Source organism: Rhinopithecus roxellana, chromosome 15, assembly GCF_007565055.1.
Source record: "Rhinopithecus roxellana isolate Shanxi Qingling chromosome 15, ASM756505v1, whole genome shotgun sequence".
Taxonomy (NCBI): Eukaryota; Metazoa; Chordata; class Mammalia; order Primates; family Cercopithecidae; genus Rhinopithecus; species Rhinopithecus roxellana.
The window spans coordinates 121385746-121457834 of record NC_044563.1 but is presented as its reverse complement, the minus strand read 5'-3'; the positions used below and the strand labels follow the sequence as shown (position 1 = coordinate 121457834).

The 72089-nt window shown below is 36.9% G+C and overlaps 2 protein-coding genes across 4 annotated transcripts; both read left to right on the top strand.

Annotated features, from left to right (window-relative positions):
- Positions 1-39282: 39282 nt before the first annotated feature.
- LOC104665274 (caspase recruitment domain-containing protein 18) lies at positions 39283-50701 on the top strand. Of its 3 annotated transcripts, none has more exons than XM_010367041.2 (3): positions 39283-39332; positions 39969-40235; positions 50347-50701. In XM_010367041.2, exons 1-3 carry the CDS (start codon positions 39326-39328, stop codon positions 50349-50351), a joined length of 279 nt encoding a protein of 92 aa, XP_010365343.1. In that variant the 5' UTR covers positions 39283-39325; the 3' UTR covers positions 50352-50701. The 3 variants fall into 3 exon arrangements, with proteins under 3 accessions (XP_010365343.1, XP_010365342.1, XP_030774467.1); XM_010367040.2 differs by lacking the exon at positions 50347-50701 and adding an exon at positions 40949-41253 and having other exon boundaries at positions 39298-39332; XM_030918607.1 differs by lacking the exon at positions 50347-50701 and adding an exon at positions 40949-41254 and having other exon boundaries at positions 39321-39332; positions 39948-40235.
- Positions 48663-50481, top strand: LOC104665277 (caspase recruitment domain-containing protein 18-like). The gene is made up of 3 exons (XM_030918608.1): positions 48663-48727; positions 49368-49634; positions 50347-50481. Exons 1-3 carry the CDS (start codon positions 48721-48723, stop codon positions 50349-50351), a joined length of 279 nt encoding a protein of 92 aa, XP_030774468.1. The 5' UTR covers positions 48663-48720; the 3' UTR covers positions 50352-50481.
- Positions 50702-72089: the final 21388 nt, after the last annotated feature.

The window sequence follows — 72089 nt, the reverse complement described above, 5'->3', positions numbered from 1 at the left end:
TTATATGCAGAGCTAATTTCCATTCCCAGTTACAATTAATATTATTTTAGACATGTATGAAAATAATATATTTATAAATATTAATTAATGTATACTGGTGAACAAGATAAAAAATGAACCCCTTCTATAACAACATGCATCTCCAGTTCTAGAAAAGGTGAAGACAAAATTTAAAGCCTTGAAAAGAATTAGCTCTTTATCTTCTTTTAATGTTTAGACTGTGTCCAGAATCAAAAATATATTTATGGAACTATCAGGTTGATTTCAAAACTTAATTGGTCTCTAAGACGTTGATCCAATGTCTTTTTCACTTTTCATCTAAAAATAATTATTTATTATGTTATATATGTTTAATAGTAAGAGATAATGAAGTAAATTTTTTATTCATGTCAGCATCATGGTTAGGCCAGAGAATTCCCTAGAGGGAGAACGGCTTCAGTTTCCAGACTTCAGCAGATAGACTTTCCTTTTGTTCTTTACTTTAGTCTTGTGTAATGGTTGACAACCTTGAAATTCAGAAGAATCACTAGAGAGATACATACTACGCTATGCTATTTAACTTTACAGACAATTTACAGGATATTCAAGGCTAATTGTGATTAGTTGTCTACTTTTTGCCTTTTAAAGAAAAATTTAGGTTCTAATCTCTATAGAACTGTGATTGCTCTCTAATTGTACCATGACATAACATGTTTATTGTATCTCTTCACAGTAAATTCTAATTGCAACATTTCAATCCAATTCATTCATGTAACTGAAAGCAAAGAAGAAGTATTTTATGTGGTACTTGCAAATAACTATAAGTCTCCAAGTCTTAAGAAAAAAAATCAAGTTTTTATCTCTGCTTAGGTTTCTAGTTTTAAGATTTAGTTTCACAAAACTTTCTGCATTCCAGTGCTAAATGCAACTCAGAATTATTAAAAATATATATAAATGAGACTCTCTGCTAGCAACATATTCCTCAAAAGAGATCAATGGCAGAAAAAGTCATAGACCCAATTTCTATAAATAGTTTCCAAAATGATACTTAATATAACAGTAAGGATTGGTCCAGATGGCTCTGTTTGGCTAACATGGTGACTCTTCCAGTGAATATAGACATGATGATAATTCATTACTATAGCAGTTGGGAGATTTCATCTTCTTAAGAAAGAATCCTATTTAAAAACATATTACACCAACTTTGTGTCTGTCTCATTCTCTCAAAGCCAGAGCTACTCTTGTAGGAGAGAAGACAAAGGTTCTGTAGTGATATGGTTTGGCTCCCAATCCCCATCCAAATCTCATGTGGAATTGTAATCCCCATATGTTGAAAGAGGGGCCTGGTGGGAGGTGATCAGATGATAGGGACCAATTTCCCCATGCTGATCTCTTGATAGTGAGTGAGTTCTCGTGGGATCTGATGGTTTAAAAGTGTGTTCCCCCTCACTCTCTCTCTCTCTCCTACTCCGCCATGGTAAGAGGTGCTTGTTTCCCCTTCACCTTCTGCCATGATTGTAAGTTTCCCAAGGCCTCCAAGTCATGCTTCCTGTTAAGCCTGCAGAACAGTGAGTCAATTAAACCTCTTTTCTTCATAAATTACTGGGTCCCAGGTAGTTCTTTATTGCAGTGTGAGAATGGACTAATACATGTAGTTACCTTGTAATCAAAAGAAATTAAAAATAAAACACCATTTAAACTTTCTTAACAAAGATGAAATTTTTAGTTTATAAATCTATCAGAATATGTACAGGACTTGTATGCTAACTTGTAAACTACAAAACACCAGTAGAATAAATAAAAGAAGATCTAAATAAATGAAAAGACAGAACATGTTTACAAATTGAAAAATCCAAACAAAGATGATATCTTCAAATTTTTTACGTATTATATATAGAGTTATTAATATAAGCACATATATGTAGATAGATGTAGATATAAGGTTTTATACTATTCCTATGAAAACCCAAGCAAGATTTTTCTGTAGATATAGACAAGATTATTCTAAAATTTAGTTGGAAACATAAATGCTAGAATAGTTAAAACAATTTTGAAAATCAAGGGAAAATGTGATAGGAATAATTTTAAGTTTCAAGACTTAATATATAACTATAGTAATCAAGATAGTGTATTATTGGCATAGGGGTAGATACATAGATTAGTGGAACAATAGAGAACCCAGAAATTGTTTTTATAAAGTACGATCAACTAGTTAAAAAAAAAAAAGGTAGGAAAGCAACTGAATAAAGGAGGGATAGCTTTTTCATTAAATGGTGCTGAAACATTGGACATCTATAGACAAAAATACTTCCATATATATGTACATACATACATAAATGCGTATGTGGATACATAAAAATTATAAAAAACAAGCCTTTAATAAGCTTAAAGCCTTTACAAAAATTCACTCAAAGTGGAAAACAGGCTAATTGCAAAATGTGAACTTATAACACCTTTAGAAGTTAATATAGAACGTATAATCGCAGCACTTTGGGAGGCCGAAGTGTATTGCTCAAGGTCAGGAGTTCCAAACCAGCCTGGCCAACATGGCAAAACTCTGTCTCTACTAAAAATTAATAAATAAATAAAAATTAGCCGGGTGTAGTGGCACCTGCCTGTGATCCCAGTTACTTGGGAAACTGAGACATGAGAATCACTTGAACCTGAGAGACAGAGGTTGCAGTGAGCCAAAATCATGCCACTGCACTCCAGCCTGGGTGACAGCAAGACTCTGTCTTAAATAAATAAAATAAAATAACATAGGAGAAAATCTTTGGGATGTAAGGCTATGTGAATATTTCTTAGACACAAACCCACCTATAAGAATATAAGAAGAAAAAAGTAACAATCTGGACATCATTGAAATTAAGATGATTTATTCTGCAAGACTGTTCAGAAGGATATAATGACAAATTGTAGACTTCAAGAAAATATTTGCAAACCATGCATTTGTCAAAGGACTTATATCTAGAACATATAAAGAACTCTAAAAATTCTGCAATAGAAACAAACAATTAAATTAAAATGAGCAAAAATCATAAACTAATGCTTCTACATAGAGCATATCCAGATGGAAAATAAGCACATAAAAAGATAATCAACATCAGTGTCCATTAAGAAGAATATAAATTATGAATACCATGAGATGTCATTAGACTCCTAGCAGAATAGTTAAAATAAAACATGTAGAATGTGGAAAAACTGGATCTCTTATGCATTGCTGATGAAAATGTAAAATGGATCAGTCAGCCTGGAAAATTTTATCAGTTTCTTAAAAATTAAACATCACTTATCATAGAAACCAGCAACTGCACTCTTGGACATTTCAATAGATTAGAAAAAGTCCATTTGAAGCATTGATCACTAAAAGCTTAGTGTTGGCCAGAGTTTAGGAATAGTGAGAGTTAGGTGGGGATGGTAAAGGTGGATCTTTAAAATGGTATCATGAGGGATAACTTTGTGGTAATGAACTGATTTTGTGTCTTTGCTGTGTTGGTTATAGAACTCTACATGTGATGGATTGGCAGAGAAATATATACCTCCTTAAACACACATGCTCTACCAGTGCCAATTCGCTAAGGAACTTTGATATTTTTCTGTAATTTTGTAAGGCATAATCATTTGGGCAAACTAGATAAACGTAGAGGGGAAATCTCAGTACACTCTACTGCAACTTCCTGGGAATCTATAATTATTTTAAAAATGTTTAAAAATTTTAAGTTTTAATGTTCTGTGAAATAAAAGTCATTAGGAAAAATTGCACACTGTAGTTTAGCTTTAAGAGTCAAACATATATAATTATATTAATGTACATATTGTGTTCAGTGAAGAAAAATGTATTTTGGTTAAGACCACATGTCCCAAACCTTTCAATCAAAGAACACAAGTTGAGCATTTCTCCTGTAAGGACAAAATGGTGACTAGCATACACAGCCCATGTCTGAAGAGAATAAGTGTCTTTACTTAGAAGAATGTATAGGGAAATTGAACAAACACAAGAAAAGTCATGATCTGTTTATTTAGTTAACAGAAGTGAATAAATAAGAATGACAAATAAAGTTTTAAACCATTTTTTCCTGGAATTTAAAGTAGACAATTGATTTAAAAAGACACTGAAAAGGATATTCTAAACTAGACTTAAAAATGAAAATGGCAGAAGCCTTTGGGGAACATGAAAAGATAAATGAATGTACTGTAGCTATCCATAGAGATTCAATTATGTTATCCTGTTTTCAGGAAGTAGAGGTTAGCAGTATTTTTCAGAGTGCTTCCTGAGCAAATTGGTTTTCTACTTTGCCATTTTTGTGATAAAATAATTTCAGTTCTTATGAGTCGTCATTTCTTTTTCCTATATAAAAAGCATAGAAGATTGTCTTCCATGGTTTTCAAAACCATTTTTCTTATAGCAGTTTCCCTTTAGTCAAAAAGTCTACATTGTTTGAAATTTTACATTTCCTTATATATAAGAGAGTGTTCCAGCTATATAACTAGATACAATTTTACAAAATTCACTTTAAAAGTTTCGAGTGAAAATATTCTCCAAATTTGGGAACAAATAAATTTTTCAGAATAACTATTGCTTGAAATTATTTTTAATGCTAAATCAATGTTTGTGGTATATTTTAAAACATATTTTACAGGATCGGTATACAGAATAAATTAGATAATTTTAAATAAAATATAGAATCTTCAGATATGATATTCTAGAAAACTCTGCATTATTTATTTTAATTCTTTATTCCTATAACTAGACTTTGTTATTTGTTTTGAGCAGTTTTAGGTTCACAACAAAATTGAGCAGAAGGCAAAGAGATCTCCCATATAGCCCCTGCCAGCTTTCCCATATACCAAATACACAGCTTTCCCTGTTATCAACATCCTTCACTAGAAGGATGTATTTGTTACAATAGGATGAACCTATTTTGACGCATCATCACCCAAGGTTGCTAGTTTGTATTTGAGTTCATTCTTAGTGTTGTATGTGAAGTAGGTTTTGACAAATGTATAATGACATGTATCCACCATCATGGTATCATGCACAGTAGTTTCACAGTCATAAACTCGTCTATGCTCTGTATTCATCCCTCTCTCCCCTCAACTCCTAGCAGCCAGTGTTCCTTTTTCTGTCTCCATAGTTTTACTTTTTCCAAAATGTCATCTAGTTGTATCATATACCACATATCCTTTTCATATTGTTGTTTTTACTTATTTTGTGATTTTGCTAATTTGAATTTGAATTTTCAAAATGATAAACCAATACTCACAGTATAATTTATTGAGTCTTCCTTTGCAACTATGTATTTTTTAATTATTTATTTACTTGTAAGTTAAATTTACTTTTATCTTGTGTTTTCTTTTAAACTCTAATTTTAAGTTGGGGAAGAGGCATGTGCAAGTGTGTTACATGTTGTTGAGACGAAATTTCTACTTAAGACAAGTTATTTGTCTATCCTAAATTTTATATGCCATGGATTTGTATCGTACTAAGATAATATATGATTATTAAAGTGTTCTAATATTTTGGTAGTTTGATTACATTTTCTCTGCCTCTTTTTAGCAACTTAAATATTATTGCTTTCTGCTGGATGAATTCCAGTGTTACTTTATTTGATGACTCTAAAATTTGCCATGCAATATTGTTGGAAATGTAGAAGTTCTATCCATTAATTAGAAAAGAAATTACATCTTCTCTGTACTTGCTTTTTAAAACATTATAGAAAAACATAACCAGTTAAAAAATGATAATGAATACTCATGTGCACACACTAGCTTAAAAATCTATTGGAAGATCTAGTTAATACAAGAAAACAAGGAAAGGAAATAAAAAGTATAATAATTGGGAAGGAAAAAATGAAACAGTCTTTGTGCAGTGATGACAGGATCATCTCTGCAGAAAAACCCAAAAAAATCAGCAACAACAGCAAATCTCCTAGAAATAAAAATCACTTATGGCAAGATTGAAGGATACAAGGTTAGTATACAAAAGTCATTTACTTTCCTATGTATAATCAATGAATAAATGAAATTGAAATAAAAAAAGTCATTTACATTAAACCCCCAAAATGATATGATATATTTTGGTGTAACCTAATAAAATATGTATAAGATTTATACATAGAAAAAACTATGAAAGTCTGATGAATCAATCAAAGAAGATTTAAATAAATGGAGAGATATTTCATGTTAATGGCCAAGAAGATTCAATATCGTCAAGATATCAGTTCTTCTCAACTTGATATATGAATTCAATGCAATACCAATCAAAACCTCAACATATTGTTTTATGAATATTGACAAACTGATTATAAAGTTTATATGGAGAGATAAAAATCCCAGAGTAACCAATTCAATATTGAAATAGATCAAAGATGGAGGACTGACACTACTGAATTCAAGTCTCACTATGGCGCTCCGGTAATCAACATAGTGTTTTATTTGTGAAAGAAGAACCAAATAGATCAATGGAAGGGTATAGAGAACTTAGACCCACAAAAATACAGTCAACTGATCTTTGATGAAGGAGCAAAATCAATACAACACAAACAAGTAGCCTTTTCAAAAAATGATGCTGAAACAACTGGATATTCAAGTGCAAAAAAAAAAAAAAAAAAGGAATCTAGAAACAAGCCTTGCATCCTTCATCAAAATTAATGCATAATTGGTCACATACCTAAATATAAAATTCAAAACTATAAAACTCTTAGAAGATAATATAGGAGAAAAACTGGATGACCTTGGGCATAGCAATAAATTTGTAGATACACCACCAAAGGCACAATCAGTGAAAGAAATCATAAACTGTAACTACAAGAAAGTAAGAGAAGAATCCACAGACTAGGAAAAAATATTTGCAGGACACCTATCTGATAAAGAACTGTTATCTAAAATATACCAAAAAAAAAAAAAAAAAAGAGAGAAAAAAACCTTTTAAATTCAGCGAGAAGAAAACAAAAGAACTGACCAAGCGGTTATGTATTTGAGTATCTTCCTGTTGAAGAGGAATAAGAAATAAGATAAAGCAGAAACAAAACAACAACAACAACAACAACAACAACAACAAAAAACCCCACAAAATTAGACAAAGATCATTCAGTGTCTGGCAGAGCAGAGATAATTTTAAAATAATTAAATAAAATTTCAGGATGAGGAATCCATGTTTATAAAGGAGATAAAGAAGTAGTAAAATCTCCATTTCTGAAAATATTTAGTCTTCCTCTATACATACCCACAAAGGATGATGTAGAAAGAATGGAGTTTTAACTTGAGAATGCCTACATTCTTATTAGATGCTAATTATGTTCTCTCTCTCTCTCTCTCCCCACCCCCCACTTTACCTCTCTCTCTCACTCAGCAGCTGTTAAAAAAATAAAAATGTCAGCAAAACTATAAAAACTCTAGAAAACCTAGGAAACACCAATCTGAACATCAGCCCTGGCAAATAATTTATGCCTAAGCCCTCAAAAGCAATTAGTACAAAAATAAAAGTTGACTAGTGGCATCTAATTAAACTAATGAGTTTCTGCATAGCAAAAGAAAGTATCAATAGAGCCACCAACCTACAGAATGGGAGAAAATATTCACAAGCTATGCATCTGAGAAAGGTCTAATATCCAGAATCGATAAGGAACTTAAATAATTCAACAAAAAACAAATAACCCCATTAAAAATTGGGCAAAGGGCATGAACAGACACTTTTCAAAAGAAAACTTACATGTGGCCAACAAATATATAAAAAAATTCTCCTCATCACTAATCATTAGAGAAATGAAAACCAAAACCACAATAACATATCATCTCACATCAGTAAGAATGGCTATTAATAAAAAGCCAAAACACAACAGGTGATAGTGAGGTAGTGGAAAAAATGGAACACTTAATGCACTGCTGGTGGGAATGTGAATTAATTCAGGCACTATGGAAGGCAGTTGGAGATTTCTCAAAAACCTTAACACAGAGCTATCATTTAATTCAGCAATTCCACCAGTGGTTGTATATGCAAAGGAAAATAAATCATTCTATCAAAAAGACACATGTACTCCTATATTTATTGCAGCACAATTCATAATAGCAAATACATGGAATCCTCCAAAATGCCCATCAATGGTGAACTGGCTTAAAAAAAAAAAATGTGGTACATACACACCATGGAAAACTATGCAGCCATGAAAAAGAATGAAATCATGCTCTTTGCAGAAACATGAATAGAGCTGGAGGCCATTATCCTAAGCAAATTAACACAGAAATAGAAAACCAAACATTACATATTCTCACTTAAAAGTGGGAGCTAAATATTGAATACACATGGACACAAAGATGGGATCAGCAGACACTGGGGACTGCTTGATGGGGAGTGTGGAAAACAGGTGTGGGTTGGAAGGCTACCTATGGGTTACTAAACTCACTTCCTGGGTGACGAGGACATTTGTACATTAAACCTCATTGCCACGCAATTTATCCATGTAATAAACCTATACGTGTATCTCCTGAACCTAAAATAATAATTTAAAAAATAGATCAGGAAGAAAATGTTACTTTTTTTTTTTTTTTTTTTTTTTCTGAGACGGAGTCTCGCTCTGTCGCCCAGACTGGAGTGCAGTGGCCGGATCTCAGCTCACTGCAAGCTCTGCCTCCCGGGTTTACGCCATTCTCCTGCCTCAGCCTCCGGAGTAGCTGGGACTACAGGCGCCCGCCACCTCGCCCGGCTAGATTTTTGTATTTTTAGTAGAGACGGGGTTTCACCGTGTTAGCCAGGATGGTCTCGATCTCCTGACCTCATGATCCGCCCGTCTCGGCCTCCCAAAGTGCTGGGATTACAGGCTTGAGCCACCGCGCCCGGCAATGTTACTTATTTTGATTCATTAGGCCCATGACCTGTTGAATTCATCCTGGGAACAATGGATTTTAATAAGAATAATGCAGAGAAAGGCATTTCAGCATCGTGAGATACAATCTACTCACAAATATTACAATATCTATGTCAAATATTTATCTTATTAAAATTGAAATTCAATTTAAGGATGCATTTGTCTTTAAAAACATTAAACAGATCTTTCTGCTATTTTATTTATTTATTTATTTATTTATTTATTTATTATTATTATTATACTTTAAGTTCTAGAGTACATGTGCATAATGTGCAGGTTTCTTACATATGTATACTTGTGCCATGTTGGTGTGCTGCACCCATCAACTCGTCAGCACCCATCAACTCGTCATTTACATCAGGTATAACTCCCAATGCAAACCCTCCCCCCTCCCCCCTCCCCATGATAGGCCCCGGTGTGTGATGTTCCCCTTCCTGAGTCCAAGTTATCTCATTGTTCAGTTCCCACCTATGAGTGAGAACATGCGGTGTTTAGTTTTCTGTTTTTGTGATAGTTTGCTGAGAATGATGGTTTCCAGCTGCATCCATGTCCCTACAAAGGACACAAACTCATCCTTTTTTATGGCTGCATAGTATTCCATGGTGTATATGTACCACATTTTCTTAATCCAGTCTGTCACTGATGGACATTTGGGTTGATTCCAAGTCTTTGCTATTGTGAATAGTGCTGCAATAAAGATACGTGTGCATGTGTCTTTATAGCAGCATGATTTATAATCCTTTGGGTATATACCCAGTATTGGGATGGCTGGGTCATATGGTACATCTAGTTCTAGATCCTTGAGGAATTGCCATACTGTTTTCCATAATGGTTGAACTAGTTTACAATCCCACCAACAGTGTAAAAGTGTTCCTATTTCTCCACATCCTCTCCAGCACCTGTTGTTTCCTGACTTTTTAATGATTGCCATTCTAACTGGTGTGAGGTGATATCTCATTGTGGTTTTGATTTGCATCTCTCTGATGGCCAGTGATGATGAGCATTTTTTCATGTGTCTGTTGGCTGTATGAATGTCTTCTTTTGAGAAATGTCTGTTCATATCCTTTGCCCACTTTTTGATGGGGTTGTTTGTTTTTTTCTTGTAAATTTGTTTGAGTTATTTGTAGATTCTGGATATTAGCCCTTTGTCAGATGAGTAGATTGCAAAAATTTTCTCCCATTCTGTACATTGCTTGTTCACTCTGATGGTAGTTTCTTTTGCTGTGCAGAAGCTCTTTAGTTTAATTACATCCCATTTGTCAATTTTGGCTTTTGTTGCCATTGCTTTTGGTGTTTTAGACATGAAGTCCTTGCCCATGCCTATGTCCTGAATGGTACTACCTAGGTTTTCTTCTAGGGTTTTTATGGTATTAGGTCTAACATTTAAGTCTCTAATCCATCTTGAATTAATCTTCGTATAAGGAGTAAGGAAAGGATCCAGTTTCAGCTTTTTACTTATGGCTAGCCAATTTTCCCAACACCATTTATTAAATAGGGAATCCTTCCCCCATTTCTTGTTTTTGTCAGGTTTGTCAAAGATCAGATGGTTGTAGATGAGTGGTATTATTTCTGAGGACTCTGTTCTGTCCCATTGGTCTATATCTCTGTTTTGGTACCAGTACCATGCTGTTTTGGTTACTGTAGCCTTGTAGTATAGTTTGAAGTCAGGTAGTGTGACACCTCCAGCTTTGTTCTTTTGACTTAGGATTGTCTTGGCAATGCGGGCTCTTTTTTGGTTCCATATGAACTTTAAAGCCGTTTTTTCCAATTCTGTGAAGAAACTCATTGGTAGCTTGATGGGGATGGCATTGAATCTATAAATAACCTTGGGCAGTATGGCCATTTTCACAATATTGATTCTTCCTATCCATGAGCATGGTATGTTCTTCCATTTGTTTGTGTCCTCTTTGATTTCACTGAGCAGTGGTTTGTAGTTCTCCTTGAAGAGGTCCTTTACATCCCTTGTAAGCTGGATTCCTAGGTATTTTATTCTCTTTGAGGCAATTGTGAATGGAAGTTCATTCATGATTTGGCTCTCTGTTTGTCTGTTACTGGTGTATCAGAATGCTTGTGATTTTTGCACATTAATTTTGTATCCTGAGACTTTGCTGAAGTTGCTTATCAGCTTAAGGAGATTTTGGGCTGAGACAATGGGGTTTTCTAAATATACAATCATGTCATCTGCAAACAGGGAAAATTTGACTTCTTCTTTTCCTAACTGGATACCCTTGATTTCTTTCTCTTGCCTGATTGCCCTAGCCAGAACTTCCAACACTATGTTGAATAGGAGTGGTGAGAGAGGGCATCCCTGTTTTGTGCCAGTTTTCAAAGGGAATTTTTCCAGTTTTTGCCCATTCAGTATGATGTTGGCTGTGGATTTGTCATAAATAGCTCTTACTATTTTGAGATCCGTTCCATCAATACCGAATTTATTGAGCGTTTTTAGCATGAAGGCCTGTTGAATTTTGTCAAAGGCCTTTTCTGCATCTATTGAGATAATCATGTGGTTCTTGTCTTTGGTTCTGTTTATATGCTGGACTACGTTTATTGATTTGTGAATGTTGAACCAGCCTTGCATCCCAGGGATGAAGCCCAATTGATCATGGTGGATAAGCTTTTTGATGTGCTGCTGGATCCGGTTTGCCAGTATTTTATTGAGAATTTTTGCATCGATGTTCATCAGGGATATTGGTCTAAAATTCTCTTTTTTTATTATGTCTCTGCCAGGCTTTGGTATCAGGATGATGTTGGCCTCATAAAATGAGTTAGGGAGGATTCCCTCTTTTTCTATTGATTGGAATAGTTTCAGAAGGAATGGTACCAGCTCCTTCTGGTACCTCTGGTAGAATTCAGCTGTGAATCCATCTGGTCCTGGACTTTTTTTGGTGGGTAGGCTATTAATTATTGCCTCAATTTCAGAGCCTGCTATTGGTCTATTCAGGGATTCAACTTCTTCCTGGTTTAGTCTTGGAAGAGTGTAAGTGTCCAGGAAATTGTCCATTTCTTCTAGATTTTCTAGTTGATTTGCGTAGAGGCGTTTATAGTATTCTCTGATGGTTGTTTGTATTTCTGTGGGGTCGGTGGTGATATCCCCTGTATCATTTTTTATTGCGTCTATTTGATTCTTCTCTCTTTTCTTCTTTATTAGTCTTGCTAGCAGTCTGTCAATTTTGTTGATCTTTTCAAAAAACCAACTCCTGGATTCATTGATTTTTTGGAGGGTTTTTTTGTGTCTCTATCTCCTTCAGTTCTGCTCTGATCTTAGTTATTTCTTGCCTTCTGCTAGCTTTTGAATGTGTTTGCTCTTGCTTCTCTGGTTCTTTTAATTGTGATGTTAGAGTGTCAATTTTAGATCTTTCCAGCTTTCTCTTGTGGGCATTTAGTGCTATAAATTTCCCTCTACACACTGCTTTAAATGTGTCCCAGAGATTCTGGTATGTTGTATCTTTGTTCTCATTGGTTTCAAAGAACATCTTTATTTCTGCCTTCATTTCGTTATGTACCCAGTAGTCATTCAGGAGCAGGTTGTTCAGTTTCCATGTAGTTGAGCAGTTTTGATTGAGTTTCTTAGTCCTGAGTTCTAGTTTGATTGCACTGTGGTCTGAGAGACAGTTTGTTATAATTTCTCTTCTTGTACATTTGCTGAGGAGTGCTTTATTTCCAATTATGTGGTCAATTTTGGAATAAGTGTGATGTGGTGCTGAGAAGAATGTATATTCTGTTGATTTGGGATGGCGAGTTCTATAGATGTCTATTAGGTCTGCTTGCTGCAGAGATGAGTTCAATTCCTGGATATCCTTGTTAACTTTCTGTCTCGTTGATCTGTCTAATGTTGACAGTGGGGTGTTGAAGTCTCCCATTACTATTGTATGGGAGTCTAAGTCTCTTTGTAAGTCTCTAAGGACTTGCTTTATGAATCTGGGTGCTCCTGTATTGGGTGCATATATATTTAGGATAGTTAGCTCTTCCTGTTGAATTGATTCCTTTACCATTATGTAATGTCCTTCTTTGTCTCTTTTGATCTTTGATGGTTTAAAGTCTGTTTTATCAGAGACTAGGATTGCAACCCCTGCTTTTTTTTGTTCTCCATTTGCTTGGTAGATCTTCCTCCATCCCTTTGTTTTGAGCCTATGTATGTCTCTGCATGTGAGATGGGTCTCCTGAATACAGCAGACTGATGGGTCTTGACTCTTTATCCAGTTTGCCAGTCTGTGTCTTTTAATTGGAGCATTTAGTCCATTTACATTTAAGGTTAATATTGTTATGTGTGAACTTGATCCTGCCATTATGGTATTAACTGGTTATTTTGCTTGTTAGTTGATGCAGTTTCTTCCTAGCCTCGATGGTCTTTACATTTTGGTATGTTTTTGCAATGGCTGGTACCAGTTGTTCCTTTCCATGTTTAGTGCTTCCTTCAGGGTCTCTTGTAAGGCAGGCCTGGTGGTGACAAAATCTTTAAGCATTTGCTTATCTGTAAAGGATTTTATTTCTCCTTCACTTATGAAACTTAGTTTGGCTGGATATGAAATTCTGGGTTTAAAGTTCTTTTCTTTAAGAATGTTGAACATTGGCCCCCACTCTCTTCTGGCTTGTAGAGTTTCTGCCGAGAGATCTGCTGTTAGTCTGATGGGCTTCCCTTTGTGGGTAACCCGACCTTTCTCTCTGGCTGCCCTTAAGATTTTTTCCTTCATTTCAACTTTGGTGAATCTGGCAATTATGTGTCTTGGAGTTGCTCTTCTGGAGGAGTATCTTTGTGGCGTTCTCTGTATTTCCTGAATTTGAATGTTGGCCTGCCCTACTAGGTTGGGGAAGTTCTCCTGGATGATATCCTGAAGAGTGTTTTCCAACTTGGTTCCATTTTCCCCCTCACTTTCAGGCACCCCAATCAGATGTAGATTTGGTCTTTTTACATAATCTCATACTTCTTGCAGGCTTTGTTCATTTCTTTTTCTTCTTTTTTCTTTTGGTTTCTCTTCTCGCTTCATTTCATTCATTTGATCCTCAATCGCTGATACTCTTTCTTCCAGTTGATCGAGTTGGTTACTGAAGCTTGTGCATTTGTCACGTATTTCTCGTGTCATGGTTTTCATCTCTGTCATTTCGTTTATGACCTTCTCTGCATTAATTATTCTAGCTATCAATTCTTCCACTCTTTTTTCAAGATTTTTAGTTTCTTTGTGCTGGGTACGTAATTCCTCCTTTAGCTCTGAGAAGTTTGATGGACTGAAGACTTCTTCTCTCATCTTGTCAAAGTCATTCTCCGTCCAGCTTTGATACATTGCTGGTGATGAGCTGCGCTCCTTTGCAGGGGGAGATGTGCTCTTATTTTTTGAATTTCCAGCTTTTCTGCCCTGCTTTTTCCCCATCTTTGTGGTTTTATCTGCCTCTGGTCTTTGATGATGGTGACGTACTGATGGGGTTTTGGTGTAGGTGTCCTTCCTGTTTGATAGTTTTCCTTCTAACAGTCAGGACCCTCAGCTGTAGGTCTGTTGGAGATTGCTTGAGGTCCCCTACAGACCCTGTTTGCCTGGGTATCAGCAGCAGAGGCTGCAGAAGATAGAATATTGCTGCACAGCGAGTGTACCTGTCTGATTCTTGCTTTGGAAGCTTCCTCTCAGGGGTGTACTCCACAGTGTGAGGTGTGGGGTGTCAGTCTGCCCCTAGTGGGGGATGTCTCCCAGTTAGGCTACTCAGGGGTCAGGGACCCACTTGAGCAGACAGTCTGTCCGTTCTCAGATCTCAACCTCCCTGTTGGGAGATCCATTGCTCTCTTCAAAGCTGTCAGAGTCGTTTGTGTCTGCAGAGGTTTCTGCTGCTTTTCTTTTGTTGTTGTTGTTTAGCTGTGCCCTGTCCCCAGAAGTGAAGTCTACAGAGACAGGCGGGCTTCCTTGAGCTGCTGTGAGCTCCACCCAGTTTGAGCTTCCCAGCGGCTTTGTTTACCTACTTAAGCCTCAGCAATGGCGGGCGCCCCTCTCCCAGCCTCGCTGCTGCCTTGCAGTTAGATCGCAGACTGCTGTGCTAGCAATGAGGGAGGCTCCGTGGGCGTGGGACCCTCCCGGCCAGATGTAGGATATAATCTCCTGGTGTGCCCATTTGCTTAAAGCCCAGTATTGGGGTGGGAGTTACCCGTTTTTCCAGGTGTTGTGTGTCTCAGTTCCCCTGGCTAGGAAAAGGGATTCCCTTCCCCCTAACGCTTCCCAGGTGAGGCGATGCCTCGCCCTGCTTCAGCTCTTGCTGGTCGGGCTGCAGCAGCTGAACAGCACCAATTGTGCAGCACTCCCTAGTGAGATGACCCCAGTACTTCAGTTGAAAATGCAGAAATCACCAGTCTTCTGTGTCGCTCGCGCTGGGAGTTGGAGACTGGAGCTGTTCCTATTCGGCCATCTTCTTTATTTTATCTTTAAAAAGAAGAAAGTGTATTCTTCACACTCTATAATGAATTCAAACAAATCAACAAGAAAAAAACAACCCCATCAAAAAGTGGGTTAAGATATGAATAGACAATTCTCCAAAGAAGATATACAAATGGCCCACAAACATAAAAAATGCTCAACATCACTAATGACCAGGGAAATGTAAATCAAAACCACAATGCAATACCACCTTACTCCTGCATGAATGGCAAGAATAATAAAAAATAATCTGAAATGTATAGATGTTGGCATGGATGCAGTGAAAAGGGAAGACGTCTACACTGTTGGTGGGAATGTGAACTAGTACAACCACTACAGAAAACAGTGTGGAGATTACTTAAAGAACTAAAAGTAGATCTACCATTTGATTTATCAATTCCACTACTGAGTATCTATTTAGAGGAAAAGAAGCAATTATAAAAAAAAAAAAAAAGGAATATTTGCACATGCTTTATAGCAGCCCAATTTGCAATTGAAAAAATGTGGAAGCAGCCCAAATGCCCATCAATCAAGGAGTGGATAAACTGTGATATATATGTGTGTGTGTGTATATATATATATATATGATTATATAGATATATGTGATAGAATATGCTACTCAGCCATAAAACAGAATGAATTAATGGCATTTGCAGCAACCTGGATAGGATTGGAGACTATAATTCTAAGTGAAATAGCTCAGAAATGGAAAACCAAACATTGTATGTTCTTACTCATAAGTGGAAGCTAAACTATGAGGATGCCAAGGCATAAGAATGATACAATGAACTATGGGGACTCAGGGGAAAATGGTGGGAAGGGGTGAGGGATAAAAGTCTACAGATTGGTATCCAAATACCACCTGTTCCTCAAAAACCTATGAAAAATAAAAAATTAAAAATAAAATAAAATTGAAATTCAACTTAAGGCTGAATTTGTCTTTAAAAATATTAAACACATCTTTCTGATACTCTCTTTTAACTTTAAGAAGATGAGCACTTTGGGAGGCCCAGATGGGCAGATCACCTGAGGTCAGGAGTTCAAGACCAGCCTGGCCAACATGTTGAAGCCCTGTCTCTGCTAAAAATACAAAATTCGTCAGGCATGGTGGTGCACACCTGTAATCCCAGCTACTTGGGAGCCTGAGGATGGAGAATCGCTTGAACCTGGCAGGCAGAGGTTGCACTGAGCCGAGATCATACCATTGCACTCCAGCCTGGGCAAAAAGAATGAAACTCCACTCAGAAAGAAAGAAAGAAAGAAAAAAAAAAGATGAGAAAAATATTATCCACTCGCTTCTCTAAGTGTATTCAAATTACTATGAAGAGTGATTTAATTCTGACATCTTTTCCAAAATATTGCCTTTGTTACAAGCTGTCCTCTCTCCATTATTGTAGTGAACACTGAAACCTTGAGACCAGTAACTTTGGGTGCATGATGAGTCCAAGCAATGGAATTTGCTGGTTGTCAGTCACCTTTTTAGTGAAAAACGTGACCCATTTGCTTCCAGTAACAGTTGGCAGTCATTTACAGAGTCGCTGTTTGCTTGTCTCTTTGATTTTTCTTCTTGTGAAATAGAATGAAGATGGGAAAAGCATTAAGTGCTGCTAAAATCTGTGTACAGTCCAGACTGTCCTTTTCTGGCAAAGAAATGCTACTTAATTCATTTATCTTGTAATCTGTGACCCACTGGGTCTCTCTAAGAAGATTAAATACCAAAATTAAAGTGTCACTTGGCACTTTCAAAGTGAGACTATTACTTGTATTTTAAAATTTCTAATGAGCATTATCTATTTACTAAAATTAATAAGTTTAGAAGAGTAGTAGTCTACTAAAGAAATCCAGATATCTTTTGTTACTGAGCAAAGGCAAGGTTGAAGTTTTGACATTTTTCTCTAAGAAGAAAGAGACTGTTGAAAATGAGCTGGAAATGATTAGCGGAAAAGAACTCCTCCATCTTAGTAACCAAGTAACCAAGCAATTAATTAATAATACTCATTTGTTCATGCAGTCATTCATTTAACAAATATACACGGGAGCTAATTACATGCTAGCATCAAATTTCTTTCAAGATTATAGTCCAGTGAACAGTATATATAGGACTAAGATATTTATCCTTGACCCCGAAGAAGAGTACATGGCAGACAGGATAGGAAGTGATGAAAAGGAGGGCCTATCTGTGTTCTACGAATTGTGTTCTCAGCCACCTTCCTTTGCCCTGCCCACACCTTCCTCCAGTCTACATATAGAGCCCTGACTATACACAGATTAAGATTGTGTGTCTAGAATAGTCCGAATGCACAGTAACATTTCACTTGCCTGAAAATTAGAATTCCAGCAACTTTCAACACAGTCAATAGTAATCAACAAAAGATAAAAATTCTTATAGTACATGACTATTCTCTCTACACAAAGTGTTATGAGACTGAGATTTAATCGTGGAGTAATCAGAATATTTGACAGAATGTGAAGAAAATGAAATTGATTTTTGCAAATATTATGATCCAGATGTATGTTAAATATGTTGAGTTACATGATCAGATGTATTCAACACAGTAACTGTTTAAAATATTGTCACTATATTTACATATGAAATAAAAGGCTCAGAAATTGTAAGATCAAACCAAATTTGAACTTCAGTATTAGCTCAAAGCTCAGGAAATGATACTACCATAAAGGTCCTTATCAGATGATTTCTCGTGTTATAATATCACTTGTGTATATTATGCAATTGATTTGGGAAACCACATTTCATTAGAACTTGGTTAAAAAACCAAGTTATGAAAAAGTTAAAAAATACTGGGAGGAATGGAGAAGAAATTAGAGATTTAAAATATGTAACTTCTAAAAATAATAAATACAGGCAATTTTAACCAATTTAGCCACTTAGGTTGCTTTTGAGAAACCGTAATTTTCATTTTTCATGAAGAGTAAATTTTTGGAAGCAACACAGTGCTGCTCACCCAGTCATGGCCTCTGTTCTACCAGACTTTTAGTTTCTCATTTATTTGTAATGATCTTTAGGATTTTTAGAACGCTGGAGTCAGTGCTGACATCTTGGTCCTGAAAAGGAGAGGGAAAATATCAGTTCTAAAGCTAATCCCAGTGTGTACTCTACGCCTATTTTTTAACCTTCTGGTATGGGTATCTATTATGGTTTAGAGGACACCTCACATTATATTAGCACACCTATTTATTATATTATATTAGTATTATATTGTGATATATTTACAGAATTCTTGGTCAGATATACAACAGAAAACTTATAGAGAATTGAAATCATTACTTTTGTTGGTCTATCGGTTCCCCAAAAATACTCACTTATTATGTTACAATAATTAGTATATGAATGAAAAAGAATAAATATTTGAATGTTGTTTTAACTTTCTTGTTTTGATCTGCTAAAATATGACTGTTTCTAACCCTGTAATCTTCCTGTTGGTCCTTGATAATTGTTTTCCTGCTCTACCCAGCACTGGGCTTCTCTTATATCTTCCCTTCCCTGCATTGGAATTATTTTGCAGTGTGCCTATCGATTTCTCTAACAGAGTATGTTTTGTCACATTAATTTGAAATCTTTTCCATTTCTGTAGAGTTAATATTTCCTCTTTGATCTATAGCCTTCTTTTAGATTTTGCCCAAGGTCACATTGTAAATCTAGAATCCATACACATACAAAGTGTTATTATGATGTTATAGTTATACAGTGTAAACCAATACATTTTTCTTATGTGCTATGGAGATACGATTGAAATGACAAAGTGATGGATAGACAGCTACACTCCACTTTGTACTGATTATAGAACCATCAACTCTGTGTTTCATTTGTTAGTTCCACCACATATTTAGTAAACTCATCTAAATTATTTGTTTCCCTTAGAGTTATTTCCATATCTAGAAAAAATTAAACGCATCTTAGTATTTTCATGAAATAATAAAATACAGCGCTCTAAATAAATTAGGGTCTATGAAATGAGAGAAGAAAATCTAGTCACTAATTTTGCTTCGTATCAAATTAACAAGGCTTAGAGGCATTACAATGCTTTTTATTATCTCTATCTTTAGCAGCTCAAAAATCTTTACAATTTTTAGGTGATTCTTACACTAAACCTTTGTGGCAGACAGATGGCTAATTTAACTTATGAGAAAACGAGAACATCAGGAAGTCAAAAGATCAACCTGAACCACTAAACAACCAACAAAAAAATAAAAGCAAATATAACTCTATTCTCTTTGTATTTCTTTTTATTTTGAAAACAAAATCCTGTAAAGTTTCTGACTTTGAAAATAAAATTCTCTAAAGTTATAATTACAGCGTATCATTGTTTCCTGACTGCTGTATTCCTGGATGTTTTCACTTACTCAACCGTAGACGAAGAATAGTAAGTGTAGAAAGGATGCTGTGAGCCTATTTCGGTAAGTTTCTAATTTTGGAACTGCTGCCCAAATGTATTTACTACTAATAAGTATATAGTGTAATAGTCCTTATATTTTTAAAAAATCAGTTTTATTATGTGCTGTATGCAGAGCAATTAAAAGTACAAAAATGACAGGTATATATATATATATCCACTATATATATATATACAGTGGAAATGTCGGTGGCATTTCTCTTCTATTTAAAATTCTTCCATAGTTTTCAAATTTTCCATGGTGAAATTATATTGATTTGAGGTAATAAAAATTACTTAAGGCCAGGCATGATGGCTCACGCCTATAATCACAACACTTTGGGAAGCTGAGGTGGATGAATCACCTGAGGTCAGGAGTTCGAGACCAGCTTGGCCAACATGGTGAAACCTTGTCTCTACTACAAATACAAAAATCAGCCGAGCATGGTGAGGGGTACCTATAATCCCACTACTTGGGAGGCTGAGGCAAGAGAATCGCTTGAACCCGAGAGGTGGAGGTTGCAGTGAGCCAAGACTGTGCCATTGCACTCCAGCCTAAGTGACAAGAGCAAAACTTCATCTAAAAAAAAAAAAAAATTACTTAACCATGGCATGTTTTCTTTTACTAGAATTCTTTCTAAAGCCCAGTATGGTGGCTCACACCTGTAGTCCTACCTGAGTTGGAAGGATCACTTGAGCTCAGGAGTTTGAGGCTGCAGTAAGCTATGGTTGTGCCACTGCACTGCAGCCTCGGTGACAGAGTGAGACCATGTCAAAACCAAAAAATTATTGCTAGTGATAATTTACCATAATCACCATAATTAGGAATGAATATGTACAGACACACATATTGTGTTAAAATTTAAAAAGCATTTTGTATCTGTTTATACATTTTTATATAAAAGTTTTCTACCCTGAATCTATCTTTTTATTATTTAGGATGTCACTTTCTAAAATTTAAAATTTAACAAACCACACATAAAAGGTTAAATCACAGTCTGCCAAGAAATTCAGACAGGGATAAAACATTGAGAGGCCAGTCACTAAATCTAAATAGAGAAACAAGGATGGGGTATATGTCATCCAAAGGATTTAATTTTGTGACCTCTGAAAGCATTGTTGAGAAACAGAAGGAACAAAATCCTGTTGCCAGACACGCTAAGTTGCCATCCAAACAGCCTTGCGTTGTGCAATCTCAATTGCTTTTTAAAGAAACATCCTGTTCGAATAATGATTATGTACTTCACATTCATCCTTACACAAGAAAGGGTTTATTATGACTCATTTATTTTCTTGGAAAAAACCATCAACATCTCAATTTATGTTACACTGAGATAAATAAAGAATCACATTTGTAATACAAAAAAGCCACAGCAGCAGCACAGAGTTCGCAATCAAGCAGGCTAACAAATTTTTTCTCAAGAAAATATTAACAGGTTTCCAAACCATTTCTGCTCCCACATCCACAGCATGAATCCTTATGTTCTCAGTTGGTTAAAATTGTATTTAGGTATCTGCAAGATAGTTATGATCATTAAAAAAACATGGGTGACATTCAGGTCTTCATTTTCTAATCAATCTTGTATTTTAACACATCTCACCCACCAAAGCAAAGAGAAAATTCCAAAGTCCAATTTCCCAGACTTCTCGCTTTCCTTAATTCTATGTGCTATTCACACAATGACTAAAATGATTTTTCAGTTCTGCCACTTAAATATTTTTCCTCTGGCTCCGTATCTCCTGAGCTAAATTCAGTCCAAATGTTTACCATGATGCACTGATCGGTCATCTTTTATGAAACCTGGCTTTTGTATGGATGAAAACTAAAGCCAAGTATTATTTTCCTACTTCTGAAATTTCCCAACTCAGGCTTCTCCCGTATGTGAAGTTCATTAATTGCTCACAATGACAGAGACTTGGAATCTATGCATTTCTACTCTCACCCTGGGCCTGCCCTTCTCTCATTGGATCTGGAGAGTGATCTCCACCCATCTTACACTCATCAGAGAAAATGGTTCTGAAAAACTTCAGCTAAGAAAGTGTCTTATATGCAAGTATACAGAGCTGGTTTGTCCTTTCCAAAGGACAATCTTATCCTACATAAGGCTGAGACTGGGGAAAGAGAGGAAGCATGCTGAATGTAATTAGGAAGTAGATAAGAATTTGTTTAATTTCTTATTCCACAGGAGGCCTGGAGTAAAAGAGTATTCTTACATAAACACACTGATCAAAAAGAAAGGAACAATATGATTTTCTTAATTCTTCCTTTACTTGTCTCAAAGTCGGTGGACAGAGCCATGAAGGATCTAAAAGAACTGGTATTTGAGAACATCTTTGAGAAAGATAATGTCTGTTTTCAAAGTAATTATTCATCACAAGTTGGTGAGAGTTGGAGAGAGGCGGAGAAGAGGAGAATGACAGAAATATGGAAGAAGAAATGAACTTACTGGCGGAAGCTTGTCTGGCCAGGTTTGCCTCTTGACCAGGAGGCTCTGCATTCCTTGACTCGTGAAAGACAGGATGATGAGTCAGGTATCCTACTGGACTTTTGAAAGAGGATCATAAAGTCTGGGTGGATCTGGGTCTTTATTAATGCACTGCACATCTTTTGTTATTCTTTGATTTCTTGATTGGGTCAAATTAGACTGACGTCAGTTCTTTCACACGGGAAGAGTAGCATGAGCTATAAGCCTCATAAGGAAGATCTTGAGGGATTTACTTTTCTCCTGAATGAGATCAAGATGAGTTCTCAGGAAGTGAGGGTCTTATGAGGTGGAAAGAGAGTGCTGCATCTTTAAAGACTAATCAGACGACAAAGGAGACCAAAAAGAGGGTAGCACACATTTATATCAACACAGCTGCACAGTTCGGACAGCACTAGAGCACAAGGAATAGGAGTCCTCCAGAGAAAAAAAGAAATGAAAAGGGGGAAAATTCAACTGTCAATAGGTCATTCTTGTGGGAACCCTGAAGCATTATAAGAAAGAAATGGATGACACCTCTCATCGTATGCATGACTTATGGCAAATTATGCTTTCAGCAATAATTTTCTTTATTGAGTCAATGGGCAAGGACATAATCTATGGCCTGTTAGGGGTCACAGTGCTAAATCAGGAGTAGATAGAAAAATGGTGGAGATAAAAATGATACCCCAATAGACTGGGTTTGACCTCTAATTGACACTATCATTTGGAAAGGATACCAAGTCAGCCAAATTTTTAATAACTAAGGTATGTCAGAAACTTGTGTCTTGACAACAACCTAGAATTCTCTTCAATTATGTTTCATTAACTCTTTTAAAGAATGCAATAGTCACTAACTATATCTTGGAGTCCAATATATTGTTTCCATATTCTGTTGCTCAGGTAACAGACCATTAAGCAGCCCAGTTTAACCCAGTATTTTTTTACTGTTACTCCCTAGTTCCTGCATCTGAGACCATAGGATACACTGTCCTGTGTTTTCCTTATTACTGTGACACACCTCTATGTTCCTTTCCCCTGCTTGACACTGAAGAGCTTCTTTCTTTCTTCCTTCCTTCCTCCTTTCCTTTCCTTTCCTTTCCTTTTTTCTTTCTTTCTTTCTTTCTTTCTTTCTTTCTCTTTCTTTCTTTCTTTTCTTTCTTTCTTTCTTTCTTTCTTTCTTTCTTTCTTTCTTTCTTTCTTTCTTTCTTTCTTTCTTTCTTTCTTTCTTTCTTTCTTTCTTTCTTTCTTTCTTTCCTCCCTCCCTCCCTCCCTCCCTCCCTCCTCCCTCCCTCCCTCCCTCCCTTCCTTCCTTCCTTCCTTCCTTTCTCTCTCTCTCTCTCTCTCTCTCTCTTTCTTTCTTTCTTTCTTTCTTTCTCCTTTTTTTGAGACAGAGTCTTGCTTCATCTCCCAGGCTGGAGTGCAGTGGCATGATCTTGGCTCACTGCAAGCTCCACCTCCCAGGTTCAAGCAATTCTCCTGCCTCAGCCTCCCGAGTAGCTGGGACTACAGACACCTGACACCATGCCCGGCTAATTTTTTGTGTTTTTAGTACAGACGGGTTTTCACATTGTTGGTCAGGTTGGTCTCAAACTCCTGACCTCACGTGATCCACACGCCATGGCATTTGCTATATTTCCCTTTTATAAACCTTAGAAATACCTTGAAAGCCTCATCTTGGGGTTCTCAATAGTGCAGATACAAAATGAACATTTTGTTGGTATAAAATAAATATTTTATTGGTAACTTTAAGGATGAAGCTGAGCAAAGAAAGGCTGATCTCTGATCTGCCTTTTCCTTTCAATCCTCCAATTATGTATCTTTTTTGTTTGTTTGTTTGTTTTTAAACGCCAACATAATGCCTTTGGTGGGTCGAAGACAGACTGTAGTAATGGCAAAATCATAATGAAACAAACTGCCAATGATAGATGGTATTTAGAATCTTAGGTTTAAGGTGTAATTGAAAGAATGTAACATTAAGTGAACAACTCATGGGTTCCATAAATTGTATAGATGTGAAGAAGACATGGGCCATACTGCTATGTGAATTAAATGAAGAGACACAATCAACAAACTGAGAGAAAACTGGGGACCAGTTGGGGACTATGTGGGTGTTCACGGCATCTCTTTCTCCCAATTGATCACCTCACTCTCACGAAAGAAGTAGAGACACTGTGTCTCAGGTCCTTCTTTTCTCCACCGGTGTGTCTCATAGTCGTTTCTCTGGGTACTTACCTTTTCCAAGATCCTTTGGGGGCTCATGTCTGGGGTTCTTCGATCTGAACCAGTCTTTTCTCAAAGCAGCTACTTCTTCCACGGAGTACGTAGAATTCCACTGGCATTTTAAATACTATTATCCATTTATTTTCTTTAATCCTTTGCTGCTTTGCTTGAAAGCAATGAGCTGGATCTCTAATATATGCAAAATGTTCCTGGAGAGTAAAAGACCTCTTCCTATCTGAACTTAGTCAATCAGTTGCCTTTGTGTTCATCTTATTGCAATACATCTTTTCTTTCCATTTACTCTGTTTTTTTGTTTTTGGTTTTGTTTTGTTTTTAATTCACAAAGACTCAAAGAATTGGGTATCTTTATCCCTTTATCCCTTCAAGAACAGAGTGTTACTGTGAAACAGGTGGCCTGAGACTTGAGTTCTCTCTCTGCTATTAATTTGTTGAGGAACTTTTTACATGTTACTTACGCTCATGGTTTTATTATCTGTAATATGAGCATAATAAAGTATTTACACCATAGAAATGTTGTGAAGATTACATAAAATAATGTCTGTAAAATGTTAGCATAAGGTCTGGCATATAATGTGTGTTCAAAAACTATTGGCTAGCAATTCCCATGGAGAATAATTGTGAAGTGCTCTGACTAATAATTGTCAAGTGCTCTAAATTTCCCTTGTCCCCGTGGTAGATTGGATGAGTGTTCATTCCTAGTCAGTGGTTCCTCTGCCTTGTGCCTCCTTCCAGTTGACTACATACCAGATAATGTTGAACTTGGGAGGCTTCATGCTTTGATCAGTAAAATGTGAGTGTAAATTATGAGTATCACTTCAAAAAAGCTTTAAGTGCCTGTGCATAAGTAGTAAAATATATATATTTTTCTTTTTCATGATGACCAAGAGTATTCCAGAAAAGGCTACTCTTTCAGCCCAGGTTCCAGAGTAAGGATGTCATGGTAACCATCACAAACCACCATGGACACAGAGTATAGTACAAAGTAAACCATTATGAGGTTTTGAAGTTATTTGTTTCTGCAGAGTTGTGTAGTAGATAATTCAACTTGCCCAGTTTTTTGCTTTGACCTTCAATTCCTTGTTTTGATGTTGACAATCAACTGGGGTCTGCTCTTTTCCTATACCTCAAAGGTTTTTTAAAAATTGTCTTGTCACACATTCACTTCATCATATAAATATACTTTTGCTCTCCCTGGGCCATAGAATGTATCTTCAGATATGACAAGGAACTGTGATAAACTGATTCATTACAAGATAAAAGAGCTAAAGGAGACATTATGATATAAGATGTACTGCTTGCTAAGTAACAGTGATTTCTCTAGACAATTATTGTTGCCTAACTGTTAGAAATTTCTTGCAATCACTCTAGGTAAAAAGGAAGGCCAACTTGAATCCTGAAACTGGAATGTAGAGAATCTGATTTGGATTTGGGAACACATGCATGACGGCCTGTATAAATCCTAATGCCCCAGGATATAAGTGATGCTATCTTTAACCTGTGTGATAGCTCTACCTCCTCATAAGATGTCTTTCTATGTGATACAGGAGTACCAATTTGCAGGTCAAATCTCAAAACTATTACTGTAAGAAACGGGTAGATAGGTGTTAGCCAGGACAGCAATGGCAAAATCCAAGCATAGTATTCATCCTATGCTCATATTAATGTAAAATCTTGATTAACTTTGTATAAAAATACACTAAAATTTAATCTAAGCCTTACCTTTGAAAAATGTGCCAATTCTTGGATAAGGAAAATGCAGCACATATACACCTTGGAACACTATGCATCTATAAAAAAATGAAATCATGTCTTCTGCATCAGCATGGTTGCAGCTGGAAGGCATTATCCCAAGTGAATTAATGCAGAGACAGAAAACCAAATACTGTACATTTCACTTATAAGTGAGAGCTAAACCTTGGGTACACATAGACATAAAGATGGCAACAATAGAAAATGGGTGCTACTAGAAAGGGGAGGGATCTAATGGGGACAAGGGTTGATAAACTAACCTATAGGTACCATGCTCACTACCTGGGAAATGGGATTATTTGTAACCCAAACATCAGCATGATGCAGTATACCCAGGTAATGAATCTGCACATGTACCCCCTATATCTTAAATAAAAATTGGGAAAAAAGGAAAAGATCATTTAACAATATAAAATAAAAATAAAAACCATGTCCTCTCTCAAAAGAAAAAAACCTTGCCAATCTTCTTAACTCAATAAAAAATTAATTGTGAGGATCTTATGATGCCTACTATAGTGCACAGGGACTTCTGTGAATTTCTTTTCCCTATAAAGGAAATTTTCTATTGATAAGAAGGTCATGCTTCTCTGGAAAGAGCTAAAAATTATGCCCCAGGTTTGCATATCATAGATGGTTACTCCATTTCCCTTTACAACTTGGGAACTGTAGGAGGGCAGGGGTGTAGGAAATGGTTTTGCATAAAGGCCACAGATAAGATGACATATCATTTTTGTACTAAACTGGGATAAATTTGAGAGTTACAATGCAAGCTTATCCAGCAGAACACTAGGGCAACAGCTACATCAGTACACATGCTTGTTATATTCATATAGATTGTAGAAATGGGATCAGAACTGATAAGAATAACTAGAAAAATTTCTTTGGGTGACAAAGTCACTTAACAGTCTGCTACTCTTAAAAGACTACAATAATAAACATCTACATTTACCCAATTAGCTAAAGTAAAGTGAAATATTCAAGCTAACTGGCTAAAAAGACAGAGCAATACTCATACCTGTGAAAATTTAAAGGGATGTTTTCAATGAAATCTCATAGGCTCTTATTTGGCTGTTTTCATCATAGTCATTGCTTTGACTTAGCCTGGTGATAATTGCTGTAATGTTTCAAGTGGTTTCAGCTTATGAAAGACTTTTTGCTTTAACTTGGGGAAGTGTTTTTTTTTATTTTTATTTTTAAGCAATTAATGTTTAGGTTGACACCAGGAAAAACTGTCACCTATACTTCTACAATTTGGGGCCGTTTCTGAGATGCTAATTTCAGACATAAAATGATAAATAAGCATATAAGTGGAAAAGTAAATGATTAAATAAGTAATCCTAAGTTTGAGGGATATGATAAGATTATAGATTGATATGACCACGTGTAACTTGATAGATCTAGTAGAGCAGAAACGAGCTTTTCATTCATATTAGAACAAGATCAAACAAAACAGATTTAAATTGTAGACATAGACATGAACTCATGGCCCGTTTGAAAGAAGAAAAAGTGTTTGAGGATTGACTAATCACCCTGCTTCACTGTACATATTCGTGTAAAAATCGCAAGATGTATCTTTATAAGCATCTAAATAAATTGGAAGCAGCAAAAATTTTGTCTCTAACACTATTTCTCACCAAACATAATCAGGCAGGGTGGCAGGCACCTGTAATCCCAGCTACTCGGGAGGCTGAGGTGGGAGAATCACTTCAACCCGGGAGGTGGAGGTTGCAGTGAACCGACATTTCACCACTGCACTCCAGCCTGGGCGACAGAGTGAGACTCCATCTCAATAAATACATAAATACATAAAATAAAAAGTAAAAACAGTAGGTAGCTAATTGCTCTAATATGAATAACTTATTTTTATTTTTATTTTATTTTATTTGTTGAGACGGAGTCTCGCTCTATCACTCAGGCTGGAGTGCAGTGGTGCAATCTCCGCTCACTGCAAGCTCCACCTCCTGGGTTCAACCCATTCTCCTGCCTCAGCCTCCCGAGTACCTGGGACTACAGGTGCCCGCCACCGCGTCCAGCTAATTTTTTTGTATTTTTAGTAGAGACGGGGTTTCACCATGTTAGCCAGGATGGTCTCGGTCTCCTGATCTCGTGATGGGCCTGCCTTGGCCTCCCAAAGTGATGGAGTTACAGGTGTGAGCCACCGCGCCTGGCCTAATATGAATCATTTAAATCCTCAAGACGTACACACGTCTGGAGATCCATGGAGGTTTTCAAAACAGACAGATGTACATTTCTGCCTGCTTTTGCAAGGAAAGTTCATTGCTATATCTAATCACATGACTCAGTGGAGTGTGGGAAAGGAGGGGAATCAAATTTCGATTGTGATCTCCATGCCAAACTCAGTAGGAGAAAGCCCTAGGTAAAAGAGTATAAAGTCAAATATGCTTAGAGACAGGGGATAGTTGAAGGAAGCCAGTTATGGCAGCAATGTAAACTGCTTTCCAAACACGCAGTAAGAATTTGTCCCCCTCCCCCAAAAAAGGTAAAAAAAGTAAGAATCAGGGGTGGAAGATGAGATAAAACTCTTATTTTGGAATGTGGTATTAAACAAGCTGATTCTGATTTAAGAAACAGAAAGTCCTGGCATTTGTAAACATATTTTTAAACGGAGCTGCATAGATTTTTAGTTTAAATCTTCCAAGTGGAATGAGAAAATTAGGAGCATTTATGCAGAAATGACATAAGTCGGCTATGATTTCTGAACCGCTACACTTTTCCTTGCTCCTCTGGGCTCACTGAAGGAGAACTCAGAAGGAAGCTTCATTCTCAAGACTGAGTCACTTTCTTAAGCCACTAGTGCATGTGGCCACAGTGATGCCCTAGAGCCCTATGTCAGAATAATAATTATAAAAACTAAAACTGTGAAAAGAGAGAAAGAACTGAATTTGGATTCCCTGGAATGCTGCGCCAAGTTTCTAGATATATGTTATTTGCAACCCATAAAATTAAACTTAAGGAGGACACTGTCATCAAAGATTTAATTGTGTCATTATGTTTTATGTATCTCTGTTTGAACATCTGCTTGGGTGTCCTCCGTTCTCTCTCAAAGAATGACGGACATGATGAAACCAGATTTAGAATTTGAGTCATGCTACCCTCAGCACCACGTGATTTATCAGTGCCCACTCCCAATCCAGGATGCCACATTGCCCTTTGTTGTCATATCTCAGTCTTTGATCTGTGACAGTTTTTCTGTGTCTCCTTGAGTTTTATGACCTTGACATTTTAGAAGAGGCATTTTGTAGAATGTCTCTCATCAAAGCTTGTCTGATGCTTCCTCATATATAGATTGTGAATTTTGAGGAAAGAGACTACATAGGAGAAGTGTGTTGAGAAAGGACTAATTACATATATTATTTGTGTTTTTCTAAAAGGGGCATTGAACTATTCTGTCATTTATTTATTTATTCAATCCTTCCTTTGCAAAGCCATGCATCACTTAATGACAGGGATATGTTTGAGAAATGTGTCATTAGGCAATTTCATTATCGTGCAAGTATTATAGAGTGCACAGCCTACTACACACCTACGCATAGCAATGGTATAGCCTATTGCTCCTAGGCTATAAACTTGCATAGCATGTTACTGTATTGAATGCTGCAGTTAACTATAACATGATGGTAAGTGTGTATCTAAACATATGAAAGGTACAGTAAAACATGGTATAAAAGGTAAAAAATGGTGCATCTTTACAGGGTACTTATGATAAATGAACTTTTCAGGACGGCAAGTTGCTCTGTGTGAGTCAGTGGGTGAATGAGTAATGAGCGAATGTGAAGTCCTAGGACATTACCATAAACTACAAACTTTATAAACATACACTTAGGCAACACCAAATACCAAATGTATTAAAAATGCTTTTCCGTCTTCATTATATATTTATCTTGGCTTACTGTAGCTTTTTTTTTACTATATAAACTACTTGGCTTTTTAAACTTTTTGATTCTTTTGTAATAACACTTAGCTTGAAACACACTGTAGTATAGCTGTATAAAAATATTTTCTTTCTTTATATCCTTATTCTTTTTTTTTTTTTTGAGACGGAGTCTTGCTCAGTTCGCCCAGGCCGGAGTGCAGTGGCACGATCTCGGCTCACTGCAAGCTCCGTCTCCTGGGTTCACGCCATTCTCCTGCCTCAGCCTCCCAAGTAGCTGGGACTACAGGCGCCACGCCTGGCTACTTTTTTGCATTTTTAGTAGAGACGGGATTTCACCATGTTAGCCAGGATGGTCTCGATCTCCTGACCTTGTGATCCGCCCGCCACAGCCTCCCAAAGTGCTGGGATTACAGGCGTGAGCCACCATGCCCGGCCTTCTTTATATCCTTATTCTATAAGCTTTTTCTGTTTAAAATTTGTACTATTACTTTCTCTTTTTTTATTTTTAAAACTTTTAAATTAAACACTAAGAGCCAACAGACACATGAGCCTAGGCCTATACAGGATCAGGATCATCGATATCACTCTTTTTCACCTCCACATCTTGTCTCCCTGGAAGGTCTTCAGGGGCAATAACATACATGGAGCTGTCATCTCCTATGATGACAATGCCTTCTTCTGGAATCCCTCCTGAAGGATATGCCTGAGGCTGTCTCACAGTTAACTTTTAAAAAATCAGTATAAGAAGTACACTATACAATAATGATATAATGTATAATATAGCAAAAATTAGATAATAAATTTTCAGCTCCATTGTAATCTTACTGTGACCTTTATCTTATATATAGTCTATTCTTGACTGAAATATATTTATGTAGTACATGACTGTATATCAGTATGAACTCATGAATATTTGTTTAATTTTTTGTGATGTCATTTAGTTTATTATGTATTTTGAAAAAAGTAGTATACTTGGTTTATATAAATCAAAATGCAAATGATAACTGCTCTTTGCATCTGGTTATATCTGTGTCTCATAAATATTTTTTGATTTTCTCTGTTTAAGTACAAAAGCCTTTTGAAATAATTAGGTAAATTTTCCCACAGAATAGCTCACATTCAGGATTTAGCTGACTTCTGGTGGTGTTTAACTACTTCATCTATGCCCCAGATTTGCTGTCAATTGAAAGCAAAGGGTACTTCTTTTCTTTCTTTCTTTCTTTTTTTGAGACAAGTGCTCACTTTGTCGTCCAGACTGGAGTGCAATGGCGCAGTTTTGGCTCGCTGCAACCTCTGCCTCCTGGGTTACAGCGATTCTCTTGCCTCAGCCTCCCGAGTAGCTGGGATCACAGGTGTGTGCCACCACGCCCAGCTACTTTTTGTATTTTTAGTAGAGACAAGGTTTTGCCATGTTGGCCTTTCTGGTCTAGAATTCCTGACTTCAGGTGATCCACCCACCTCTGCCTCCCAGAGTGCTGGGATTACAGGTGTGAGCCACTGTGCCTGGCCTGAAAGTTACTTCTAAAATTGTGGTTAGAATCAGGCTAATTTTATTTTGAAAGAATACTTCTTAGGTGATGCTGATTACTTCATACTGTAGAATATTAGAAGGTACATAACACCTAAAATGTCTCAGCTTTAATGATACTAGAAATAATCTGTGAGTTCGGCTTGATCCCTTCTTTCTAAAGGTCCTTATCAACCACCCACTGTGATTTTACCACCCACTGATTGCCATTGTCATGATCATATCTGTAATTACAACCTGTGAGATTATAGGGTTTTTCTAATTTTTATCCATTTATTAATTAACTGGACTTCTTAATACAAGAATTTTCCCTTATGTACTAGCACCTAATTTTGTTAGGCTGAAACACAATTCACATGAGAAGATCAAGATAAAGATTTAATTATTTCACTTTAATTATCAAATTCAGAAATATAATTCACATGAAAAGATCGAGATAAAGACTTAATTATTTCACTTTAATTATCAATTAATTGGTGCCCTGGCAACTTTTACTGGTGCTCAAAAATTTTGTTTTGTTTCTCATACTCTCTAAGAAACTTAGTTCATACTCACTGCTTTTGATATACCCTATGTGTTTTAATAATCATTTAAAGACATCATTCTTTCTGATGTTAAAATTTCCCCATCTCGCTCAGTGGAAGTCCTTCAGTTTGTCTCTTTTGCCTCTTTAGCATGACCCATGAGAACTTCCTTGTTTTCTGGCTCAAGAAAACATTCTACATTTATGTCATAAATTTTCTGACCCCTGACTGGGATCAGCTACTTCTCAAAGAAGCCTTACCTCCTTTAGTGGTAAATAGTTTTTAGAAATTATATTGGAAACTAGAAGTGATTATTACTACTAGGCTGTTATAACTCTAGGCCTTTTTCACAAAGATAAGAAATATATATTTTGTTAAAACTGGAGGTGTTATGAATTTGCAATTGTATCTTCGAATCATATTTAAGATTCGAACACTAGTACTTATTATATCTGAATTTATGTAGGCAATTCTTTTCTTCCATGCTGAAAATAATGATGACAACAATCATAACATAATTACCTACTTTTTAACTTACAATCCACTGTAAAATGGGCTCAAAGTCACTTTATGCTATCACATATTGCAATTTCCTTATGTCTACATTTTTCAGATTTGAAAATTGTATATTCTGTAGTTTACCAAAAAATTATTTAAAATTGATGTCCAAAAATAAAAGAAAATGTTCTAAATATGATTTAGGTACTCCCAGAATTAGTGAAATGGTGTTTTCCCTTTAATTATTTTATAGAATACCTAGCATCACCAACTCAGTGAGAACTTTCTTATGGAAATTCTGCTGCCCCAAGTGCCTCGTTTCCCAACATTACCTCCGTAGTAGATAGAATAATGGACTCTCAAATTTGTCCATGTCCTAATTACCTGCATCTGTGAATACATTACCTTACATGGCAAAAGAAACTCTGCAGATATGATAAAGTCTCTTGAGATGGAGAGAATACCCTGCATCATCCAGATGCACCGAATTTAATCCCAACAGTCTTTATAAAGGAAAGAAGGCAGCAGAAGAGTAAAGAAGTAGATGTGAAAACAGAAGCAGAGATCAGAATGACACAGGGCCATGAACTAAAAAAATTGGGTAGCCTCTAAAAGCCAGGAAATGTAAGAGAAAGAATTGTCCCCTAGAGCCTCCAGAATTAACACAGCCCTGCCCACACCTTCATATGAGCCCAATGAAACCCATTTCAGACTGACTTCCAAAACTATAAGCTAATAGATTTGTGTTGTGTGAAGTCACTACATTTGTGATAATGTGTTACAGAAGCAGTAGTAAATTAACCCACGTCTCCACATATTTGTTCTCGTTGGTATGCATGATGACTTGCAAGTATTTTATTTATTGGTCTGTGGACTAAGTGTCTCTTCTCTACTGGAATGTAAGCTTTATGAAGTCAAGACTCTATGTTCTTATTAACTTATACTATTCTCGCTGAGTATAATATATAATTAGTAGGGTCACAATAAATATTTTTGAGTAAATTAAGATGTATAGAATCTAAAATTGTTCTGGTCCACATTAAACTTACGAAAGAATGAAATAAGCTATTGACAGACCTGTTCATCTAGTAATGGAGCAGTGGATTACATGCGTTACCTCCCAGCCATGCAGACTTTAGTTTTGTAACTTTGACTGTGGTTTAATCACTAACTCACATGGCCACATTCTCTATTAGTCAGCAAAAGTCCTTATGGACAAGGTGAATACTGTGTTTTCGTTTTAATAATAAATCCTTATATTCTAATTCAGTTACCTGACATTTATGAGATACTCAATAAATAAGTATTTAATGGATGAAAATAAATGAAGAAATGTGTTATGATTAACTCAATAATTCATATTCTTTGACATTTATCTCCATTTAATTTCTGATTTTAAACTGATTGCCCTATATTATCAAATATATTTCTAAATTAATTTTCATTCACAAATTTGCTGTATTTGATATATATTCTTCCATTCACTCTAAATCATTTATATTTTACAATATATACAGATGACATTTGTTTAATGTGATGTGACCATTGTTTTAGGTGATGTGGGTATTGAAGCAAAGAAGATGGACAAGTCGTTATTTCCTAGAAGCCCATTTTGTAGAACTAGATAGACAACAAATAAATAAATGAAAGAAAGTATCAGTTAGTGATAAGTGCCTTGTAAAGAAACCAGTTTATCTAGATAATTTTGTTTTTATGCTCTGCATTCTGATTTCTGTGCTTTCAATTTGTATGCCATTCTATAGGCATAAAATGTCTTTCTGTCTCTTGTATTTGCACATGAAACAGCTTGGGTTTTGCAATTGGAAGAGTGAACTTGAGTTTGATATCCACTGGAGATGAACAATATGACCTCATACAAGAGTTTTAATGTAGGTGAGGCCAGTTTGTCATATGTAAAATAGGAATATTTTTCACTGTGGTGATGAGTGAACAATGCCCATTGTACATAAAGCACTCACCACAACGCCTGGTACACAGTAGGCTCTCCTTAAATATAGTGCCTTTTGTTCTTCATTTGTGGATTCAAAACCCTGTCATTCTTTAAAGCCCTGAGCACTTTTAAATCTGTGTTTTTCTGAAGTCCCTTTATAGCTTCTTAGCTTGTCTTGCCCTTTAGAGGATTTTCTACTTCTCTTTTGTTGTTGTATATTTTCCCCTGTGCTTATGCTTTTGTCCTTCAGTCTCCACGTAGCCTTTTGAAAGCAGACCTCCCTCTCCCCCCAGTATTATGTTTCTTGTCTTCTCAGAAGACTTGGCACAGTGCTCACAAGAAAGGTGGTGCTAGAGAGAGCTGGCCTAGGAATGAGAAAAACTGGACTCTCATTCTGACTCATCTCATCTTGTAACAAGTATGCAGTCTCATTATTCGTAAGGTGAAGAAGCTATTACTTGCCTGTGCTGTCTAGCTCACTTGTGAGTGTGCAGTATAAAAAGTACAAAAGTAAATATGTGGCACAGCACCTGCTTTCAGGACTGTATGAGATAATAATACTAACTTAACACAAACAATCAATAGACTGTGTTAAGCTCTTACTATGTGCCAGACACCTGTCATCTTTTCTACAACCAGGTTCTGAGAGACGGCCTGGAATAATGATCAAGAACCAGATTCTGCAGCTGGGCCACCTGCATTTGAATTCTGTCTCTGCCACTTCTTTGCTTTGGGACCTTTGGAAGGTGTTCAAGCTCTGTGCTTCATTTTTCTTAGCTGCAAAATGGGATTAATAATATCCACATCATACGATCATCATATGTATTAAATAAGTAAAAAATTGAAACGTATATATATATATAGCACTATATATAAAAGACCAATTCTCCAAATCATCTTATTTAAGGTAATATAATTTTTAAAAGGAGATAGTATAGTAGAGAGGAGAGTATTTCCAGTGGTGTTCAAGGCCTAGGCAGAGCAGACAGAATTTCTAAAATGCTCAAGTAAAACCTTATTCTTATTTAATATTTATTTAATTATTTTGTCTAGACATGTAGTCATATTTAATATTTAGCCCCAATGTGCCAGATAAGCTTTACTATCTCATTCTTATTGATAAGGAAGTAGAGGCTCACAAAAATCCTATACATTGCCTGAATAAACACTGCTAGAATTTGCCAGGTATGAATTCAAGGGAGTTTGATTCTGAATTTTAAGCTATTTCAGGTAAACCAACAAAAACAATAAGGCAATATTATTCAGAACTTTGGGCCATTCCAAATGCAGAACATGATGCCTTTTGTGCAAAAAAAAGGCAAGGAGGGGCTACAAAAACCCCCAGGACACAGCCGCCTTAGCAAAGGTAGTCTCTGTTAATGACTGCTATGGGAAATGGACAAGTCAGTGTTAACTGAGATAAAGTGTCCTCAGTGTTACCTACTGGCTGATCTGTTATCAGAATAGGGCATCTATGGTAAGGTGTAGAAGACTCTTCAGCACAAATGTGAGTTCAGTAGCTACTGTATCACTTTGTAGCTGTTCTGCCTTGAGTAAATTTTGAAGACTAAATAAAAGAATATTTTCTAGAAAGCATGACATATAGCATCAAATATAAAATAATGGTTTTTGCCTTGTGAATTACAGAATGTGGTTCTAGGGCTCTATTCCTTCACCTGTGATGCTACAACCTTTGCATGTGTCTCTTATAATCATCTAAGTCAATCATGTTACTCTTTGTATATGGACAAAAATCTGAGTCTTTCTTCTTCCTACTTGCTTTAATCTGTTATATACAATGTTCAACTTGAAAAAAAAAAAAGGATAAAGGATTTATTATTTGCTTAGGATTTATTATTTCCTTTATTCAAAAATAACGTTTTCTGGAGAAGTGCAAATGGATCGCTCTTCATCATATAACTCATAAAGTAACTCCAAATATATTCTTGATGTTGTTACTTTGTGGAAATATTTGTAAGACCCATATTATATGTTACATTCATTTACTTGTTCATACAAGCCTAAACAAATGTATATGATAAGCCACCTACATATGTTACACAATGATACACATACATATTTTACATAAATTATTCACATTGTGCTATGTTTTGTTTTTTAATTATTCCCAAACACTAAGTTCTGATAGCAAAGAAAGTCAATACATGCTGAATAAATTTATTGAAGTATTAAAAATCTGAGAGATATAAGAGATATAAATATTTTTTCCTCATAGAGAAAAAAATAAACTATAAACACAACCTGTAATGTGAAATAATAGTCAATTATATATTTAGACTGTGGAAAACATGCGGTGTAAAAATTTTTTGATAAATATTTACTAACTTCCTGTATAAAAAAGAACTGAAACTTTCCGATCCAGATAATGTAGTAAAAATGAACAGACACAGTCCCGGCTTTTTTTTTTTTTTTTTTTTTTTTTTTTTTCTGGAGACAAAGTCTCGCTCTGTCGCCCAGGCTGGAGTGCCGTGGCGCGATCTCGGCTCACTGCAACCTCTGACTCCCGGGTTCAAGCCATTCTCCTCTCTCAGCCTCCTGAACAACTGGGACTACAGGTGCACACTGCCACACTGGGAAAATTTTTTGTATTTCAGTAGAGATGGGGTTTCATAGTGTTGTCCAGGCTGGTCACGAACTCCTGAGCTCAGATAATCCACCCACCTTGGCCTCCCAAAGTGCTAGGATTACAGGCATGAGACACCGTACCCGGCCAGTCCCTGCCTTTATAACTAAAATTCCAGCAGGAATTATAGATGCTACAAAGCACAATACTCAAAAATAGGTCATCTCCAAATTCTAGAGAAAAGAATAACAGGGTTCTGTGAAGCAGAACACAGAAGAAGTTCTATGTTAGATGTGTTTGTTCATAAAGTCAAAGTTTGATGAAATAGGGTAATTTGTGACTGTTTTTGATCGACACAAAATCAGAAATATTTACTGGCCAATGGAAGAGATAAGGAAGGAAGTGGGAAGTGAGTGAAAAAAGAATCTGAAATAAGGTTTTATAAAACAAAAAGTTGAGACTGAAATTTCAGAGGACTGAGAGGAATAGGTCTTGATGAGAACTGAAAGAAAGAATGTCTCTAAGGTTAGGCTCTAGTACATGAAACCTGAGGTGAACATTTGTAGTTAAAATTAAGGACCTGAGATTCCTACTTTCTGTCAAGATGACTTAATAGAGACTGGATTTACACTCTTGTCTAAAACAAACAAAAACAGACAAAATATATGAAGCAGCAGTTTCCAATATGCTTAACAATGAGGGTTACTAAACCCTGGAAAATAAACATGAGTGATCCGTGTAACCATCTTGAGGGGGATTACACGGCACAGCACAGGGACGCAGAAGGAAGGCATATTTTGATGACTTATATTTGTTCATTAAATACTCACAATAAAACTGCAAGGTAGGAATTGTCATCAAACCTATTTGGCAGATAGGAAGACTAAGGCTTGGTTAATTTTCTTTCCTGAGATCAGAAGTTAAAATGTGGATCCAACCATTCTGGCTTCAGAGTCTGTGCCCTTAATCTTTGTGATACAGTGTTACTTAAAATGGTGCCATCTGAAGACAAAGGGCCTTAGATAATAAAACACTTTCATTCCAAATAGCAAAACTGCTTCATACACCATTTCTGTGTCTGCAGACAGCCTAGAGCTTAGTTAAAAGACAATGAAAGGAAGGTAAGAAATCTTAGTCCATCTCACACCCATTAGGATGCCTATTATCAAAAGAATAGAAAGATAATATGTATTGGCAAGGACATGGACAAATTGGAATGCTTGTGCTTTATATGTGGGAATGTAGTGTACTGCAGCTGCTATGAAAAACAGCATACCGATTCCACAAAACAAAATGAAATAGAATTACTCTATGATTTATCAATTCCAATTCTGGGTATATATTCCAAGTAGTTGACAGCAGAATCTCAAAAACATATTTGTACACCATGTTCATAGCAGTGTTATTTACAATAGCAAAAGGGGGGAAGAAATCTGTGCTCAGTGAAGAATGTGTAAACTAAAATGTGGTATATACATAGAATGGACTATTATTGAACTTCAAAAAGAAAGGAAATTGTGACCCATGCCACAACATGAATAAACATTGAGGACATTACGCTAAGTGAAATAAGCCAGGCATCAAAAAATGAATACCGTGTAATTCTACTTACATGAGATACCTAGAGAAGTCAAATTCATAAAGACAGAAAGTAGAATGGTAGTTGCCAGGGGCTGATGGAAGGAAAGAATATAGAGTTACAGTTTAATGAGTATAGAATTTCAATTTCCCAAAATGAAAAGAATTGCAGTTGGATGGTATTGATGGCTACACAGCAATGTGAATGTACTTAATGCCACTGAACTGGATACTGTAAAAGGGCTAAGATGGTAAATTTTATATTATGTATATTTTACCATAATTTAAAAAAAGAACTCTTAGTACTTGATTTAAGTGGAAACACTACCCTATATTCTGATTTTACTTTCTATTTACATCTCAGTGAATTAAAGATTGTTTACTGTATGTGTTTAGCTCTGTATGTGCCTTCTCATTTCTCTCTTATTCTTGTTTCTCACCCACCAAGGAATGGTGAAGCAATTTTCTTATGGGCACAGTTCATGCTACAATCTGAGATTCAATTATGTAAAAATACCTTGGGAAATGACAATAGTTAACAGCTTCTTGGGAAATAATTATAAATACACATGTGTAGGTGTAAGTATTATTCATTGATCTGTGTACACGCCCTACCTAAAAGGATAGAGCTACCTTGCCTGTCATTGCAACTGTAACACACATTGCAAGTGCCAACGTGAGGAGCCATGGCTGGTAAGTCTTCCCCAGGAAAGGATAAGTCTTAGGGAGGAATTAGTTTGGGAAAGGACTGCCTTTCTCATTAGGCTTTGTGAATGTTTGTGTGAGCAGCCTTAAAGTGGAAAGGGAAAGAAGGGAGAGGCAGGGTGGGAAGATGCCCAGACTTGCACAGCATTTTTGAAGGAACAGATAAAAGCCAGGAAGAATCTGGGATCCTACTGGTATCTGCTATAATTTTGCTAGTGTTGTCCTCATTTGAAGAGTTATGTAGTTCAGGATGAGAATGGCACAGGATGGGTATCAGCAGCTGTTGTTCTCAAAGGAAACAGTCAATTCCCTTTAAAATTCATGAAACTGTCAATTCCCTTCAAAATTCGAGAAATTGGGATGTGTCAGAACACAATGACTTCTGATTTTTAGGAGATTAACAGAAAAATCATGAAATCAAGTTTCCCAGGTCACTCAGTGAGCATATATAGGTAATGCTAGAATCAGAGGGAAGTACATGGAGTAAATGCAAAGGTATAAGACCATTCCTTGGGATTGCTGTACTTGTGAAGAGAAGTGTTTAAATGATTGTTTCTCTGTTGGTAAATTGAGAGGGAAATTGTGTCGTGTTCATTATTTGAGGAATCTTTGGGCTTCCAACAGACCAACTCTTGCGTAAAAAGAGAAGAATTTTTATCCAATCAGTGGGTGCAGGCACAATAAACGCCTTGCTGGATTGCCTATTAGAGGATGAAATTATTAGCCAGGAAGACATGAACAAAGTGAGAGATGAAAATGACACTGTCATGGATAAGGCTCGAGTCTTGATTGACCTTGTTATCGGAAAAGGACCCAAGTCTTGCCTCAAATTTATCAAGCATCTCTGTGAAGAAGACCCTCAACTTGCCGCAAAGATGGGTTTGCACAAAGGTGAGGTGGAATGATTCAACCTAATGTCCACATAGTGCCTGTATCTTCAACTCAATTATGATTTTCTTCACTTGTCTTGTCAGTTGATTATAGGGTTCCCATCATTTCAGACTCAGACCCCATTCCTTTATGCATGGTTCTAGCTTGTGTCTCTTCTCCTTACTTTTCTGTGTCCCTTGTACCTATTCTGTCAGTACCCTCTGCTGACTACAGCTCATCTCTAATTCTATGTAGGTGGTAGATCATTACTGTAGTTCATTTAAAGAGTCTAGATGTTTTTATCCTGAATCCTTGGAATGGTCCTGGGGAGCAATGTACAACATTGCTCCCTCTTGAGCCTAAGAAGCCCATGTATTTATTGGAAGAGAAGGTAAAAGCTCTTTTTTACCTACCATCCTGCTCTTACCCCATCTCCCTATTAAGTGTTTTTCAGAATATACAATGATGATGGAATTGTCAAAGAATAAATTGAGTGTGTACATAAATTAAATATGCACTAAATAATTATATTTGCATGAAATTATATATGAATTCTCTTTGGAAGTCATCTCCTTTGCCTTTTCTTTTGTGTAACAAAGTCTACCTGCATGGGGCTAGTCTACAGGCCATTCTCTGTAGCCTATGCCTTTGTATTTCTAGGCCTCCTAAGAGCCCAGATGCAGGCTCTTGTATGTGAGCTGGCCCATTCCAATAACACTTTTCTCCCTCCACAGAGTGAAGATGGAACTCTGGAGCACTTCAGAGACTTCCTAGAGCCCTCTTCCTTCCCCTGTGATGCTACAACCTCTGCATGTGCCTTTTATAATCATCTAAGTCCATCATGTCACTCTTTGTATATGGACAAAGAAATCTGAGTCTTTATTTTTCCTACTTGCTTTAATCTGTTATATACAATCTTCAACTTTAAAAAAAAAAGATAAAGGATTTATTATTTGCTTAGGATTTATTATTTCCTTTATTCAAAAATAACGTTTTCTGCAGAAGTGCAGATGGATCACTCTTCATCATATATCTCATAAAGTAACTCCAAATATATTCTTGATGTTGTTACTTTGTGGAAATATTTGTAAGACCCATATTATATGTTACATTCATTTACTTATTCATACAAGCCTAAACAAATGTATATGATAAGCCACCTACATATGTTACACCATGATACACATACATATTTTACATAAATTATTCACATTGTGCTATGTTTTGTTTTTTAATTATTCCCAAACACTAAGTTCTGATAGCAAAGAAAGTCAATACATGCTGAACAAATTTATTGAAGTATTAAAAATCTGAGAGATAAAAGAGATATAAATATTTTTTCCTGATAGAGAAAAAGTAAACTATGAATACAACCTGTGATGTGAAATAATGGTCGATTACTATATTTAGACTGTGGAAAACATGCGGTGTAAAAATTTTTTGATAAATATTTACTAACTTCCTGTATAAAAAAGAACTGAAACTTTCCGATCCAGATAATGTAGTAAAAATGAACAGACACAGTCCCGGCTTTTTTTTTTTTTTTTTTTTTTTTTCTGGAGACAAAGTCTCGCTCTGTCGCCCAGGCTGGAGTGCCGTGGCGCGATCTCGGCTCACTGCAACCTCTGACTCCCGGGTTCAAGCCATTCTCCTCTCTCAGCCTCCTGAACAACTGGGACTACAGGTGCACACTGCCACACTGGGAAAATTTTTTGTATTTCAATAGAGATGGGGTTTCATAATGTTGTCCAGGCTGGTCACGAACTCCTGAGCTCAGACAATCCACCCACCTTGGCCTCCCAAGGTGCTAGGATTACAGGCATGAAACGCCGTACCTGGCTAGTCCCTGCTTTTATGACTAAAATTCCAGCAGGAATTATAGATGCTACAAAGCACAATACTCAAAAATAGGTCATCTCCAAATTCTAGAGAAAAGAATAACAGGGTTCTGTGAAGCAGAACACAGAAGAAGTTCTATGTTAGATGTGTTTGTTCATAAAGTCAAAGTTTGATGAAATAGGGTAATTTGTGACTGTTTTTGATCGACACAAAATCAGAAATATTTACTGGCCAATGGAAGAGATAAGGAAGGAAGTGGGAAGTGAGTGAAAAAAGAATCTGAAATAAGGTTTTATAAAACAAAAAGTTGAGACTGAAATTTCAGAGGACCTGAGAGGAACAGGTCTTGATGAGAACTGAAAGAAAGAATGTCTCTAAGGTTAGGCTCTAGTACGTGAAACCTGAGGTGAACATTTATAGTTAAAATTAAGGACCTGAGATTCCTACTTTCTGTCAAGATGACTTAATAGAGACTGGATTTACACTCTTGTCTAAAACAAACAAAAACAGACAAAATATATGAAGCAGCAGTTTCCAATATGCTTAACAATGGGGGATACTAAACCTTGGAAAATAAACATGAGTGATCCCTGTAACCATCTTGAGGGGGATTGCAGGGCACAGCACAGGGATGCAGAAGCAAGGTAGAACCTGGCGGATTCAGAGTTGAGGAGAAACTTACACCCACAGTACATACCGTATGATCCCATTTATATGAAAATAAAGAATAAGCAAAGCTAATCCCTGATGATAGTTAGTAATCACATCAGTGGTTTACCTTGAGCTTAGGTTTTCTGTAACGGACTGAAATTGGACTTATTAAGATAATGTAAATATTCTATAAATAGACTTTGGCAATGTGCATGTTTAGCAAAGCACTTTGAATTTTATGCCTAAAATGGGTTTACATAAGCACATGTAAATTATATCACAATAAAGTGAATTAGAGATAAAGAAAGGTAAGCAAAGCAAAGCTTGTCTTCTATAATGCAAGAGATAAGGATTTAAATACTGTTGGTATAGAAACTTTCAAGAAGGTATTAATGTGCACGTACTAACCGAAGAAAGCACATGAGCAGGTTATTCATCATTACAGATGACTCTCATTTAGAAAATAGTATTTACTATGATGATACCAGTTGTTTGAGTGACTTATATGCAGCTCCCTTTAACTTGGATCGATCTGTTACTAGCATGAGGTACATTAGGGTTTAGCCTACGCTTAAATTGACAGTACTCACATTGTACCACATCCAAACACTGAGCAATGCAACTCATAGGCAAAGACATTGCATGCATAGAAATTCAGATGAGTCACTCTTTCAAGTACTTAAGCCAACAAATTAAATTTTCTCTGCTCAAAATCCTTCCAAATATGTATAAGTTTAGAGTCAGAAATTCACTGTATTTACACCAGTAGTATTTATCTTGTGCCATAGATATATTTTAGTTTGCTTACATGTAATCGCATGTTTCAAAATTTTATTCTAAAATAAACTTTAACTATTAATCATTAACTAGTAATCCACCTAAATTATTTCCCTTCATTTCTACAACACCAGTCATCTAAACATAGGTTTTTTATTTTTAATTTTTACTTTTATATACTTAGAGGTACAACTGATATTTGTTACATGAATATACTGCAATGTGGTGAAGTTGGGGTTTTAGTGCACCCAGCACCTGAATAGTGAAATTGTATCCAATAAGTATTTTTTCAAACCTCATCCTCCACCCATTCTCTCACCTTTTGGAGTCTCCACTGTCTATTACTCCCCTCTGTATGTCGATGGTACCCATTGGTTAGGTCCCATTTATAAGTGAGAACATGTGGTATTTGATTTTCTATATCTGAGTTACTTCACTGAAGATAATAAGATAATGACCTCAAGCTTCATCGATGTTACTGCAAAGAACTGGACTTTATGCTTTTTTTATGGTTGTATAGTATTAAGTATTCATATATGTATATATATGTGTGTGTGTATATATATATATATATCATATTTTCTTTATTCAGTCAACTGTTGGTGGGTACTTAGGTTGCTATTGTAAGTAGTGCAGGGATAAACATATATGTGCAAGTGTCTTTCTAATATAATGATTTCATTTCTTTTGGGTAGATACCCAGTAGTGAAATTGCTGGGTGAAATGGTGGTTCTATTTTTAGTTCTTTGGGTTATCTATAGAGTTCTATTTTCAGTTCTTTGAGTTTTCTATAGAGGTTGGGAGCTAAACAATGGGGACGCATGGACGTAAAGATGGAGAAAATAGATTCTGGGGATTCTAACATGGGAAAGGGTGGAAGAAATGAAAAATTACCTGTTAGGTACAACGTTTAACATTTGGGTGATACATTAGAAGCTCAATCTCCACAATTATGCATGTAATACTCATGTAACAAACAAGAACACGCACCCCCGAATCTAAAATAAATAAATAAAAAGCCTTTATATCCTTTCCTTCATTCCATGACTTGCTCCTCTTAATTTTGTTCCTATTATTCTCAGTGTCTGATTTGTCCAGGTCTCTCAGCTCTACTTTGTACAGATACACTGTTATGGTCTTTCAACTTAAGTAATCAAATCACATTTTTCACATCTCCTGACTTCATTATCTTGAGTAAGAGGTTCGTCTTCTGGAAGTGTTAATTTGCTCATCTGCAAAGCTAGAATGCAAATGCTCTTTTTCTAGTGTTGTCTGGCCAGTTAAACAACCTACTCTATTACCTAGAACAGGGCAAGCTATCAGCGAATTAGCAACCTCTTTCAGTGCTTATGTAAATGTTTTTATCCTGCAGATTCTGGGAACATTTTGTGTTACCTGTGTAAAATCTTCCTGATTGCTTCAGATTATGTTTAATTCTCCCATCTCTGATACCTCATACCATCTTAGTCCATTTTCTCCTGTATTGTCATACAATATTTTCCTGTGCTTGTGCCTTATCAGTGCCAAATTATTTTAAATTCCTCAAGGGCGGGCACTGAGTCCTATTTTACCAGCTGATTTTCTTCATATAATCAACCACAGTGCTAGGATGAGGAACACGTAGCATATCACATGGAGCCTGGGATTGAGTGAGAGGCCGCTTGTGCTAGGTGGATCTCTGAACCACTGGTAATTAGTATTTTTCATAAAATGGACATATATTTCATCTTGTCTACTATAAAGAAATCTGTAAGCATTTTATAAAAAAATATAAGGTACCAGGATACCGTCTTCCTTCAAGACTATTGCTAATATAAGAGCAGACACTTTCTGATATGGCCAGGCCACGATTTTATATATGTTATCTTAAATAGTCATGATAAATCTAGAAATAGTAATGATATAGATGAGGGAAGTGTGTGAATGGGGAAACTGAGGCTTAGATAGTTTAACTAAGTTATTCAGTATCTCATACAACTAACAAAATATACTTCAATGAGTGATTTGACTCCAAATCTGGGAAGAGGAGAAAACTTCTGGGAAAAAAAAAAATCTTACATTTGATTTGTGCTTCCACTAATGTATATTCACTAGATATGTTCCAGAATGTTTATACCCAAGAACAGAGAAATGAAAGATGGTAAACTGAGTATCTTCAAACAGTTATAAATGACATAAGTAAAGGTGGCAACTAGATAACTTATGCTTTCATGTCATAACTACTCCCTACTCCCAAAAAGTAACAAATACTCTTTTCATAATGATAATTCTGAATTGTCAGCAGCAAATACAATTCCAGAAATCAGAAATCTGAAATAAGTCTAGATCTAAATTTTCAAGTCATCACTCATCGTTTAAAAGACTACCTGTTGCTTATCATGTAATTTATTTATTTTATGATAATTATATCTCAATTCAGATTATGTTGTGAAATAAGGGCCTTTACAAATAGGGTAGTAGATAATTCCACTTTTAGTCATTATGAGGTCTCTATTCTCTTCTTGTATTCTTGTAGTCTTACCAGACTTACATATACTTGAGTGTTTCCCAGAAAAATAGGAAAAGGAAATCCTGCCTTTTCCATTCAAACATTATAATCATGGGCACTTTCATTTTGAAGTCAGTAATAGAGTGGCATATCTAAGAGTTTTCTGCTTAACTTCAAGAGATCTGGGAAGCATATGTGAGTTTGGGAATCCTCATGCTTAGAGTTTTGCTTTCTAGAGGTATCAGTTGGCCATCAGCTGTTGTCAGGCACCATCTCCTGTACTTTCATAGACTGGTGTGCTTTCCTGGCTGGTGGAGAACCAGGATAATATTCTTCTCTCTGTAATTTCCACAGTGATGTTTCATTCTTTTTGTGCCTTATCTTCTTCTTGTTCCAGATCTCAGTGTCATTCAGACCATCTCTAATTTCTATCCTGCCATAAATATTACCTAAAGCAAGAGGACGCAGAGCCTGCTATAAGTTAAATTGGAAAAGTAGGGAGAAAAAGAAAAAAATTCAAAGAAGCCAAAGATTAAAATCTCCACAATGTTTGACTATATACTACCAGATATAAATGTCTATTTCCAAGAAAATAAATGCAATTATTTGCCAAGAAAGCAGAAAGTAAATCAGCAGACTGCAGGTGAAATGTGAACCACAGTCAAGCTTTGTTTAATTTTCACAGTGTTTCAAAACAATAGTAAACCAACTGAAAGTATTTTTAAAATTAGAGATACAGTACCCTCAAAACGAAAGAGTAAACTGAATTTTCATTCTCTTAGCCAAAAGTAGTTGGGTCTGAGGAGCCCTGCCCCTTCAGAGAGGACTACCCTTACCAGGTAGGCACAACCTCCCCTCTCCAATTCACCTCATTGGATGTATTCCTGGGCTCATGAGCACTTAAACTGTAGCACCTTGCCCAGATTTTAAATATTTATCAAATTATGTCACATATATAAACTAATACAAGTAATTTAGTGAAGATGTGATTCCTCAAATCTTCTGAGAATATTTTTCCTTAAAGAACTCTTAAAATAGTTTGTATACATTTAATGAGTATATGTGTCTCTCCTACTATAATACAATTTCTAATAGGGTAGGAATTTTTGTTTGTTTTTGATCATTACTATATCCCCAGCATCTATAATAATGTATGGCACACAGACTTGAGTCTCAGTAAATAACTATGCTGAATATTTACGCTGAATGAATTGATGAGATGAATAAGGGATTTTACATGGACACATATAATAATTGAGGTGCTTCCTTTATGCCAGGGGCTATTTTGATGACTTATATTTGTTCATTAAATACTTGCAATAAAACTGCAAGGTAGGAATTGTCATCAAACCTATTTGGCAGATAGGAAGACTAAGGCTTGGTTAATTTTCTTTCCTGAGATCAGAAGTTAAAATGTGGATCCAACCATTCTGGCTTCAGAGTCTGTGCCCTTAATCTTTGTGATACAGTGTTACTTAAAATGGTGCCATCTGAAGACAAAGGGCCTTAGATAATAAAATACTTTCATTCCAAATAGCAAAACTGCTTCATATACCATTTCTGTGTCTGCAGACAGCCTAGAGCTTAGGTAAAAAACAATGAAAGGCAGGTAAGAAATCTTAGTCCATCTCACACCCATTAGGATGGCTATTATCAAAAGAATAGAAAGATAATATGTATTGGCAAGGACATGGACAAATTGGAATGCTTGTGCTTTATATGTGGGAATGTAGTGTACTGCAGCTGCTATGGAAAACAGCATACCGATTCCACAAAACAAAATGAAATAGAATTACTCTATGATTTGTCAATTCCACTTCTGGGTATATATTCCAAACAATTGACAGCAGAATCTCAAAAACATATTTGTACACCATGTTCATAGCAGTGTTATTTACAATAGCAAAAGGGGGGAAGAAATCTGTGCTCAGTGAAGAATGTGTAAACTAAAATGTGGTATATACATAGAATGGACTATTATTGAACTTCAAAAAGAAAGGAAATTGTGACCCATGCCACAACATGAATAAACATTGAGGACATTACGCTAAGTGAAATAAGCCAGGCATCAAAAAATGAATACCGTGTAATTCTACTTACATGAGATACCTAGAGAAGTCAAATTCATAAAGACAGAAAGTAGAATGGTAGTTGCCAGGGGCTGATGGAAGGAAAGAATATAGAGTTACAGTTTAATGAGTATAGAATTTCAATTTCCCAAAATGAAAAGAATTGCAGTTGGATGGTATTGATGGCTACACAGCAATGTGGATGTACTTAATGCCACTGAACTGGATACTGTAAAATGGCTAAGATGGTAAATTTTATATTATGTGTATTTTACCATAATTTAAAAAAAGAACTCTTAGTACTTGATTTAAGTGGAAACACTACCCTATATTCTGATTTTACTTTCTATTTACATCTCAGTGAATTAATATTGTTTACTGTATGTGTTTAGCTCTGTATGTGCCTTCTCATTTCTCTCTTATTCTTGTTTCTCACCCACCAAGGAATGGTGAAGCAGTTTTCTTATGGGCACAGTTCATGCTACAATCTGAGATTCAATTATGTAAAAATACCTTGGGAAATGACAATAGTTAACAGCTTCTTGGGAAATAATTATAAATACACATGTGTAGGTGTAAGTATTATTCATTGATCTGTGTACACGTCCTGCCTAAAAGGATAGAGCTACCTTGCCTGTCATTGCAACTGTAACACACATTGCAAGTGCCAACGTGAGGAGTCATGGCTGGTAAGTCTTCCCCAGGAAAGGATAGGTCTTAGGGAGGAATTAGTTTGGGAAAGGACTGCCTTTCTCATTAGGCTTTGTGAATGTTTGTGTGAGCAGCCTTGAGGTGGAGAGGGAAAGAAGAAGGGAGAGGCAGGGTGGGAAGATGCCCAGACTTGCACAGCATTTTTGAAGGAACAGATAAAAGCCAGGAAGAATCTGGGATCCTACTGGTATCTGCTATAATTTTGCTAGTGTTGTCCTCATTTGAAGAGTTATGTAGTTCAGGATGAGAATGGGCACAGGAATGGGTATCAGCAGCTGTTGTTCTCAAAGGAAACAGTCAATTCCCTTTAAAATTCATGAAACTGTCAATTCCCTTCAAAATTCAAGAAATTGGGATGTGTCAGAACAGAATGACTCTGATTTTTAGGAGATTAACAGAAAAATCATGAAATCAAGTTTCCCAGGTCACTCAGTGAGCATATATAGGTAATGCTAGAATCAGAGGGAAGTACATGGAGTAAATGCAAAGGTATAAGACCATTCCTTGGGATTGCTGTACTTGTGGAGAGAAATGTTTAAATGATTGTTTCCCTGTTGGTAAATTGAGAGGGAAATTGTGTCGTGTTCATTATTTGAGGAATCTTTGTGCTTCCAACAGACCAACTCTTGCGTAAAAAGAGAAGAATTTTTATCCATTCACTGGGTGCAGGCACAATAAATGCCTTGCTGGATTGCCTATTAGAGGATGAAATTATTAGCCAGGAAAACATGAACAAAGTGAGAGATGAAAATGACACTGTCATGGATAAGGCTCGAGTCTTGATTGACCTTGTTATTGGAAAAGGATCCAAGTCTTGCCTCAAATTTATCAAGCATCTCTGTGAAGAAGACTCTCAACTTGCCGCAAAGATGGGTTTACACAAAGGTGAGGTGGAATGATTCAACCTAATGTCCACATAGTGCCTGTATCTTCAATTCAATTATGATTTTCTTCACTTGTCTTGTCAGTTGATAATAGGGTTCCCATCATTTCAGACTCAGACCCCATTCCTTTATGCATGGTTCTAGCTTGTGTCTCTTCTCTTTACTTTTTTGTGTCCCTTGTACCTATTCTGTCAGTACCCTCTGCTGACTACAGGTCATCTCTAGTTCTTTGTAGGTGGTAGATCATTCCTGTAGTTCATTTAAAGAGTCTAGATGTTTTTATCCTGAATCCTTGGAATTGTCCTGGAGCGATGTTGTACGTTGCTCCTTCTTGAGCCTAAGAAGCCCATGTATTTATTAGAAGAGAAGGTAAAAGCTCTTTTTTACCTACCACCCTGCTCTTGCTCCATCTCCCTATTAAGTGCTTTTCAGAATATACAATGATGATGGAATTGTCAAAGAATAAATTGAGTGTGTACATAGAATTAAATATGCTCTAAATAATTATATTTGCATGAAATTATGTATAGATTCTCTTTGGAAGTCATGTCCTTTGCCTTTTCTTTTGTGTAACATAGTCTACTTGCATGGGGCTAGTCTACAGGCCATTCTCTGTAGCCTATCCCTTTGTATTTCTAGGCCTCCTAAAAGCCCAGATGCAGGCTCTTGTATCTGAGCTGGCCCATTCCAATAACACTTTTCCCCCTCCACAGAGTGAAGATGGAACTCTGGAGCACTTCAGAGACTTCCCAGAGCTTCTTCCAAGGGAGAAGACATTCTTGTAAAAAAACTGATTGTTTGAAAGCTGATTAATCTGATTGATTTACAATAAATCTTGCATTCTCTCACATTACTTGCTTCTTATTCTTTCTCTCCCCATACCAACAGAGGATAATTCATCAATAATAATGAAGGTCATGATAATTGTAATGTAACTAAGAAAGTCCCTTCCTTTTGGTTTAGTTCATTTGCAATCCTGTAGAGACATGTACAGCCTGCTTTGGTGCTTTTAGCACCGAGAGTCTGATGTAATGGGAATAAAATGAAGTCCCCACTCAGAATTTTAAATAACATTTCTTCTTTGCAATGTTCTCATCTAGTTGTTCAGGCCCAGGTGTATGACAATTACTCAACATAATAAACAAAACTTCCTTTCTGGGAAAATAATAGGGAAAATTCATGGCAGATACTCCATTGCCAGACATCAGGCTTCCACAAAAAAAACTGTTCATAAAAGCACTGATAGCATTTCAAGTCCACATGGGCAGGGTGCAACAAGGTATGACTTAATGTCTGAGGAATGGAGATTTGTGGAGTCAAGATAGTGTAATGGCATGTCATCGCTTTGCACCCTTCAGAGCAAAACACTGGTTATTAATTATGCTTAGGCTATCTTTTCCCTGTGTATATAGTGTTAAATAATGAAGCATTGTCTTCTAGATGCCTCAGGATGTCTTCTAATTTGTTAACTCATGTCGATTTCTAAAATTTCTGGCATAGGTGCTAGCAAAGGATTGGGTGCCAGGAACAAAGGCCAATGAATTTCCTGAATTTTTTAGGTTTGCACACTTTTTCCAAGCTCTTTAGCAAAGTAAAATAAAACTTAATGGGATTCTTCTCCTTCTTGAATTTGTCAGTCATAAATTGTGGAGAAAAGAATCATTATAGGTTGACACCAAATACAGTAAATGGGAATGTTTGTTATTTTCTTCTACAGAGGAGGTATATGCCAGTGACAGGAAGTGTTTATTTGAGATAAGTGATTAAGGTTACAGCTATTCTCATTTGTAATCAGATGGTTTAATTGAGAAAACACATTTTGAGGGTGATATTGTTTGGCTTTGTGCCCCACCCAAGTCTTATCTTGTAGCTCCCATAATTACAATGTGTTGTGGCAGGGATGCTGTGGGAGATAAGTGAGTCACAGGGACGGGTCTTTCCCACTCTGTTCTTATAATGATGAATAAGTCTCATGAAATCTGATGGTATTAAAAATGGGAGTTTCCCTACACAAGCTCTCTCTCTTTGCCTGTTGCCATACATGTAAAACGTGACTTGCTCCTTCTTGTCTTCTATTATGATTGTAAGGCCTCTCCAACCATGTGGAACTGTAAGTCCACTAAACCTCCTTCTTTTGTAAATTGCCCAGTCTCAGACATTGTCTCGGAATAATACACAGGGAATTACATTTTGAGTATAGTTTGGCAGTATGCTCAGTATTCAAGGGGAACGAGTTTGAGGTCAAGATAGGTCTGTCATAAACTCAGTGATCATTTGGAAGTTATCTTAACCTTATTGAGGCGCAAATTCCTTATACGTAAAAAGGAATTAAAAACACCATCCACATAGAGTCCTTGACAGAATGAAATGAGTTTACAAAGGGCTAAACCCAATTCTTACCAATGAATGAGGAAGCAATACATTTTTCCTGCATGTATAATAATTTTATTGATACCTTCATTTGTAGAAACATAGAATCATGATACAGAATAAAGGATAAAAGTCCAGGGAATACAAATCATAACCCATATAATTTTTCTTTAATTCCGTATAAAGTATAAAACCTATAAATAATCAAATCAAGACTGTAAAAGTCTCTCCAGTCTATATAATTTATGTGATGATTAGGGCAGCTCATGAGTATCCTTACCTTCAATGAAGCTGTTAGAGCCAATTAGCGCCCCTGCTAAGAACCTTGGATAATTTATGTTGGACAGCAACAGGCAATCAGCAGTGATGTCTGTGAGGTCACTGAAAGGAAGGATTTAAAGGAGTAGCTCAATCTAGGAGTCTTTTTTACTACCTAACCTGACTTGATCCCCTGAAGCCGAAAAGTAGCTAAACACAATGTGTTTTCAATTAACCTAGTAAACATATATCTAGATCAAATAGTAGAATCTAAAACAAAATAAAACAAAAACACACAGTTCAAAACAACTCCTTTACTTCTCTTGAATCTCCCCTTCCTCAATCAGACAATCATCCATAAGCTCTTCACACAAAAATATTTTGGAGTCATCACTGTTAGAGCCAGACAATTTTGGGGGCATGTAAGTTATACCTCTATTTAAAACAAAACAATAGCTTTCCTGTGTTGGCCTTTGACATGACCAAAAAAGGTTATTCTCCATGTCCTTCTTACCTATCCAGCCTCCTTGTGGAGTGCATTAGCATTGTGGAGTAGAGTGCTAAGTCCTTGATGCAGACTCTTTCCTCATTTCCATGTCTGTATTTTCCCCATCTCGCTCTATTTCCTCTTATCAGAATGCTCTTCTCTTCAATCCATGCCTAACTTTTTATGATGCAGCCAGATATCACTGCCCCATGGAAGCATTTTTTGAAACTGACTGGCTTGCATTATTCTGATTATTTGCTTTTCTAATAACAGCTAGCTTTCTAGGAGGTCTTTACTGTGTGTCAGCCCTTTGTATCTTCTCATTTATTCTCCACAACAGCCTTATTAAATTACTGTAATTAGTATAACTTAGTCCCACTTTTCAGAGATAACTTGCCCAATACCACAAAGCTAAGAGGGAGCTGCGACACTAATGGTGGCTGTGCATTCAAGACATCAATATATGGCATAAATAATGCCACTTACCTCCTGATCATAACATCTATCATAGATGGAAGAGGTTCTATTTTTTATTTTAAGATGGCTATTTGTGTAAATTTTCTATCCTAAATCATACATATAACTCCATGAGGACTCTGAGCACTTTTTTTTTTTTTTTTTGGCAGAGTTTTGTTCTTGTCACTAGAGTGCAGCAGTGCGATCTCGGCTCACTGCAACCTCCACCTCCTGGGTTCAAAGAATTCTCCAGTCTCAGCCTCCACAGTAGCTGGAATAACAGGTGCCTGCCACCATGACTGGCTAATTTTTGTATTTTTTGTGGAGATGGGGTTTACTATGTTGGCCAGGCTGGTCTCAACCTTCTGACCTCAGGTGATCCACTCACCTCAGCCTCCCAACGTGCTGGGATTACAGGCATTAGCCAGTGCACCCAGCGCACCCAGCCTCATTTTTGTTTATTATTTTAGCCTCAGTGGCAAGCATAGAGCCTGGCATGTCACAGACATCTTAGCAAATATTTATTGACATTTTTTGAATACTTTCAAGACTTGGGGGGAAATAATATTGATTTTCACAAGTATCTATTAAGTATCTATCTGTGATTCACAAGTATCTATTAATTGCCTTTTCCCAAAAGAAGAGCAAAAGGTTCTGTGAGTTGTACGAATTCTCTGATCCCTGACCTTTAAACATTCCTAATCTCTAAACATGTTCTTCTGAGTAACTTTACTCATTTATCTAAGTTTTCATGCTGGAGGTATGTATCTTTGCAAGGCTGGGTTCCCAGTGGAGATGACTTTTTCTTATACATACGCTTTTTCTTCTTCTTTTTTTTTTTTTTGCTTCATAGCTCAGTCAGCTCTGAGATGGACAGCATCATGGTGAAAATACTCCTTCGTGGTTATGCTGAGTTTTGGAGTTATAAAGACATACCTATTTCTAGAGATGATTTTCAGTTTAGGGCATTAATCAGCAAATCCCATTATTTCCAGATAGTTACAGCTTGAAATGAATAATTGGCTAGAGTATGAAAGGAATTGTTAGTGACAAATACACAGTGTATTTGGGAGAATAACCTTCAGCATTGATAAGTGACTGTTTTAATAGCATTCATCTTTCCTCAGAGTATCATTCTATAAATGAACATAGGATGCAAGGCTTCTTAGCAGTGGTTCCTTTCTTGCCAGCAATGAATGGCATTTTCAGAGCAAGTGTACCCATTGAGCCCATCTCCTTTAGTATTAACCACTGACCCACAATGTCAATTGATGGAGAGGACAATGGAGATTTCTCAGGGATTGATGCTTACTCAGAGATGCTGTCTTTGAACAATCTCATCCATTCCCATAGCTTAAGTTTCATCTATTGGCTACCTTTTCCTACCTCATATTCTCAAGTCCAAACCACTCTTTTGATTTCCCAACATCTGTCTTTAGTTGCCTATTGGTCTTCTTTAATTATCTCAAACTGATTATGCACAAAGCTAAACTCATCATCTTCCCCTGAAGATGTTCCTCTTCCAATTTACCCTTTCTGCAAATCGCACAACCATCTACTCAGCGTTTCAAATAGAATCTTCCAAATAATCATGGGAATTATCTTTCTCTTGCACTCCAGCATTCAAGCAGTGGCAAATGTTCTTCTTGTTTAGTCAAGTGTATACCATTTTTTTATCGCCCTGCTACCTCTTTATTTTAGACCCCTTGCTTTAGCAGTATCATGCATTTCCTCTGCTGTGATTTTTATTGCTTATTTATTTATTTATTTATTTATTTATTTATTTATTTTGAGATGGAGTCTTGCTCTGTTGCCAGGCTGGAATGCAGTGGTGTGATCTCCGCTTACTGCAATCTCCGCCTCCTGGGTTCAAGCGATTCCCCTGATTCAGCCTCCCGAGTAGCTTAAAAAGTAGTGATATTTATTCAATAAACACTTACTGCCCACCTACTATATTCAGGACAGTGTTTTACTGATTGAGAATACTTGGAATATAAGACAAATAAGCTCCTTGCTTACCTAGATCTAAAATAAATAGATTATTCATAAGATAATTATTAAATTATTTATTGAAGATGACAGCATCCTTAAAATTCTCTCTGCATTTTATAATAAATTAATTCAAAAATATGTTATGGCTCAAACATGATAGACATGTGTTTCTTACTCAAAGAAATTCACAAAGAATATTTCTAAACAGTGAATGGCTGTCTTCCAAGAGGGGAGTCAAGAATTGCTCTTTACATTTTTGAATTTAGACTCTTTGCTACCAACGTTAAAGTTATCTTTCATCCAGTTGATGGAAAGAGATATGGCATGGTGTGTCAAGTGTGGGAGGTTAAATGTCAGTATTCATATTGTAACATATCTCTTACAGCATTTTGAAAAGTCTATGATGAATTTAAAGTGTATGTATCAACAGAATTCACATATATATTTAAGTTTTGCCCCAAAGAACATTTCCAGATACTAAGCAAAGAGATGTCTGAAAAGATGATACGATCGACACATGAAATTGGGAGAAAGAAGAGGAAGGATATAGAAAAAAATTTCCATTAATATACATTGTTCTGAGGATCCCAAAACAAAACTTTTCGAAATTACCATGCAATAGTATGAGGTCATGTTCTTCACTCAGTATTCGTATCACCTTCCACCTCAAGCTGAAATAGAAATCTAAAATCATTTTTATTTATTCATTGATGCTTATGCTAATTTAATATTTGTTATATGACTGGATGATGTGGAATTTATATATGCAATATATATGCTACAATGTCTAGCTATAGTTATAAGTAATCTAATTGGGAATTTCAGCCCTGCAAGCACAAAATAACTAATAATATTATGAGGTAATATATGTTGATATGTTCAAAATGTAATTTAAAAAATAATGCTGAAATGGTCCTGAAAGTCTCAAGTGTGGTAGGTTGAAACAAGTAGAGAATATTTTATATTTTTATAAAATTTTATATGGAGCTTGAATATTGAGTAAGAATTAGAGGGAAAGATTTAAAAAATCGAAAATAATTTACTCAAGATTTTTCAAGATTATAGAAACATCATTGGTCATCAGAAAAATGCCGATCAAAACCATTTTGAGAAACTCTTATGCATATATTAGAATTGCTAAAATTCAAAGGCTAACAATACTGGCAAAGACATGAATTAATCAGAACTCTAATATATGTATAACAGTTAGATTACTTGCTTCCCCTTTGCCTTCCAACATGATTGTAAGTTTCCTAAGGCCTCTCCAGCTATGCTGAACCAAGAGTTAATTAAAACTCTCCTTTATAAATTACCCAGTCTTGGGCAGTTGTTATAGAAGTATGAAAATGGCTAATACAGTAAATTGGTACCAGGAGTGAGATGCTGCTATGAAGACACTCAAAAATGTGGACATGTCTTTGGAACTGGTTATCAGGCAGAGGTTGGAACAGTTTGGAGGGCTCAGAAGAAGACAGGATGATGTTGGAAAGTTTGAAACTTCCCAGAGACTTGTTGAATGGCTTTGACCAAAATGCTGGTAGTGATATGGACAATGAAGTCCAGGTTGAGATGAAGATGGACTTCAGATGAAGATGAGGACCTTCTTGGGAACTGTAATAAAGGTGACTCTTGCTGTTTTAGCAAACAGACTGGTGGCATTTTGCCCCTGTCCTAGAGATCTGTGGAACTTTTAACTTGAGAGAGATGATTTAGGGTATCTGGAAGGAAAAAGTTCTAAGCAGCAACACATACAAGATGTGACTTGTGTGCTCTTAAAAGTATTAAGTTGTGTGCATTCACAACGAGATGATTTGGAATTGGAACTTATGACTAAAAGAGAAGCAGAGCATAAAATTTTGAAAAATGTGCAGCCTGATGAAGTGATAGAAAAGAAAAACTCATTTTCTGAGGAGAAATTCAAGTCAGCTGAAGAAATTTGCATAAGTAACAAGGAGCCAAATGTTAATCTCCAAGACAATGAAGAAAATGTCTCCAGGGCATGCTAAAGGTCTTCATTGGCAGCCCCTCCCATCACAGGCCAGGAAGCATAGGAAGAAAAAATGGTTTGATAGACCCAGACCAAGGCTTTGCTGATTTGTGCAGTCTCAGGATTTGGTGCCCTGTGTCCCAGCCTTGGCTAAAAGGGGCCAATATACAGCCCAGGCCATTATTTCAGAGGGTGTTAGCTCCAAGCATTGGTGGCTTACGCATGATGTTGGGTCTGTGGGTGCCCAGAAGTCAGGAACAGGATTGGGAACCTCCATTTAGATTTCAGAAGATGTATGGAAATGACTAGATCTACAGGCATAGGTTTGCTGCAGGGGTGGAGCGCTCATGGAGAACCTCTGCTAGGGAAGTACAGAAGAGATATGTGGGGTTGAAGCCCTCGCAAGGAGTCCTCACTAGGTCACTGTCTGGGGGGGCTATAAGAAGAGGGCCGCCATCCTCCAGACCCCAGAATGGTAGATCCACTGACAGCTTGCACTGTTCACCTGGAAAAACAACAGACACTCAATGATAGCTCATTAAAGCAGCCAGGAGGGATGCTGTACCCTGCAAAGCCATGGCAGTATATCTGCCCAGGACCATGGGAGCTCACCTTTTATATCAATGTGACTTGAATGTAAGACATGGAGTCAAAGGAGATCATTTTGGAACTTTAAGATTTGACTGCCCCACTGGATTTTGGACTTGCATTGGGCCTTTTGCCCCTTTGTTCTGGCCAATTTCTCCCACTTGGTATTTACCCAATGCCTGTATCTAATTGTATCTAGGAATAACTAACTTGCTTTTGATTTTACAGGCTTACAGGCAGAAGGGACCTGTGCCTTTTGGGGGACATCGCAACTGTCTCCCAGAGTCTTAATTGATTCAGAATTAACCCAGACATCTAAGTCCAAAGTCTCAGATGAGATTGGAATAAATTAAGACTTTTTGGGTACTGTTGGGAAGTCATAACTGGTTTTGAAATATAAAAGGGACATTACATTTTGGAGGAACCAGGGGTGGAATGATATGGTTAGGCTTTGTATTCCCACCCAAATCTCATCTTGAATTGTAATTCCCATAATCCCCACATGTCAAGGGAGAGACCAGATGGAGATAACTCAATCATGGGGGCAGTTTCCTCCATGCTGTTCTTGTGATAGTGAGTTCTTATGAGATTTCATAATTTTATAAGGAGCTATTCCCCCTGTTCTTGGAACTTCTCCTTCCTCCCACCTTGTGAAGAAGATGTCTTGCCTCCCCTTTGCCTTCTTCCACGATTGTAAGTTTCTTGAGGACTCCCCAGTAATGCTGAATCATGAGACAATTAAGTCTTTATCCTTTATAAATTCCTCAGTCTCAGACAGTTCAGTATGAAAATGGACAAATACATTCCAGATCTTAGAGCAAAAGCTTTAAATTTTTCCTTATGCAGTATGATGTTGGCTTGGATTTGTCACATGTGACATTCATTGTATTGAGGTATATTCCTTGTATAAAAAACTTGTTGAAAGTTTTTATAATGAAGGATGTTGAATTTCATCAAATGCTTTTCATACATCCATTGATATAATAATATGATTTTTGCCCTTTATTCTGTTGATGTGATGTCGTATTTATTGATGTTCATATGTTAAACCATTCTTGCATCCCTGGGATAAATCCTACTTTATTATGGTGAGTGATTTTTTTTTAATGTGCTGCTGGATTTAGTTTTCATTGATGATTTTTGCATCTGTGTTCATCAGGGATATTGATCTGTAGTTTTCTTTTTGTGTGTTTCTCCCTGACTTTGGTATCAAGTTAATGTGAGTCTTTAGAATGAGTTTGAAAGGATTTTCTCCCCCTCAATTTTTTGGAGGAGTTTGAGATAAATTTGTACTAGTTCTTTTTTAGATGTTTGGCATAATTCCACGGTGAAGCCCTAGGTTCTTGGCCTTTGCTTTGGTGAGAGACTTTTCGTCACAGATTCAATCTCATCACTTGTAATTGGTTCTGGTTTTCTACTGCTTCTTGGTTCAGTCTTGGCAGGTTATATGTGTCCAGGAGTCTATCTATTTTTATGTGGTTTCCTAATTTGTCAGTGTAGAATTGTTTGTATTAATAACAGTTGTTAATGATACCTTTTATGTCTGTGATATCAGTTGTAAGGTCTCATTTTTTGTTTCTGATTTTATTTATTTGGGTCTTCTCTCTTTTTTCTTTGTTTACTTAATATTTTGTTAATTTTGCTTACCTTTTTAACAAACTGGCTTTTTGCTTTGTTGATCTTTTGTGTTTGCTTTGTACCAATTTTGTTTATATGTGCTCCAATCCTTATTATTTTATTCCTTCAGCTAATCTTGGTTTTAGTTTGTCCTTTATCATTCCTTGAGATGTATCATTATGTTGTTTATTTGAAATCTTTCTACATTTTGTTTTGAGAAAATATGTCACTTTGTCACCCAGGCTAGAGTTTAGTAGTGTGGTCATAGCTCAGTGCAGCCTTGAACTTCTGGCCTCAAAGGATCCTTCCACATCAGCCTCCTGAGTGGCTATGATTACAGGTGTGTGCTATCACACTGAATTATTTCTACATTTATCATGTAGATATTTATTGCTATGTTTTCTTTTAAAGGTGCTTTTGTGAATGTCATGGGTCTTGGTATATTGTGTTTCTATTTTTTGTTTTAAGAATGTTTTAAATTTTCCTTGTAATTTCTTCATTAACACATTGGTTATTCAGGAGTATGTTTGTTTAATTTCCATTTATTTGTAAAAGTTTTAAAGTTCTTCTTGTTATTGATTTCTAGTTTTATTCCACTATGGTTAGAAAATACGTTTGATATGATTTCAATTCTTTTCAATTTCTTGAGATGTTTTTTGTGTCCTAACATATGATCTGGCCTATAGAATGTCCCATGTGTTAGTGAAAGAATGCACATTCTGTATCTTTCCAATGAAATGCTCTGTAAATAACTGTTAGGCCCATTTGTTCTGAAGTGCAGTCTAAATCAAATGATATTTTGTTAATTTTCTGTTTAAATGATCTGTCAAATGTTGAGAGTATGTTGTTGAACGTCCAGTTCTTATGGGATTGGAGTCTATCTCTCATTTCACATCTGATAATATTTGCTTTGTATATCTATGTGCTCCAGTGTTAGGTGCATATGTATTTGAAAGTGATCCTCCTGTCTCTAAATTGATTCCTATACAATGTAATGACCTTCTTTGTCTCTTTATAATTTTTCACTTAAAATCTGTTATTGGATATGACTACAGCTGCTCCTGTTTGCTTTGGTTTCTGTTTCTGTGGAATATCTTTTTTGAATCCTTCACTTTTAGCCTATATGTGTCTTTACAGGTGAAGTGAGTATCTTATAGGTAACATAAAGTTGGGTCATGTATTTACTTATTCAGCAAGTTTATATCTTTTAACAGAAGAATTTAATTGGTTTACGTTAAAGGTGATTGTTGATAAATGAAGACTTATTCCTGTTATTTTTTATTTTTTCTGGTTGTTTTGTGTATCCTTCGTTGTTTTCTTCCTTCCGTATTGTTTTATATATCATATTCCTCTTGTATTGTGCTTGGATGGTTTTCTGTAGTGATAAGGTTTGATCTCTTTATCTTTCTTTATTGTATATCTACACTCCCAGTGAGTTTTATACTTTTGAGGTTTTTGATGATAATTATTATTATTTGTTTGTTTCCAGGTGTAGGACTTCCTTGATCATTTCTTGTAGGTTTGGTCTAGTGGTGATGAATTTCTTTAGTTTTTGCTTCTCTTGGGGAGACATTTTATTTTACTTCATCCTCATTTCTGACAGATAATTTTACTGCCTGTGATATTATTGGGTTCTATTTTTTACAACACTTTGAATATATTACCCTGTTCTCTCCTCTCCTGGAAGATTTCTTTGAAGACATTTACTGTTAGTCTAATAGGGATTGTCTTCTATGTGACTTAATACTAGTCTGTGTGTTTGTATAATTCTCTCCTTGTCTCTGACTTAACACTTTGACTATGATGGACCTCATAAATGACCTATTAGGGTTGAACATTTTAGAGAACCATTGAGCTTCCTGGATCTATTATGTTCATGTCTCTCTATAGACTCGGGAAATGTTCAGCCAGCATTTCATAAACTTACCCTCTATCTTTTTCCTTCTCCTTTTGAAACTCCCATAATATCAACATTTGTTTACTTAATGGCGTCCTAGGTATCTTGTAGACTTTTTTTTCATTATTTTTATTCTGATTCTTTTAATATTTCTCTTAGTGGGTGACTTGAAATAACCTTTAAGTTCAGAGATAGTACCTTTAGCTTGCAGGTTTATATTGACTATTTATTTTATTTATGAGATTCTTCAGCTGCAGGAATTGTTTTTATTTTTAATTTCTAATTTTTGTTAAGTTTTTCATTCATATTGTGAATTGTTTTCTTGATTTCATTAAATTCCTTATCTGTATTTTCATTTATCTTAGTTTCCTCATGATTATTATTTTGAATTTTTTTCTGACACTTTATTGATTTTCTTTCCATTGGGATTCGATATAAGAAAGTCATGAAGTTCTTTCAGTGGTGTCATATTTTCTTGTTTTTCATGTTTCTTTGTTTCCGTGTGTTGACATCTGTGAATATGATGAAACAACTGCCTCTTCCACTTTCACCCGAAGTTGGGTTTTAGTGTGCCAGTAGGAAAGAGTACGGTGGTTCTATTTTTGGGTAGGTATAGTTGTATAGATTCCGTGCCACTTCTTTAGGTGCATTCAATTTTGGCAATGACTATGGACACTTCAGTAGCCTAGGCTATAGCAGCTTATAGCAGCAGTATCAGTGACGTATGTTGTTAATGCCCTCAGTGTTAAGAGGTTTCAGATCTCTCTTATTGTCATTTTCTTCACAACGGGGACACTTAGTAAAGGGGATTCCTCTTGTTGTTAGAACTGACATGGTTGACAAATAGTTGAGTTCCAGATTCAGTTCTTGGAGCAAAAGTGTGGCTGGAGCCCTAACATCAGGGTCCTACAAACATATTGTGGCATATGGGTGTTGAGGTCTTTGTTCATTCTCTGTGGCTGGGCTGAATGTAGGTTGCTCGCAGAGACTGGACACGTGACTCTGAAGCACTCACTAGGGTCACCAGCAGCTTGGACCCAGGGGACTGGTTTTTAGGTGTAGTTTTACTCCTCATGGGCAGAGTACAGGCCTACCCTGACTCTGTGAAAAAAGGGATATTCTGGAGGTATCTATAATTTTGAAATTTAAACTAGTAGGCCTTTCCGGCAATTCAGGTCCCAGGAGATGGAATACTTTATAGTTGTGACTATAAATATGTAGATGTTGGGGTTCAGCAGTATCCCAGATTCAGTGAGGCCAGGTACAGTGGAAGGAAGTAGCCCAGAATGGCAGAGCCCAGCTGCCACTTGGACTGTGAGGAGAGGCAGGGAGCAGCACAGTGATTATTTTACTTTCAGTAAGTGGGGTATCTCAGCAGCTCATACTGTAGGACACTAGTCCAGATGCAGAGAAGCAAGGTGCTAGAGTTGTTTTGCCTGTAGGGCAGAGTGTCTCAGCTTGGCCATTGATTTGTGTTCTTGGGATGTGGGCTACTGCATCATCTCAGCCTTGCGGTGCACAGTTGACCAGTTTAGCCAGGACATTGATTCCTAAAGTGGGTAATACGCTGCTAGAATTCAGACATGGGGGATGTGATTGTTCTAGGAAGCCCAAGCATTGTTTCCCTGAGATGCAGGTTGTCACTTCGGCATAGGTATTTGGGAGGTGTGACTGCTCTGAGTGGTCAGGGTACTTCTTTCTCAGGAGATTGCTTCAGTTCTGACCCAAGGTGCTAAGGGGAAGGATAGGTCCAGAGGCTCCACCTCTGTCTGGCCTCACAGAGGAAGATGTAACAGCTGCTTCCAGCATGGCCTAAGAATTTTGGGCCACCAGGCTGGGGTGGTTCAGCAGTGCCTCAGCTTCTAGGTTGAAGGAATGTCATGGTTACTTGCCCCAAGAACAAGACACATTCCAATTGTAGTTCCAATACCAAGATGGCATAGCACAATGTGGCCACAGGGCATGAGACAGATGGTCAGCTCCTTCTCTGGGGCAACACAGCGATGTAGAATCCAGGCAGTAGGGGATCATAATAGTGAAGTCTGAAGAAATCTAATATGTAGATGAGGGTTACTGGGATCTTTTTGCTTACCTCTTCACTGAAAGAAAAAGTGTTTCCTGGTTCCCAGAAGAGCTTGGTTCGGGAATGGGTTTGTAGATGCCTAACATTGTCTTCCTTTCTTCATGTGGCTATCCAAGCTTCTGCACTAACCTGGATATCTGTAATTCCTCTGATGTACTCTGGCACTTCTCACTCTGTGTGCTTATTCTATTTATAATTGACAGTGTGGTACTGAAATCTCCTACTTTTTCTTGGTGCTATTTATCTTTTAAGTTCTGCCAATGATGCACCAAAGTATATTTTGAAGTTGCAGTAATCTGGTTTTGGTAGAAAAACAGACTCATAGGCCAGTAAAACAGAGTAGAAAACTTGAAAAGAAAGTCGTACACCTACAACAACAGAATCTTCAACAAGGCTGATGAAAACAAGCAATAGAGAAAGATATCCCTATTCAATAAATGATGCTGGGATAACTGGCTAGCCGTATGCGTAAGAATGAAACTAGAGCCTTACCTGTCACGGTATACAAAAAAATAACACAAGATGGATTCAAATGTAAAACCTACAACCATAAAAATTCTAGAAGAAAACCTAGGAAATGCCCTTCTCAACAACAATCTTGGCAAAGAACTTTTGGCTAAGTCTCCAAAAGCAATTGTAACAAAAGAAAAATTGGCAAATGAGACTTAATTAAATGTAAGAGCTTCTGCAGAGCAAAATAAACTATCTACAGAGTAAACAGACAATCTACAGAATGGGAAAGGGAGAAAATATTTGCAAGCTATGCATCAAACAAAGGTCTGATATCCAGAATCTGTAAGAAACTTGAACAAATCAACAAGAAAATAACACATAATCACATTATAAATAGAAAATGGACATGAACAGATACTTCTCAAAAGAAGACATACATGCATTTAACAAACATATAAGAAAATCCTCAACCTCACTAATCACCAGAGAAGTGCAAATCAAAACCACAATGGGATATCATCTCACACCTGTCAGAATGGCTCTCATTAAAAAGTCAAAAAACAACAGATGCTGGTGAAGCTGCAGAAAAAAGGTAGTGCTTACATACTGTTGGTGGGAGTGTAAGAAAGTTCAGCCACTATGGAAAGGAGCTTGGAGTTTCTCTATGAGCTAAAAATTTAACTACTATTCAGCCCATCAGTCATGTTACTGCGTGTATACTAAAGGGAAAATAAAATATATTCCAAAAAGACATGCACTTGTGTTCATCACTGTGCTATTCATAATAGCAAAGACATAGAATCAGCTCAATTGTTGAACAATTGGATAAAGAAAACGTAGTGCATATATAACATGGAATACTACACAGCCATACAAAAGAACAAAATTATATCCTTTTTAGCAACAATGGATGGAATTGAAGGTCATAATTCTAAGAGAGTTAGTCCAGGAGGAGAAAACCATATACCACATATTCTGACTTACAAGTGGGATACAAATATTGAATATATATTGTAATGGTTAATACTGACTGTCAACTTGATTGGATTGAAGGATACAAAGTATTGACACTGGGTGTGTCTGTGAGGGTGTTGTCAAAGGAGATTAACATTTGAGTAAGTAGGCTGGGAAAGGCAGACCCACCCTAATCTGGGTGGGCACAATTTAATCAGCTGCCAGCATGGCTAGAATATAAAGCAGACAGAAAAGTGTGAAAAGAGATTGACCTAGCCTCACCTACATCTTTCCCCCGTGCTGGATACTTCCTGCCCTTGAACACTGAACTCCAAGTTCTTCAGTTTTGGAACTCAAACTGGCTCTCCTTGCTTCTCAGCCTGCGATCGGCCTATTATGGGACCTTGCAATCTTGTGAGTTAATACTCACATGAGTATTGTGGGATATGTATATATAGTTCTGTCCCTCTAGAGAACCCTGACTAATACATGTTTTGGCACCAGGAGTGGTTCTAGAGGGAGAGAATAATAAGGATAGAGTTCTTTTGTTGATTTTGAGGTTTCTGGAGTTGGCTGCTTAATATGATTAGACCCCAAATTGCTTAGGACTGTACTTCTAGTAGTATAGAGAATACTGATGGTCCTTGGCATGAATTGTTTAGAGAGTTATCCAAAATAAATGCATTTGACATTCCTGATTTATTGTTCATGAGAGGTAAGGAGTTTAGTGACTCTATATATAATACCTTTGAACATATGAGGAGAACCAAGGAACATAATGAAGCTGATTCATTGCTCCTGAGTTCACTGGACAAAGTGATGAAAGAAAATGATGAACTCAGGGATTCTGTCTCCCAGCTTCAGAAGCAGATACTGAGCCTCATTTCTGCTAAGACTGCCCTGAGTGAGAATCTTATCTCCTGTAGAGGAAGAGATGAAATTGTGAAAAAACAGACACAAGCTCTTATCATGCGAGTGGCTGTCCTGCAATGAAATGTGCATTCACAGCCTTGCCAGGTGTCTATTGTTCAAGTGAGGGCGTTGATTGGAAAATAATGGGATCCTGCAACTTGGAATGGGGATGTGTGGGAGAACCCTGATGAAGCTGAGGACGCTGAGTTTGTAAACTCTAATGAACCTTTTTCTGCCAGAAGGAACAGTTTCCCCATCCCAGTAGTGGCAACATCCCTTCCCCAATCCATGCTACCCTTAACTTTTCTACATTTGTCTGAGGAGATAAACCCTGTGCTACCTGAGACAACAGTGATGGCCTCCCCTGAGGCAGTTGCCTGGCAAGATAATGTTGATTCTCCTCAAAAGCCACCCCCAAGATCCCTGTTTGCCTCTACACCTATAATTATACTAAAGTCCTGGAGGGCCCCTAGAGGTGAGGTTGAGAGTGTGACCCATGAAGAGGTGCACTACATTCAAAAATAACTGCTTGAGTTTTCTAATTTATATAAACAGAAATCTGGAAACAGGTATGAAATGGATATTAAGGGTGTAGGATAATTGTGGAAGGAAGATAGAGTTGGATCAGGCTGAATTTATAGATTTGAGCACACTAAGTAGGGACTCTGTTTTTAATGTTGCAGCCTGTGGAGCTAAAACAGGTTATAATAGTTTATTTGCTTGGTTAGCTGAAATATGGATTAACAGATGGCCCACTGTGAGTGAGCTGGAAATGTCTGATTTCTCTTGGTTTAATGTAGAGGAAGGGATCCAAAGGCTTAGGAAGATTGGGATGGTGGAATGGATTAGTCACTTTAGACCTACTCATCCCAGCTGGGAGGGTCCAGAAGATATACCCTTGACCAGTACTTTGCAAAACAGATTTGTGTGGGGAGCACTGGCATCTTGGAAGAGCCCTGTAATTGCTCTTCTCTCTATTTCAGATCTAACAGTGGGAACTGCAGTCACTCAATGACAAAATTTAAACACAATGGTAATAATTGGATCCCAAGGTGGCAGGGGCCAAGTGGTGGCACTCAACCATCAAAGATAAGATGGGCATAGCTACTGTAATGGACAGCAGAGGCAAAGCAGCAATCAGAATAGTCTGACTCATGTAGAGCTCTGGCATTGGCTAATCAATCATGGTGTTCCTAGAAGTAAAATTGATAGGAAGCCTACTGCATTCTTACTTAATTTATATAAACAGAAAATTTCTAAGTTGAATGGACCAAGGACTAATTTGAATTATAAAAAACAGATAATTACAGCCCTTCAATCAATTTCCAGACTTGAGCCAATTTACTGACTCAGAACACCTGGAATGAAGGGGAGGCTGGGTTTCCTCCTGGCAGGACCCCACTACATTATCAACCATTTATGCTATAATCTTCCTCCCATCCTTCCACAAGAAGACCTCCAGCCTTTTATCAGGGTAACTGTGCATTGGTAAAAGGAAACTGATCAGACATTTCAGGGACTACTGGACAGAGGCTCTGAGCTGACATCGATTCCAGGGAATTCAAAACGTCATTGTTGTCCTCCAGTGAAAGTAGGGGCTGGTGGATGTCAGGTAATTAATGGAGTTTTAGTTCAGGTCCTACTTACAGTAAGTCCAGTGGGTCCTTGGACTCATCCTGTGGCCATTTCCCGAATGCCAGAATGCATAATTGGCATAGACATACTTAGAAGCTGACAGAACCCCCACATTGCCTTCCTGACTAGTAGGGCAAGGGCTATTATGGTGGGAAAGGTCAAAGGGAAGCCATTAGAGCTGCTCTTATCTAGAAAAATAGTAAATCAAAAACAATATCACATCCCTAGAGGGATTGCGGAGATTAGCGCCACCATCAAGAACTTGAAAGACACACGGGTGGTGATTCCCGTCACATCCCCATTCAACTCTCCTGTTTGGCCTTGAAGAAGACAGATGGATCTTGGAGAATGACAGTGGGTTACTGTAAGCTTAACCAAGTAGTGACTCCAATTGCAGCTGTTGTACCAGTTGTTGTTGCATTGCTTGAGAAAATTAGCACATCTTCTGGTACCTGGTATGCAGCCATTAACTTTACAAATGCCTTTTTCTGTATTCCTGTCCATAAGGCCCATCAGAATCAATTTGCTTTCGGCTGACAAGGCCAGCAATATACTTTTACTGTCCTACATCAGGTACATATCAAATCTGTGGCTTAGTGTTATAATCTTATTCTGAGAGAACTTGATTGCTTTTCACTTCTGCAAGATATCACACTGGTCCATTACAATGCCATTGACGGCATTACGCTGATTGGATCCAGTAAACAGGAAGTAGCAAGCACACTGGACTTACTGGTGAGACATTTGCATGCCAGAGGATGGGAAATAAATCTGACTAAAATTCCGGTATCTTCTACTTCAGTAAAATTTCTAGGAGTCCATCAGAGATTCCTTTTAAGGTGAGGGATAAGTTGCTGCATTTGGCCCCTCCTACAAGCAAGAAACAGCCATAGTGCCTAGTGGGCTGATTTGGAGTTTGGAGGCAACATATTCCTCATGTGGGTATGTTACCCCAGCCCATTTACCTAGTGACCCAAAAGGCTGCCAGTTTGAGTGGGGTCCAGAACAGGAGAAGTCTCTGCAACAGGTCCAGGCTGATGTGCAAGCTGCTCTGTCATATGACCCAGAAGATCCAATGGTGCTTGAGGTGTCAATGGCAGATAGAGAAGCTGTTTGGAGACTTTGGCAGGCCCCCGTAGGTGAATTACAGCAGAGGCCTCTAGGATTTTGGAGCAAGTCCCTGCCATCTCTGCAGATAACTACTCTCCTTTTGAGAGACAGCTCTTGGCCTGTTACTGGACATTGGTGGAAACTGAAGATTTAACTATGGGACATCAAGTCACCATGCAGCATCAACTGCCTATCATGAACTGAGTGATTTCTGACCATCTAGCCATAAAGTGGGTCATGCACAGCAGCCTTCCATCATCAAATGGAAATGGTATATTCGTGATTGGTCTCCAGTAGGTTCTGAAGGCACAAGCAAGTCACATAAGGAAATGCCCATAGTCTCTGCTCCTGCCACCCTGCCTTCTCTCTCTTAGGCCTCATAGGGAGTTCCCCATGATAAGTTGACAGAGAAAGAGAAGACTAGGGACTGGTTCACAGATGGTTTTACATGATATGCAGGCACCACCTGAAAGTGGACAGCTGCAGCACTACAGCCTCTTTCTAGGACATCCCTGAAGGACAGCAGTGAAGGGAAATCTTCCCAGTGGGCAGAACTTCGAGCAGTGCACCTGGTTGCGCACTTTGCAGGAAAGGAAAAATGGTCAGATATGTTATTATATACTGATTCATGGACTGTAGCCAATGGTTTGTCTGGATGATCAGGGACTTGGAAAAAGCATGACTGGAAAATTGGTGACAAAGAAATTTGGGGAAGAGGTATGCAGATGGACCTCTCTGAGTGGTCAAAAACTGTGAAGATTTTTGTATCCCATATGAGTGCTCACCAACAGGTGACCTCAGCAGAGGAGAATTTTAATAACCAAGTGAATAGGACGACCCATTCTGTGGACACCACTCAGTCTTTTTTCTCAGCCAACCCTGTCATCTTCCAATGGGCCCATGAACAAAGAGGCCGTGGTGGCAGGGATGGATATTATGCATGTGCTCAGCAACATGGACTTTCACTAACCAAGGCTGACCTGGCTACAGCCACTGCTTAGTGCCCAATTTACCAGCAGCAGAGATCAACACTGAGCCCTCAATATGGCACCATTCCTCGGTGTGATCAGCTAGCTACCTGGTGGCAGGTTGATTATTTTGGGCCTCTTTCATCATGGCAATGGCAGAGGTTTATCCTCACTGGAATAGACACTTATTTGAATGTGGGTTTGCATCCATGGACTCACAGAATGCCTTATCCACCATCATGGTATTCCAAACAGCATTGCCTCTGACCAAAGCATTCACTTTACAGATAAAGACCAGGAATTCACCGGTCTTTCCATGTTCCCCATTATCCTGAGGCAGCTGGATTAATAGAACGGTGGAATGGCCTTTTGAAGTCACAATTACAATGCCAACTAGGTGACAATACTTTGGGGGCTGGGGCAAAGTTCTCCAGAAAGCCACGTGTGCTCTGAATCAGCATCCAATATATAGTACTGTTTCTCCCACAGCCAGGATTCACAGGTTCAGCAATCAAGGGGTGGATGTGGAAGTGGCACCACTCACCATCACCCTAGTGATCCAATAGCAAAATTTTTGCTCCTGTTCCTACGACTTTATGTTCTGCTGGCCTAGAGATCTTAGTTCCAGAGGGAGGAACATTGCCACCAGGAGACACAACAACAATTCCATTAACCTGGAAGTTAAGATTGACCCCGGGACACTTTGGGCTCCTCCTAACTTTAGGTCAACAAGCTAAGAAGGCAGTTACAGTGTTGGCTGGAGTAACTGACACAGGCTATCAAAATGAAATCAGTCTACTACTCCACAATGGATGTAAGGAAGAGTATGTATGGAATACAGAAGATCTATTAGGGCATGTCTTAGTGTTACCATTCCCTGTGATTAAGGTCAATGGGAAACTACAACAGCCCAATTCAGGCAGGACTACAAATGACCTAGACCCTTCAGAAATGAAAGTCTGTGTCACTCCAGCAGGAAAAATAAAAACAAAAAAACAAAACAAAAACCAAACCTGCTGAGGTGGCTTTTGAAGGCAAAGGGAATACAGAATGGGTAGTAGTAGAAGAAGGTAGTCATCAATACTAGGTATGACCATGTGATCAGCTGCAGAAGTGAGGACTGTAATTGTTATGAGTATTTCCTTATTTTGTTAAAAATACGTTTGTGTATGTATATACACTTGTACTAAGAAAATATCTTCATTTATTTCTTATTTCCTTTATCATGTGATGTATGATTTATTGAATTCACATCAGCCTTTAAGTATTGTTAACTGTATGTAATTGTATTGGAGTTGGGGATTGGTGTGTTTCCGGTTGTACAAAGGATAGTTGCATTAGGTTAGACATAATTATGACCTTATTGTTGTATTTATTTGAAGATTATGTATGATCTCAAGAGATGTGTATGGGTTCAAATTGACAAGGGATGGACTTGTGATAATTAACACTGAGTGTCAACTTGATTGAATTGAAAGATACAAAGTACTGATCCTGGGTGTGTCTGTGTGGGTGTTGACAAAGGAGATTATCATTTGAGTTAGTGGGCTGGGAAAGGCAAACCCACCCTTAAACTGGGTGGACACAATCCAGTCAGCTGCCAGCACAACTAGAATACAAAGCAGGCAGAAAAATTATGAAAAGAGAGACTGGCCTAGACTCCCATCTCTACATCTTTTGGAATTTGGACTGTCTCTCCTTGCTCCTCAGCCTGCAGACAGCCTGTTGTGGGACCTTGTGATGGTGTGAGTTAATATTTAATAAACTCCACAATATATATTTCCATTAGTTTTGTCCCTCTAGAGAACCCTAACTAATACATATATGGACATAAACATGGCAATAATAGACACTATGGATTCTCAGAGGTGGAAGGGAGGGAGACATAGGTTGAAAACTGGCCTATTGGGCACCCTGTTCACTACCTTGATGCAGTATGCTCATATAACAAACATAGATGTAATATACCCATATAACAAACATGCACATGTACCTGCTATATCTGAAACAAAAAATACGATAAAAAACAAGTGAATAAGGAAATAAATTCTGTGGATGTTTGCTTCCCTCATTTGAGTGCTCTGATATTATGTGCATATATATTTATAATTGTTATTTCTTCCTAGTGAATTGATTCATTTATCAATATAGGATGTCCTTCTTTGCAACTTGTGACAATTTTTAGCTTAAAGTCCATTTCTGTCCTGTAAGTATTGTCACTCCTATTCTTTTTTGGTTACCATTTACACAGAATTTTTTTTCTCTTTCATTTTTTAACCTGTGTTTCAATTAAATCTCTCATAGACAGCCTATAGTTGGATTACTTTCTTGGTTTTTAATCTATTCAGCCATTCTATTTATTTTCACTGGGACACTTGAACTATTCACATTTAAAGTATTACTGATAGGAAAGAACTTATTATTGTCATTTTGTTAATTGGTTTCTGTATATCATATAGCTATTATATTTAGTTCATTTTTTCTTCTCTTGCGACTCTCTTTTGTGTTGTGTTGATGTATTACAGTGACATGATTCAGCTTTTTCCTCCTTTTATTTTGTGTATACTCTATAGGTATTTTCTTTGTTGTTAGGGATTACATAAAACATTTAGTAATAATAATCTATGCTGAACTGACTACAAGTTACCTTCAATCACATGCAAAATTACTTCTTTGTATCCCCCTTTTT